Source organism: Pectinophora gossypiella, unplaced genomic scaffold, assembly GCF_024362695.1.
Source record: "Pectinophora gossypiella unplaced genomic scaffold, ilPecGoss1.1 Pgos_45, whole genome shotgun sequence".
Lineage (NCBI taxonomy): Eukaryota > Metazoa > Arthropoda > Insecta > Lepidoptera > Gelechiidae > Pectinophora > Pectinophora gossypiella.
In genome coordinates, this window is record NW_026063255.1 from 368826 (window position 1) to 440914 (window position 72089).

The 72089-nt window shown below is 37.5% G+C and overlaps 1 protein-coding gene across 1 annotated transcript; it reads left to right on the forward strand.

Annotated features, from left to right (window-relative positions):
• The first annotated feature begins 34991 nt into the window (after positions 1 to 34991).
• LOC126381320 (uncharacterized) lies at positions 34992 to 44675 on the forward strand. Its single transcript, XM_050030819.1, has 3 exons — positions 34992 to 35290; positions 35441 to 35563; positions 44312 to 44675. Coding segments are annotated over exons 1-3 (474 nt in total). The 5' UTR covers positions 34992 to 35288; the 3' UTR covers positions 44661 to 44675.
• Positions 44676 to 72089: the final 27414 nt, after the last annotated feature.

The following is a 72089-nucleotide window of genomic DNA, read 5'->3' on the forward strand; positions in this document are numbered from 1 at the left end:
GCTAGGGCGAGACGGCGCCAAAAATACACTCACAATTCGAACACCTCGCAACTCGAGGTTTATTTTTAATAGGAAGGTCGCAATAGGACCTTTACCCAACATAGCTTAGGAACAGACACAACCGTACAGAAACAAATTTGAATAGTTGTTTTTATTTCGAACCAGCATCCCATAGAACATAGCGTGCGGTCTACAGTCCCGTACAGGGCCCTTAACAAAAAAACTGTAAAGGAAAATTACCCAATGCCTCTTATTGACGATCAGCTAGATATACTCGCCGGAAATAAGTTCTACACAACGTTGGATCTGGCGTCCGGTTATTATCAGGTCCCCATCCGAGAGTAAGACAAACACAAAACCGCTTTTGTTACACCGGATGGACACTATGAGTTTAACCGGATGCCTTTTGGGCTGGCAAATGCTTCTGCAACATTCCAGCACCTAATGAATCAGGTGTTAGGAGCTGCTCGTCACGGAGAGGCATTGGCGTATTTAGATGACATCATAATACCATCAAAAACAATTTCTGAAGGCATGACTAGGTTGGAAAATGTATTGAGATTGTTTAAAGAAGCGGGCCTGTCTCTTAAACTGTCAAAATGCTTTTTCTTTAAGCGCACAGTAGAGTACTTAGGGTTTGAAGTGTCTGAAAATGGTATCTGTCCCGGTACTAGAAAGATGGAAGCAGTTGATCGGTTTCCTGTTCCTCAAAACCAGCACAATTTTCGCCAGTTTATAGGGTTAGCTAGTTTCTTCCGGCGGTTTGTGCCAAAATTTTCCATCATTGCTAAACCATTAACTCAGTTACTAAAGAAGAATGTGCCGTGGACTTGGGGTGCTGCTCAGGAGACCGCTTTTAGATCTCTGAAAGGGGAATTGTCCCAAAAACCTACTTTGGCGATGTACAATCCGAAGGCTGAAACGGAGTTGCATACAGATGCCAGTAAGGTGGGCTTGGCGGGAATTCTTTTGCAGAGAGATGAAACGCGGGTTCTTAAACCTGTTGCTTATTTCAGCAGGCAGACTACTCCGGAGGAACAAAATTATTCCTCGTATGATTTGGAAACACTCGCAGTTGTATCTGCTCTACAAAAATTCCGTGTTTATTTAGTTGGTGTCCCGTTCAAACTAGTTACAGACTGCAATTCCTTGAAAGCCATTTTTCAAAAAAGGGACATGCTTCCTCGTGTTGCTAGATGGTGGGAACAAATGCAGGAATTTAATTTTACAATTGAGTACAGGCCAGGTACGTCTATGTCCCACGTTGATGCACTTAGTCGAAACCCAATTCTTAATTCAAACGTCTTGCAGGTACTTACAATATCAGATTCAAACTGGCTAACAACTGTGCAATCTGCAGATGACGACATACAAAGAATAATAAGGATACTCAGGGACCCTAACCTTGACGACTTGGTTGATATTAAATCAAATTTCAAGTTGAAGAACGATAAATTGTTTAGAGTGACCCCAGGCGGTGATCGCTGGGTTGTGCCGAAGGGAGTACGCTGGCAAATCACAAAACGGAACCATGACGATATAGGTCATTTTGCTTTTGAAAAAACATTGGAGAAAATTAAATCAAATTACTGGTTTCCCAAGATAAGGAGTTTCATTAAGAAATATGTAGAATCCTGTTTAGAATGTGCTTACTCCAAGTCTTCAGCTGGGAAAAGACCAGGTTTCTTGCACCCAATACCAAAAGCTGCAGCTCCTTTTGACACAATTCACATGGATCATACCGGTCCATTTGTACGAAGTAGTAAGGGAAATGTATACATCTTGGTATTGATCGATGCTTTTACAAAGTATATTTATTTAAAACCAGTGAGGAATACACAAACTCAAACCACTATTAAAGTATTAAAGGAATATTTTGGAATATTTGCAGTCCCAAAACGGATTATTTCTGATAGGGGAAGTTCATTTACAAGTGACAGTTTCAAAGCTTTTATGAAAGAAAAAGGTATCAAGCATGTATTAAATGCCGTGGCAATACCCAGAGCAAACGGGCAAGTAGAGCGATATAATAAGACAATTATCGAAGCTTTGACCGCAAAGACGATAGACGTAGCAGAAAATAAATGGGATGACTACTTGCCCCATGTGCAATGGGGTATGAATAATACATTTAATAAGGGTATAAATCACACACCAGCGGAGGCTTTGTTTGGTAGGCGGTTGATGGGACCAAGTGAGAGTAGGGTTGTATCCGAAATAGAACCAGACGTAACTCGAACCGATGACAATTTAGTAGATATAAGACAGGATATAAATTCACATGTTTTGAGTAATCAAGAGAAACAAAAAGCGTACTTTGACAAGACACGTTGTCAGCCGTTAACATATCAAATAGGCGACTTGGTGAGAGTGGAACGTCAAGTTCCATCCACAGGGCAAAGTAGGAAATTAGTACCGAAATTTCAAGGTCCATACAGGATAACAAAAACCTTCGAACATGATCGATATCAAATTGAAGATACTCCACTTACAAAAAAAAGTAGTAGAGTATACCATAGTGGCCGTGGCCAAAATCAAACCCTGGTTAAATTTCGATCAACCTCACGACAGTGACAGCGAGTTACCTAATGAATCTGATTAAATAGGCTATATAAAATCGATAAGTAGGAACCATTGAAATATACTTTTAGAAATAGTTGTGAAATAAATTATAATAGTAGTCATTATTGCGTAGTTCTTAAGAGATTTGTTTTGACTATTGTGAAACTTTTATGTCTATATCACAATAAGTTTTCTTTGGTCTGATAGTAGCTATAGCTTCATCAAATAGAAGCAAAATCATTTGCTCATCATTTTTAAATCATTTTTTTTTTGTGAAGCATAATCATTTTTCTTCTTATTTTTCACTAGCTTTTGCCCGCGACTTCGTCCGCGTGGCGTGTTATATAAGAGAGAGATCTTTGTGTGTGTGGGAGTGCATACTTATGCAGTTTAGATTTTTTCATAAGTACATTTTTTTTTCCCAATAACTCCCATTTTTCAAAATACAGCCAAAAATAAACTTTATATTTACTAAGGTATGCATGCGTGCTAGATTGAATCAATTGATTGAATTGTTTTTTTTTTTAATTGATTGTTCATTGAGTTTTAATTTTAATACACACTTCCTCTCTTCCCTTCAACGTTGCTGTGCCCTATAGGGTCCATGTTTTAGTTCCTATGCCTATGTAACACCCTATTGTACTACATGGAATGCAATAAATAATTTAATTGAATTGAATTGAAAATATCTATCTTACGCGGTTTCGATTTTTTCATACAAATGTTTTTTTCCCACTAACTCCCGTTTCCGTGGGAATTTTGCAATATCCTGTTGCAACTAAGCTTTAAGTTAACTAAGGTACCTGCATGCCAAATTTCAAGCGTCTAACTTAAGCGGTTTAGATTTTTCATACAAAAAGATTTTCCCGCTAATTTCCGTTGCCGTGGGAATTCCGGGAATTCCTTTCTTAGTGCACCTCTACGGTACCTAAGCTATGTCCCTTCCAAATTTCAAATGCCTACGTTTAGCCGTTCAGGCTATGCGTTGATATATGTCAGTCACTGAGTCAGTCAGTTTCTCTTTTTTATTTAGATTTGATTTTTTCATACAAATGTTTTTTCCCGCTAACTACCGTTCCCGTGGGAATTTTGTAATATCCTGTTGCAACTAAGCTTTAAGTTTACTAAAGTACCTGCATGCCAAATTTCAAACGTCTAACTTGAGTGGTTTAGATTTTTCATACAAAAGGATTTTCCCGTTAATTCGCGTTCCCGTGGGAATTTGGGAATTCCTTTCTTAGTGCACCTCCACGGTACCTAAGGTACCTGCATGACAAATTTCAAAGGTCTAACTTGAGTGGTTTAGATTTTTCATACAAAAGGATTTTCCCGCTAATTCCCGTTCTCGTGGGAATTTCGGGAATTCCTTTCTTAGTGCACCACTACGGTAATTAAGGTATCTGCATGCCAAATTTCAAACGTCTAACTTGAGTGGTTTAGATTTTTCATACAAAAGGATTTTCCCGCTAATTCCCGTTCCCGTGAGAATTTTGGGAATTCCTTTCTTAGTGCACCTCTACGGTACCTAAGCTATGTCCCTTCCAAATTTCAAATGCCTACGTTTAGCCGTTCAGGCTATGCGTTGATATATGTCAGTCACTGAGTCAGTCAGTTTCTCCTTTTATTTAGATTTGATTTTTTCATACAAATGTTTTTTCCCGCTAACTACCGTTCCCGTGGGAATTTTGTAATATCCTGTTGCAACTAAGATTTAAGTTTACTAAAGTACCTGCATGCCAAATTTCAAACGTCTAACTTGAGTGGTTTAGATTTTTCATACAAAAGGATTTTCCCGTTAATTCGCGTTCCCGTGGGAATTTGGGAATTCCTTTCTTAGTGCACCTCCACGGTACCTAAGGTACCTGCATGACAAATTTCAAAGGTCTAACTTGAGTGGTTTAGATTTTTCATACAAAAGGATTTTCCCGCTAATTCCCGTTCTCGTGGGAATTTCGGGAATTCCTTTCTTAGTGCACCACTACGGTACTTAAGGTATCTGCATGCCAAATTTCAAACGTCTAACTTGAGTGGTTTAGATTTTTCATACAAAAGGATTTTCCCGCTAATTCCCGTTCCCGTGAGAATTTTGGGAATTCCTTTCTTAGTGCACCTCTACGGTACTTAAGGTACTTGCATGCCAAATTTCAATTGTCTAACTTGAGTGGTTTAGATTTTTCATACAAAAGGATTTTCCCGCTAATTCCCGTTCCCGTGAGAATTTTGGGAATTCCTTTCTTGGTGCACCTCTACGGTACTTAAGGTACTTGCATGCCAAATTTCAATTGTCTAACTTGAGTGGTTTAGATTTTTCATACAAAAGGATTTTCCCGCTAACTACCGTTCCCGTGGGAATTTTGTAATATCCTGTTGCAACTAAGCTTTAAGTTTACAAAAGTACCTGCATGCCAAATTTCAAACGTCTAACTTGAGTGGTTTAGATTTTTCATACAAAAGGATTTTCCCGTTAATTCGCGTTCCCGTGGGAATTTCGGGAATTCCTTTCTTAGTGCACCTCCACGGTATTTAAGGTACCTGCATGACAAATTTCAAAGGTCTAACTTGAGTGGTTTAGATTTTTCATACAAAAGGATTTTCCCGCTAATTCCCGTTCTCGTGGGAATTTCGGGAATTCCTTTCTTAGTGCACCTCTACGGTACTTAAGGTATCTGCATGCCAAATTTCAAACGTCTAACTTGAGTGGTTTAGATTTTTCATACAAAAGGATTTTCCCGCTAATTCCCGTTCCCGTGAGAATTTTGGGAATTCATTTCTTAGTGCACCTCTACGGTACTTAAGGTACCTGCATGCCAAATTTCAATTGTCTAACTTGAGTGGTTTAGATTTTTCATACAAAAGGATTTTCCCGCTAATTCCCGTTCCCGTGGGAATTTCGGGAATTCCTTTCTTAGTACACCTCTACGGTATCTAAGGTACCTGCATGCCAAATTTCAAACGTCTAACTTGAGTGGTTTAGATTTTTCATACAAAAGGATTTTCCCGCTAATTCCCGTTCCCGTAGGAATTTCGGAAATTCCTTTCTTAGTGCACCTCTACGGTATCTAAGGTACCTGCATGCCAAATTTCAAACGTCTAACTTGAGTGGTTTAGATTTTTCATACAAAAGAATTTCCCTTCACTACTCTGCTCCTATTGATTGTAGCGTGATGAAAAGTATACTATAACCTGTCCAGGAGTGTGAAGAATAATTGTACCAAGTTTCATTAAAATCCGTCCAGTAGGTTTTGTTTCTATAAGGAACATACAGACAGACAGACAGACAAAAATTTTACTGATTGCATTTTTGGCATCAGTATCGACCACTTATCACCCCCTGATAGTTATTTTGAAAAAATATTTAATGTACAGAATTGACCTCTCTACAGATTTATTATAAGTATAGATTAAAATATCCCATACAAACTTTCAACCCCTATTTCAATCTCTTCGTCCCTTCTTTTCGCAATAAAAGGTATCCTATTTTCTTTCTCAGGGTCTAAAGATTGTCTGTGCTAAATTTAATCAAAATCGGTTGAGAGGTTTAAGCGGGAAAGCGTAACAGACAGACAGGACAGAGTTACTTTCGCATTTATAATATTAGTAAGGATTATTTTCCCTCGTTAAATAGTAAACAAACTAAGTGTAGGTGTTATAATTTCGTTGACGAACTGATTACCTTGTGGGGGTGCCCTACCGGTCGGTTAAATAAATAGTCCAAGTCCAATAGAACACAACCACTGTTTATTTTAAAGTTCACACGATTTCACAAGAAGGATAAGAATTACACACTAGGCACAAGCTACACAGAAAGATAGGAAAGTTAGGCGAAGTATATTATGAGAAAGCGGAAGGTAAAGAAACTAGCTACAATAAATAATCGCACAAACGTAATAGCGTAGGTATAGGCTAGAAGCATAAACAAGCGTGCATTCGCCGTCGCTACGTAAGATCGACTGGTTTGCAACGTGACTTGCGCCGGCGCACGGCGCCCGGTTCTTAGACAATGCCTGACGTAGCACGGCAGTAGGGTGTCCGTAAGTTTTGTGGACAAACATATTAAAATGAGGACCGGCGTAGGGTGACCATGATGTGACACTGCCTACCCCCAAGAGCAGGTTTGTTTACGTATTGATGTGCGACCAGGGTCGCTACACCACTCCCCCGCTGAGACCGTTGCTTGTCACGGTCGATAGTAGTCCGGGATGCGAACTGAGCGACCACTTCTAGTCTCGGTCGTCACTGGTACAGGAGTTTGAGTCACAGGTGTGACCGTCGTTTCGGGCATAACATCTTGCGTGACTTCCCTTGCGATGTGGGCAGGCTTTAGTCTGTCTGCTGTGACAGTCGCGTGTCTGCCTTGGACATCAATTTTAAAGGTTTTCTTTTTTCGTTCTAAAACCCTGTAGGGTCCCGTATATGGTGGTTCCAACGACCTTTTGGCTGGTCCTTGTCGAAGAAAAACATACTCCGCCGTGGTCAACTCCTTCGGCACATAGAATGTTTTCTGCGAGTGCCAACTAGTTGGTTGCGGTGTGAGTCTCGCTATATGGTGTCGGAGACGGGCAGCGAAGTCTGTGAAGTCGGTAGTAGTGCTCGACGTGGAGGTGCTGAAGAATTCCCCGGGTAGACGCAGGGGTTCCCCGTAGACGAGCTCTGCCGCCGAAGCCTTGATGTCTTCCTTCCAGGCACTACGGATGCCCAGTAGTACCAGAGGAAGTACTTCAGACCAATAGCTATCGCGATGGCACATGATCGCCGCCTTGAGCTGCCGATGGAGACGCTCGACTATACCGTTGCAGGCGGGATGGTATGCTGTAGTAGGCCGATGCTGAGCACCAAGGAGTGTTGCGATGCTGCGAAACAGTTCTGAATCAAACTGCCTGCCCCTGTCGGTTGTGATCCTCCCGGGACAGCCAAATCGGGCCACCCAGCCCGAGATGAAGGCTCGAGCGCAGGTCTCCGCGCTGATGTCTGAGAGCGGATATGCCTCAGGCCAACGCGTGAAGCGGTCGATGACGGTGAGGCAATATCTGTAACCAGAAGAACATGGTAAAGGCCCTACGATGTCCATGTGGACATGGGAAAAGCGTTCAGAGGGCGAGGAAAAAGGAGAGGTAGGAGTGGATGTGTGACGATGTACTTTACATCGTTGGCAATCTGCGCATACTCTACTCCATTCACGACAGTCTCGTCTTATTCCTGGCCAAACAAATCGCTGAGTGATCAGCTTGGTCGTGGCTTTCGCTCCGGGATGGCTTAACCCGTGAAAAGTGTCGAAAACTATCCTTCTGAAGGCAGCAGTAATGTATGGTCGTGGATTGGGAGTAGACACGTCGCAATATACCTCACAGTCTGAGTCCGTGATCTTCACTTTCTTCAGCTGTAAGGCGGTTCCGTTTTGCATAAGTTCTTGCAGTTCAAGATCTGATTCTTGAGAGTGTGCAAGAGCTTGGTAATCAAGAAATGTGACTATTGCTTCTACCCTCGATAAGGCGTCAGCTACCACGTTATCCTTGCCTGCCACATACTGAATGTCGGTGCTGAACTGTGATATAAAGTCCAGATAACGAAATTGTCTCGGTGAGCAGTTCTCTCGTCGTGAAGTAAAGGCGAAAGTTAGAGGTTTGTGGTCCGTGTAAATTGTAAACGGCCTCGCTTCGACCATATGTCGAAAATGCCGTATGGCGTCATAGATGGCTAAGAGTTCTCGGTCGTACGGGCTATACTTCTTTTGCGCCGGCTTTAGCTGGCGAGAAAAGAAAGCAAGTGGCTGCCAAGAATTTTTGACACGCTGCTGGAGGACTGCTCCGATCGCAACATCCGATGCATCTGTGTGTATAGCCAGCTGAGCTTCAGGATTAGGATGAGTAATCATCGTCGCTTTAGAGAGGCTTGACTTACAGGAGTTAAAAGCGTCCTTCATGCCAGGTGTCATCTCTATTGCTTCTGATGGTTTCCTTTTCGGACCGGACAGAGTAACATTTAACGGCGATTGCAAGGTGGAGGCTCCGGGGACGAAACGACGATAAAAATTGTACATTCCGAGGAAGCGTCGAAGCTCCTTAACGGTCTTTGGCTCTGGGTAATCTTCTATTGCCTTTACCTTCTCCTGCAATGGGCGTGTTCCTTCGGCTGAGACCTCGTGACCCAAGAATGTAATAGTGGGCTTGCCAAACTCACTCTTGGCCGTGTTAATCAGCATGCCGAAGTCAGTCAACCGTTGAAATAGCTCGCGAAGGTGCTGGAAATGCTGCTCTTCGTTTGTAGAATAGATGAGGATGTCATCCAAGTAGCCGTAGCAAAAGTCTAGACCTCTAAGTGCCTCGTCTATAAAGCGCTGAAACGTTTGTGCAGCATTACGGAGCCCAAAAGTCATGTATGGGAACTCGAAGAGCCCAAACGGGGTAGTTATGGCCGTCTTAGGTATATCAGCATCATGAACAGGGATCTGGTTATAGGCCTTGACTAAGTCCACTTTAGAAAAAATATTGCTACCTGAAAGTTGATGTGCAAAGTCTTGAATGTGACGAATAGGATATTTGTCCGGTACTGTCCGTGCATTGAGAGCTCTATAGTCGCCGCAAGGACGCCACCCGTTGTCTTTCTTTGGTGCCAGATGCAGTGGAGAAGACCAAGGACTCTCTGAAGGGCGTGCCGTACCATTAGCGAGCATCTCCTCGAACTCCTTCCTTGCTATAGTTAGTCGGTCTGGTGGTAGACGACGAGGGCGGCTGGCGACAGGTGGTCCAGGCGTGGTACGGATATGGTGCACGGTATTATGCTTCAGGTACTTGAATGTACCACATGGGCGAGTAATATCTGGGTACTCACGTAACAGTTGGTGGTAACTGGAGTTTCCTTGTACGGCTTTGACCGATGTAATGTCATCCGTGGGTGTCATCGACGGTGCCTCGATAGAGAGTGTCGTCAGGTTATCCACGAGACGCTTGTTCCTGCAATCTACAAGCAGATGGTAATGTGAAAGGAAATCCACGCCAATAATTGGTTTAGATACATCGGCTACCACAAATCTCCAGTTAAAATTGCGACGAAGACCCAAATTAAGCTGTAGCTGTACCCATCCATATGTATTTATAATAGTGCCGTTGGCTGCATAAAGCTGGTAGTCTGTCTTGGCACGTTGCTCCCTCAGCGCCGATCGCGGGTACACACATAAGTCTGATCCTGTATCGACAAGAAAATTCAGCTTAGAGTGGCGGTCTACGACGAAGAGGCGGCCTGGTGCGCTGTGGCAGTCGTTGGCCGCTATTTCCGGCTGCCGTTGAAGTTTCCCGCTTTCGGATAGCTACATGGTGAAGTACACTTATTAGCTTTTTCTCCAAATATATTATGGTACCAGCAATAGGAACGATCGTGGGATTTGGAGCGGGATCGACGTCTGTTGTTACCATTTTGGCGTGTACGCGACCGTGATCGGGATCTATTTTGATTTACCTGACATTGCAAGGATGCTACTTGTCGGGTAAGTTCGGCTAGCTGCTTGTTGACCTCGAGCCACGCGTTGGAGCTACTCGCGCTCGCGACGACATGCGGCGTGGACGGTGCGATCTCATACACTTTGTCTGCCAACTCTGCAATGGAATCTAAAGAGCCTGTTTGAGTCGCTATCACAGTTTGTATGTTCTGTGGTAATCTACCAGCCCATAACGTCTTGAGGAAATCATCGGTGACTGCCTTCCCGGCAAGTGCGCGGAGGTGTCTCAGAAACTGGGAAGGTTTCCGGTCTCCCAACTCTTCATGGTCAAGCAGTTGCTGTGTTAGCTTCTGTTGTGATGCGGAAAGACGTTTGATCAACTCTGTTTTGAGAACAGTGTACGGATTTTGTGCTGGTGGATTATTAATAATGTCTCTTACTTCGGTTGCATACTGAAATTCCAATGCCGTAGTGATGTAATAGAACTTCGTCGACTCCGTAGTTATTCCTGCCATTATAAATTGGCCCTCGATCTGCGAGAACCATAGGCGCGGGTCTTGCGGCCAAAAAGGCGGTATGCGCACACCGACTTTATTCACCTCCGCTGGTACCCTCTCTCCTAAATCGTCTTTTGATGTAGCCATCTTCACTGCCAAGCAAACTTCTTAAACGTGTTCGTATTCGGGGTCACCAGTTGTGGGGGTGCCCTACCGGTCGGTTAAATAAATAGTCCAAGTCCAATAGAACACAACCACTGTTTATTTTAAAGTTCACACGATTTCACAAGAAGGATAAGAATTACACACTAGGCACAAGCTACACAGAAAGATAGGAAAGTTAGGCGAAGTATATTATGAGAAAGCGGAAGGTAAAGAAACTAGCTACAATAAATAATCGCACAAACGTAATAGCGTAGGTATAGGCTAGAAGCATAAACAAGCGTGCATTCGCCGTCGCTACGTAAGATCGACTGGTTTGCAACGTGACTTGCGCCGGCGCACGGCGCCCGGTTCTTAGACAATGCCTGACGTAGCACGGCAGTAGGGTGTCCGTAAGTTTTGTGGACAAACATATTAAAATGAGGACCGGCGTAGGGTGACCATGATGTGACACTGCCTACCCCCAAGAGCAGGTTTGTTTACGTATTGATGTGCGACCAGGGTCGCTACAACCTATCCGTTTCTTTGTCTAAAATGAGTATTACCTTATTACTATGATTGATTACTGGGCTTAAAGTTCGTATAAATGTCTATCGAATTACCTCCTCAAGTTTAAAGCGTAGCTAGTCATGTAGTACTATATTAATTATGTGGTGTAAGTAATTAGATTTTATCTGTATGTAATGTAACAGTCAGTTGAATAAAAAAACTTATACAAATCAGATCAATTAATTGGCGTAATGTGATTCTAGATAGAGTTTTAATGTTAATAGATAGCTAGCTATAGCTATGTGTAGGTTCCTGTAGGAATGAGATATAACTGTTTAATAAAGACAGTTGCATCAAAATTTTATCATAAATTCCCTAAATTATGGCGCCTACCTACCCTCTAAGTTAGAAAAGTGATCAAATACTAACTTGAAGTCACTCAGTTTAAAAAAAAAACATCGAAATCATTCCAGTAGCTATGGCGTCATGCGCTTCTTGACACGATCACGAAATCTAGATTTCCGCGGGAATGAGGTATTTTCCCGCCATAAAAAGTAGCCTGTGTCCGTGCCTAAGATCCTATCTTTAAATTAACCAAGTCTTATAAAATTCCGTTCAGACGTTAAGGCGTGAATGAGGCAAACTTTTAAAACAAACAATTAAAAATCACTAATCTAATTAGTTTTCTGTCTACTGCCTACGCCTTAAGTACGATAGCATAAATATTAATAGGCCATATCCTTTTCTAGATTACTATCTATCAGCTAACTAAATTTCATCAAAATCCGTTGAGCCGTTTAGGCATGATAGATAAAACTCCCAGCAAAAACCATAAAAAAATCACTAACTCAATTCAGTTTTCTGCCTACTTCCTACCCCCTAAGTACGATGACGTGATCAATTTGATCGTACAACCGTTTTTAGATAACCAACTATTACCTTACTAAATTTCATTAAAATCCGTTCAGCCGTTTAGACGTGAAAGGGCAAAAGTCCCAACAAAAACGACTACAAATCACTAAATCAATTTAGTTATCTGCCAACTGCCTACCCCCTAAGAACGATGGCGTGATTATTTATAGCCTATGACCATTTCTAGGTTATCATCTATCACCATACCAAATTTCATCAAAATCCGTTGAGCCGTTTAGGCGTGAAAGAGTAACAGACAGACAGACAGACAGACAGACAGACATACTTTCGCATTTATAATATTAGTATGGATTCTTTGTAATCGAGACGGAAAGGTCTATCGCAGTTTTACTTAATATCAACCGTTTTTAATTTATTTGTACTTGTTTTGTTTTAAAATTGCTTAATTATTGAGGACCGAAGGGTCCATGTTATGAGCAGAAAGGCTCTTATTGGTATGAAGTACGGAAGGGTCCAAGTTATGAGCAGAAAGGCTCTTAATGGTTTTAAGGACGGAAGGGTCCATATTATGAGCAGAAAGGCTCTAATGGTATGAAGGACGGAATGGTCCATGTTATGTGTTGCTATAAAAACTATAATCATCCATACTTCCATACTAATATTATAAATGCGAAAGTAACTCTGTCTGTCTGTCTGTCTGTCTGTCTGTCTGTCTGTTACTCTTTCACGCCTAAACGGCTCAACGGATTTTGATGAAATTTGGTATGGTGATAGATGATAACCTAGAAATGGTCATAGGCTATAAATAATCACGCCATCGTTCTTAGGGGGTAGGCAGTTGGCAGATAACTAAATTGATTTAGTGATTTGTAGTCGTTTTTGTTGGGACTTTTGCTCTTTCACGTCTAAACGGCTGAACGGATTTTAATGAAATTTATTAAGGTAATAGTTGGTTATCTACAAACGGTTGTACGATCAAATTGATCACGTCATCGTACTTAGGGGGTAGGAAGTAGGCAGAAAACTGAATTGAGTTAGTGATTTTTTTATGGTTTTTGCTGGGAGTTTTGTCTATCATGCCTAAACGGCTCAACGGATTTTGATGAAATTTAGTTAGCTGATAGATAGTAATCTAGAAAAGGATATGGCCTATTAATATGTATGCTATCGTACTTAAGGCGTAGGCAGTAGACAGAAAACTAGGTTAGTGATTTTTAATTGTTTGTTTTAAAAGTTTGCCTCATTCACGCCTTAACGTCTGAACGGAATTTCATAAGACTTGGTTAATTTAAAGATAGGATCTTAGACACGGACACAGGCTACTTTTTATGGCGGGAAAATACCTCATTCCCGCGGAAATCTAGATTTCGTGATCGTGTCAAGAAGCGCATGACGCCATAGCTACTGGAATGATTTCGATGTTTTTTTTTAAACTGAGTGACTTCAAGTTAGTATTTGATCACTTTTCTAACTTAGAGGGTAGGTAGGCGCCATAATTTAGGGAATTTATGATAAAATTTTGATGCAACTGTCTTTATTAAACAGTTATATCTCATTCCTACAGGAACCTACACATAGCTATAGCTAGCTATCTATTAACATTAAAACTCTTTCTAGAATCACATTACGCCAATTAATTGATCTGATTTGTATAAGTTTTTTTATTCAACTGACTGTTACATTACATACAGATAAAATCTAATTACTTACACCACATAATTAATATAGTACTACATGACTAGCTACGCTTTAAACTTGAGGAGGTAATTCGATAGACATTTATACGAACTTTAAGCCCAGTAATCAATCATAGTAATAAGGTAATACTCATTTTAGACAAAGAAACGGATAGGTAATCAGTTCGTCAACGAAATTATAACACCTACACTTAGTTTGTTTACTATTTAACGAGGGAAAATAATCCTTACTAATATTATAAATGCGAAAGTAACTCTGTCTGTCTGTCTGTCTGTTACGCTTTCCCGCTTAAACCTCTCAACCGATTTTGATTAAATTTGGCACAGACAATCTTTAGACCCTGAGAAAGAAAATAGGATACCTTTTATTGCGAAAAGAAGGGACGAAGAGATTGAAATAGGGGTTGAAAGTTTGTATGGGATATTTTAATTTTAAAATATAAATCCATGAAACTTTATATTTAAGCACTTGATAAAAAAAAAATTAAACATTTGTTCTAGCGTTGCTGAAATTTCGACCAGTGAGGGGGTGAAATGAGGGTTGAAAGTTTGTATGGGAGTTCGTCATTTTTGGGGATAAAACCACGAAACTTTATATTTAGGAACTTGATAAGAAATAAAAAAACAATTTGTTAAAGCGTTTTTGAAAATTCGATCTTTGAGGGGATGAAATAGGTGTTGAAATTTTTTATGAGGTTCGTCATTTTTCAAGATAAAAATATTAAATTTTGTGTTTAGGCACTAAATAACAAACAAAAAATCGTTTGTTCAAGCATTTTGAAATTTTTACCAGTATGGGGGTGAAATACGGGTTGAATGTTTGTATGGGTATTCGTCATTTTTGAAGATAAAACCATGAAACTTGGTACGTAGGTCTCTTAGGATGTGCAGAGTTTTTCAACAAACGGATTTTCCGAAATTCGAACGGAATGGAACGGATTCGGAACGGGAACCCCTGTAAGTGTCTTGGACATAAGGGACCGATAAATATTCCTAGGTAATTTCTGCCACTCAATGGAATACATAGGTACTTTATAACGACTGTAAACAGATATTTTTTATTTTTTTTAAATATACCTACTTACTCTCTTTTAATCACATGCTATACCGTTCCTTTTATATAATCCTTAATATTCAAATTAAAAGTACGCAGACGAAGTCGCGGGTACCAGCTAGTGTTTTATAAATAGATAATATCTATATCTACAATCAGTCGGCTAGGTATATTGTTAATGACACTAATTTTATCACTGTGTTTGTTTTAAATTAAACGGATTTGTATTTTTAATTGAATTTTTATTTAAAGAAGCACACTGTTACAATTACGGTTTGAAGGAAGAGAGAGTGTTGCCATGGATAAAAAATATATGTCTATTTATGTCTTAAACATATCTAGGGGGGGCAACAAATACAATATGCAAGAATATGAATAATGGCCAAGAAGTTTCTTTAATTTTTAAATGTTGAGTTGATTAAGAGACGCACACTACAAGTTACACTGAAAGTAGGAAAATTTTACAGCGGAACCTAAATTTAAAATAATTTCTATTTTTATATATTTTTTAAGTTTTGAAAGTGACCACTTAGTAAAGAAGCTTCTTGGTAAAAGAAAAATTTGCTTGGTAATACTTAATACTTAATTATGAACTAATTTTAGTGAAATACTAAACATTATGTTTAAATGCTAGGCAAATTATAAGGTAAGGTGAACTCAATTTTAACTAAAGAAAAATATTATTACACAAATTAATATCAAAATATGTTATTCTATTGGAAGAATTACAATTTTTGATACAGCTCGAGTGTGTAACTTATGATTAGCTGTTTGAACTTCAACTACTCTCACCTTATTATCATTGCCATAAAACACCTTAGTGATTTTGCCTAAGGGCCAATGGAGAGGTGGGACATTAGAGTTTAACAACAAAACAACATCACCTACCTTAGTATTAGGAAAGTCTTTTCTCCATTTAGTTCTTTGATTGAGAGATGCCAAATAGTCCTTGGACCAGGCCTTCCAAAAATGCTGCCTTATCTGTTCACAATGCCTCCAGAAGCGTAGTCGATTGGAAGGAATATTTGTTAAATCCGGCTGGGGAATAGCTGTCAGTGGACCACCCACTATAAAATGTCCGGGGGTCAGACATGAGAAATCTGAATGGTCCTGATAAGTATTAGATAGCAGTGGTCGTGAATTTAAAATGCATTCTATTTCAGCCATAATGGTACTAAATTATTCATAGGTAAATATACGAAAAGATGAAATTCGCTTTAAATGAAATTTTGATGATTTGACAGCCGCTTCCCAGAGACCGCCATGATTCGGCCTGTATTTTGGAATAAAATGATATTTAATTTCTTTCTGTAGAGCATAGCTACAAACAGCTTCTTGAAACTCTTTAGTACTGTGTAATTTGTATAAGTCCTGAAGCTGATTATTTGCACCTTTATAGGTACTGGCATTGTCACTATAGACGTCTGATGGAATTCCCCGGCGGGAAATGAATCTCTTGAAAGCTGCTAAAAATGCGTCTGCTGACATGTCCGAAACAACCTCAATGTGAATGGCCTTGGAAGCAAAGCACACAAACAAGACAACATAACCCTTACTAACAATACTATTTCGCTTTGAAGACTGTTTAATTTCAAAAGGCCCACAATAATCTGTGCCTACCTTTTCAAATACTCGTGAAGGATTAACACGATCCTTGGGTAAAGAGCCCATAAGCTGTTTACATGTATCAGCTCTATATCTACAGCATACAACACATTTGTGTATTATGCCTTTGATTTCTCTTACAGCGTTAATAATGTAATATTTTTGTGATAAGTTGCTCAATACCAGCTTTAAACCTCCATGCATTAATGACAAATGCTCTTGTCTAATTATCAGTTTAGTAATGTGACAATGTTTTGGTAAAATTATTGGAAACTTTTTGGAAAAATTAATGTTGGCATTGTGCAGCCTACCACCGACTCTACAAATGCCATCATCATCCAAGAAAGGATGTAGAGACTTCAGAGAAGTTTTTATTTCCTTGTTTTCAGACATACATTTGAACTCTTTGGCAAAGTAGTGCCTTTGCACCCCTTTAATTATGGTTTTTAAAGCTTCTCTGAACTCTCCTACAGTAATTTCTCTGCAACTGACAATTTTGCGTTTGCATTTTATCCATACTAATATTATAAATGCGAAAGTAACTCTGTTTGAATTTACAAACAATGCTTTACTGTACTTATTCCAAGATATTAGGTATGAACTCAATTGAGTAGAGATCGATAAGGTTAAAAACGCGGGAATTACAACTACAATTAAAGCTTTACTATCTATGAATCAAAGCGATTCACGTGTGTCTAAAGTATGGGGCTGGGATATTAATGGTACTAAAAATGTAAACAATGGACGTTTTTCAGTTTCCATTCCTCTTACTCATATTCTTGGCTTCGCGGAAGATTATAAAAAAGTAATTATTAACTGTAAACATGAACTAATTCTGTTGCGAAGTAATACGAATCTCAACGCAGTGAAACTTAATACGGGTGAATACGTTGAAAATGTTCACATTGATAAAATAGTATGGCGTGTCCCTCATGTAAAAGTTTCTGATATAGAAAGGATTAATTTATTGAAACTCTTGGAAAAAGATCGTGGAATTCAATTAGTATTTAGGAATTGGGATTTTTATTTTATTTATTTATTTATTTTATTATTAAATCTTAATGCTAAAAATACAAATATCAATGCCCTGCAAAACTGTTTAAACAGTTTGTCTGCAGGAAAAGAGTCTCTACTAATAATATGAACTTATATCTAATAGTCAATAAATAACATACAATAAGTTAGCTAGGACACGAGTCTAGAAGGTGTTGTTTATTTATTTACTGTAGTCTCCTTTGCAATTATTTTTAGTCTTTTTATTTACCAGTAACTTTAGAAATCTGATTTGTATTGCTTCTAATTTGTCAATATAGGTTTTGAATGTAAGGCCATAGCAATCAAGGGCATAACCCAAGATTGAGTCTACTAATGCAAAGTATATACATTTTAACGTGCTAAGAGGAACTTTGAAACTTAAGTGGTAAAATTTGCTAAGCAACAATCTTAATTTATTGATAATATAGTCTATATGAGCTGACCAAGAAAAGTTACAATCTACTTTAACTCCAAGGTAAGTTACACAGTTTACTTTTTCTATAGGTTTACATTCGCAATTGATGAAGTTATTATGTATACAGTTAAAGCTATGAGTGAATAAAGAAGGAGGTGAATCAGAGAGATACAAAAAAGGTGAATGAATGATGAGTAGTTTAGTTTTTTCGGAGTTTAATACAATGCCATTGTCATGGGACCATTTCACAACTGCGTCTACATCTTCTTGCACCAAGCGGCACGTATCCTTGAGGTTGGTACCAGCAAGGAGTGTACAGAGATCGTCAGCAAACATATGGGCTGAGCAATGGCGTAGGACGCCACATAGGCTGTTGACGTGCATGAGATAGCACACTGGCCCACAGATTGACCCTTGTGGTACCCCGCAATTCACTTTACTCTCGTCGCTAAGTGTGTCGCCCAGTTTAACACGATAAGAGCGCGATGAGAGATAATCACGAAACCAATCGTTCAACGGTTTGCTCACACCGCATTCGTCCATTCCATTCAAAAGGGTATTCGTCTCGAGTGTATCAAACGCCTTTTTAAAATCGTAGAATATAGCAACAACAAACTTCTTATCTTCTAAGTATGTATTTATTTGTACGAATATCCTTTACTTCCACAGACTACAAAGCATACCTGGTCTATAAAAACGTCTTCTCAAATTGAAAAACCAAGATATGTAATTATAGGATTGCAAACGAAAAGAAAAAATAATGCAAATGCAGATATGTCTAGATTTGACCACTGTTACTTGCGTGACGCTAAAGTCTACCTCAATTCTACTTACTTTCCGTACGAAAATATAAATGTTGATTTTGCCGGTTATAAAATTGCTTTATTATATGAACAATATGTGAGATTCCAACAGTCTTATTACGGACGGCGAGCAGATCCTTTGCTAAGTGCTAAAGAGTTTAAAGAGATAGCTCCTCTCTTCGTCATTGACTGCTCACGCCAAGTCGACAATCTAAAAACAGGATCCGTGGACGTTCGGGTTGAGATAGAAAGTGACGAAATTATACCTGACGGAACATCTGCTTATTGCCTCATATTAAACGATAGTATCATTGAATACAAGCCTTTGAGTAATATAGTAAAAAAACTATCATGAACGACATTGTGATCGTCGATCTTTTGGGGTTTAAAATTAAGAACGATTTTATTGTGAAGGAATTGGCTATAGCATATGCTGAATATACAGTAATGTTTTTAGTTAAACCCCCTAATCCTTTTAATTATTTAAAAAAACAAGTACGATGGCTAGAGGCAAATCATGGGATTTACTGGAGTGAAGGTTTCATTGACTATCGTGAATTTAAACGTGTAATTGTACCATATTTGAATAACAGAAAAATAATTACTAAGGGCTTAGAAAAAGTGAAATGGAATAATGAATTGTGTCCTACGTGCACGGTAATAGATATTGGTTCTAAAGGATGTCCTAATTTTATGAACCTGTGTGATATCTATGATAAAAATAATTCTATGACATGTGTAAATCATTCAAAACAGTGTGCTATAAAAAGTGTGTTATGTGTAAAAAAATGGTATTTCGAAAATAATATGTACTTATTTGATTTATTTAAATAAAAAGTAAAATATCCATACTAATATTATAAATGCGAAAGTAACTCTGTCTGTCTGTCTGTCTGTCTGTTACTCTTTCACGCCTAAACGGCTCAACGGATTTTGATGAAATTTGGTATGGTGATAGATGATAACCTAGAAATGGTCATAGGCTATAAATAATCACGCCATCGTTCTTAGGGGGTAGGCAGTTGGCAGATAACTAAATTGATTTAGTGATTTGTAGTCGTTTTTGTTGGGACTTTTGCTCTTTCACGTCTAAACGGCTGAACGGATTTTAATGAAATTTAGTAAGGTAATAGTTGGTTATCTAAAAACGGTTGTACGATCAAATTGATCACGTCATCGTACTTAGGGGGTAGGAAGTAGGCAGAAAACTGAATTGAGTTAGTGGTTTTTTTATGGTTTTTGCTGGGAGTTTTGTCTATCATGCCTAAACGGCTGAACGGATTTTGATGAAATTTAGTAAGGTGATAGATAGTAACCTAGAAAAGGATATGGGCTATTAATATTCATGCTATCGTACTTAAGGCGTAGGCAGTAGACAGAAAACTAATTAGGTTAGTGATTTTTAATTGTTTGTTTTAAAAGTTTGCCTCATTCACGCCTTAACGTCTGAACGGAATTTTATAAGACTTGGTTAATTTAAAGATAGGATCTTAGGCACGGACACAGGCTACTTTTTATGGCGGGAAAATACCTCATTCCCGCGGAAATCTAGATTTCGTGATCGTGTCAAGAAGCGCATGACGCCATAGCTACTGGAATGATTTCGATGTTTTTTTTTAAACTGAGTGACTTCAAGTTAGTATTTGATCACTTTTCTAACTTAGAGGGTAGGTAGGCGCCATAATTTAGGGAATTTATGATAAAATTTTGATGCAACTGTCTTTATTAAACAGTTATATCTCATTCCTACAGGAACCTACACATAGCTATAGCTAGCTATCTATTAACATTAAAACTCTTTCTAGAATCACATTACGCCAATTAATTGATCTGATTTGTATAAGTTTTTTTATTCAACTGACTGTTACATTACATACAGATAAAATCTAATTACTTACACCACATAATTAATATAGTACTACATGACTAGCTACGCTTTAAACTTGAGGAGGTAATTCGATAGACATTTATACGAACTTTAAGCCCAGTAATCAATCATAGTAATAAGGTAATACTCATTTTAGACAAAGAAACGGATAGGTAATCAGTTCGTCAACGAAATTATAACACCTACACTTAGTTTGTTTACTATTCAACGAGGGAAAATAATCCTTACTAATATTATAAATGCGAAAGTAACTCTGTCTGTCTGTCTGTCTGTGTGTCCGCTTTCCCGCTTAAACCTCTCAACCGATTTTGATTTTTGGCACAGACAATCTTTAGACCCTGAGAAAGAAAATAGGATACCTTTTATTGCGAAAAGAAGGGACGAAGAGATTGAAATAGGGGTTGAAAGTTTGTATGGGATATTTTAATTTTAAAATATAAATCCATGAAACTTTATATTTAAGCACTTGATAAAAAATAATTAAACATTTGTTCTAGTGTTAGGCTGAATTGTTCGTCGACAGTTATAAGACATTTTTCTATAAATGGCAACACAAGAATGTCAAAACGGACGGATTGATACACGCTCTCTTGCGTTGGGGACCTTGACGACATCGGACGTGTTTACCAAGTTAAGTGTTATTTTCTTGATACCAGAATAAATAAGTGTGATTACTGTTCTTCCGTATTTTTACTACATATCAGAAGTGGTAAGTAGCTACGTTTTTGGAATGTTTTGTTGCCACGCGTGACCACTTTTCAAGCTGGATAGTTTGTAAGTTTAACTGTGGAAAAGTGTTGTTTGAATTATAATTATTCTTTAATTATTAGTGAGACTCTAATTGTTTCAATTACGCATAGTCAACTTTTATTTCAAATAGTAGTTACCTATAGTTATTTAACCTGTCTTTATTTCGAAGAGTTACCCACATTCTAAACATTACGTACGGATTACAGAAAATAAACAAAAATGAATGTATTACTCTTGTTACGATATCATCCCCTTCGTAATCTGCTGATGAAGATAGTACCTGACAACAGTTTGCACACGGCACATTCGATTGCAACATCGCTGACACCAATTCCCACGTTTCCTGTAAAATGCTGATGCAGCTCCACAACGGCGGCGCGTGTAACTCCGCGACGCCCCTGCAACCTGAGCATCGTGCGCCACTTCGATTCCTAACATCGGTCGGGTCGCCACCTATTCTTAGTCTTAGGATACTTTTATTGTAAAAGTTTTATTTTAATTAAATTTAATTTTTAAATTTTGGTTTTTTTTCAATCCTTCGGCTGTAGCCTACGTAATTGGCGCAGTCGGTAGGATCTCGAGTAGGTGGGCTAGGCAATTCAAACATCGAAACGCCGCGCTACCGATAAAAATCGCTATCCGCCGTGAGCGATCGCGTCCTCGAGATACCTGTAAGAAGAACCTGAGGCCCCAGCCCGGAGGAGATCCAGCCATTGATCGTTGAGAAAGACCAAGATGAAATTTATGTAAGTACACGCTTGAATCGTTCTCGTTGTGTTGCTTTCCTTTTCCTTATAAGTAGTTATTTTTTATATTAATCATTTTTCGACGTAGGAAAAACAGCCCTAGTGGGCTTAATCGTAATAAAAATTCACGTAACTCTAAGTTAGATAGTAATAGATACCTAGAATTAGACTCTTCAGATTCGAACTCTGAAGTTGATTTAGATAATCATATGACATCCGAACCCGTATATTCAAACGCTGAAACTTATTTGAACAGTTGTGATAAGGTTATCACGATGCCGTACGATCCAGACCTCATATTCAAGGCTATGCGATTAGTGCCCGAATTCGACGGGAACCCTCATGTGCTGACTCGTTTCATTAATATCTGTGATGACATCATAGCTGAGTATATAGACGAAAATGACCCCAAAGTAAGAATTGCGAAATCATATCTAACTAACGCTATTTTGAACAAAATCACCGGCAGTGCGTTACGATTAATAAATTCACACGGTATATCTGGTAATTGGAGTGACATCAAATTAACTCTAATTAACAATTTCTCTGATCAGAGAGACGAAAGTTCACTCTACAATGACCTCATGGTAGCCACTCAAGGGAGCGGCACCCCTCAGGAGTATTATCATAAGTGTGCTAATTTATTCAGTACTATTATGACGTATGTATCGCTTCATGATACCCTATCCACTACCATTGAAGCGAAACGCGAACTTTACAAGAAACTGACCCTTCAGGCCTTCACACGCGGTCTTAGAGATCCGTTGGGATCAAAAATTAGATGCATGCGTCCTAGTAGTCTGGAAAAAGCTCTTGAATTCGTTCAAGATGAGCTTAATGCAATGTACATGCAGCAAAGAAATGAATCTTTACCTGGCAAACAGCCATTCATTAATAAAATGTTGCCCGTGGCTCCTGTAGCCATGCCGACGCAAAAACCATTCACTTTCCCTGCTGCAAATACACCTAATTGGCAAAGACCCAATAATGTGCCTAATACGATGCCTTTATTTCAGATGAAACCTACTAATCCTTATAATAATATGTATAACCGTGGTTTTATAAATCAACCCTCTAATGTGCCTACACGCACACAACAAATGTTCCGCGCACCACCACCTAACTATAATTTCAACCAAAACCGTTTCACGTTACCCGCGCGCAATCCCCCACATGACCAAGGTCCGAAGCCTATGAGTGGCGTCAGCCACTACGTAACTAAACCCTTACCTATGACCGGACATAACTGGCGTACGCATGGTAATCCGCCGCCCTCTAACTATTTTAAGACACGCGAGATGAACCTAACGGAATTTGCTAACTATGACGACTATTATCCGGAGTGTAATACATACGAAGGATATGAGTATTATTATCCGACGGATTATTATAACGAATACCCTGGTATTCCCGGTAATATGACTATGGTTCCATACTACCCAGATGAGGAACAATACACGGCCAATCAAACGTATGACGCCCCTAACGTTGCTAATGATCAGGAGGAACCGCGACCATCCTCCAGTTCCGTTCAGGAACAGGATTTTCACAATCCCACGAAGTCATCCAAGCAAAAATAGAACTAAACCTCCAATCACAGCGTCAGTTACCCTATGTTCAGATTCACGATCCACCTCTCAAGTTACTCATTGATACCGGTGCGAACCAATCCTTCTTGAGCCCCGACGCTGTAGATAAGTACTATAGTACAGTACAACTAAACTATGATCCGTTTGAGGTAACTAACGTGCACGCTACGTCGCGTAATGACTATTCCATCACTATCCCATGTTTCCCGGAGTTCCGTGATACCGGATCTATAAAACTATTCGTATATAAATTTCACGATTACTTTGACGGTCTCATTGGCACTGACCTCTTAGAGAAATGGGAGGCTAAAATAGACCTTAAAAACAGGTCCTTAGTCACCCATAATTCGACCAATACCATACGCATGTATAACTCGCGAAACGTTAATTATTACGAAGACGTCATACCTAGTCAGTCGTCAAAATTAATAAGAATTCCAATCAATACGCATGACGGCGACGCTATTATCACGGAACAAATTATCTCTAATTGCATTATAAACGAATGTTTAACATCAGTGGTAAATAATCATGGTATTATAGAAGTCTCAAACCCTACACCACACGATATAATATTCTGTATGGATCGCCCTGTCGAGGTGAGTACATACAACATCGAGTGCATGAGCGGTTTAAACCCGCCGCCGCAACCGCATGCCGGCGCGTCCGAACCGCAGATATCGCGCACGCGCGCTAACGAAGTTATATCGCGACTCCGTACGGAACACCTAAATGCGGAGGAGCGCGTTAATTTAGAAAACTTGTGCGCTCGCTATGCAGACGTATTCTATCTAGACGAGGAGCCCTTAACTTTTAACAATATAATAAAACACCACATCCGAACGACAGACGAGGTACCGGTATATACCAAAAGTTATAGGTATCCTTTTATACATAGGGATGAAGTTAGAGGACAGATCCAAAAGATGTTAGATCAGAATATTATTAGGCCGTCGGAATCAGCTTGGAGTTCTCCGATCTGGGTTGTGCCCAAAAAGGCGGACGCATCTGGAAAAACCAAACGGCGTCTGGTTGTTGATTTCAGAAAACTGAATGAAAAAACCATTGATGATAAGTACCCGATTCCAAATATTACCGACGTGTTAGATAAGTTAGGCAACTGTCACTACTTCACGACTTTAGACCTTGCCAGTGGATTTTATCAAGTGGAGATGAATCCATCTGACATCCCCAAGACCGCCTTCAACGTGGAACATGGTCATTACGAATTCCTTCGTATGCCCATGGGTCTAAAAAATTCTCCATCTACGTTTCAACGCGTGATGGACAATGTATTGAAAGGCCTTCAGAATGTCATATGCCTCGTGTACTTGGACGACATCATCGTATTCAGTACCTCGTTGCAGGAGCATATGGTAAATCTTGAAAAAGTATTTCAGAGGTTACGTGAGTCCAACTTTAAAATACAAATGGACAAATCCGAGTTCCTAAAACTCGAAACAGGTTACCTAGGACACGTTATCTCTGCTGACGGAATTAAACCTAACCCGGATAAGATCACCGCGATAGAAAAATACCCTATACCTAAAACGCCGAAAGAAATTAAACAATTTCTAGGACTCGTCGGCTACTATCGTAGATTCATCCCGGATTTCGCCCGTACTACTAAACCACTCACACAATGTTTGAAAAAGGGCCGTAAAATCACTTTAGATTCTGATTACATCAATGCATTTGAGAAATGCAAGACCCTACTTATAAATGACCCCATTTTACAATATCCCGATTTCAGTAAGGATTTTAACTTAACCACTGACGCTTCTAACTTCGCCATAGGCGCAGTCCTTTCCCAAGGCCCTATAGGGTCAGACAAACCGGTCTGTTACGCTTCCCGAACTCTCAACGAAAGCGAAATAAACTACAGTACAATCGAGAAGGAATTACTCGCAATTGTATGGGCCACCAAGTACTTCCGTCCTTATCTATTTGGAAGAAAATTTAAGATCTTAACCGACCATAAACCACTACAGTGGGTTATTTATTTATTTAGGTACACATACAGCAATACATATTAAACTTTTACAGACAACATTATAAATAGAAAGAAATACTTGGTATATATGTTTGCCAATTACATGCAGGGCAATTACAGGGTTATGAGTTTAAAAGAGCCCAACTCACGGTTAACGCGGTGGAAGCTTAAACTTGCCGAATATGATTTTACTGTGGTTTATAAAAAGGGAAAGAGTAATACTAACGCAGACGCCCTATCAAGGATCGAGATCCATAACGAGGAGATAAGTTCCATGATTGCGAACCCCTCGGAACGTCCACATTCGCATAACTCATCCACTCTATCCGCTCATACAAGTCAAGAAAACCCCATTCTCGAAATTCCCATAGTCGACGAACCCCTGAATAAATATCATAAGCAAATCCATATAACAGTGGTAGGCGATATCAAAAAACGTCCCACTACTACCAAGCCATTCGACACTCATACGAGGACATCCGTCTGCGTGTCCAAATCTAACCTCCGTGACGACATCGTTGACGTCATAAAGGAATACGTGCATCCTAAAATTAAAACCGCCTCACTAATTACTCCACCTTTGGCTATGTACAGTATTATACCAATCATTCAGGATAATTTCAAAAACTCCGCCATGAACTTAGTACTAGCTAAAACGGAACTTGAAAATGTTAAAGATTACCTTCAGCAGCAAAATATAATTAAAAATTATCATGACGGAAAAACCAATCATCGCGGGATAAACGAATGTTTTCTTGCTCTCTCCAAACGTTATTATTGGCCTAAAATGCGCGACCACATCACTAAGTACATAAATGATTGTATCATATGCGGCCAGGCAAAATACGATCGCAACCCGATAAGACAGGAATTCCGCATCGTCCCGCCAGCAACCAGACCTTTCGAAATCATACACCTTGATCGCAGTACAAAACGAAAAGTTTCTCACGATCATTGACGTCTTTTCTAAGTATGCACAGGCATATCACTTATCCGATAGCACCGCGCTAAGTGTTCTACAAGGGTTACTACAGTTTTCAACTCATCATGGGTTGCCAATAAATATAGTGACAGATAATGGACCCGAATTTACTAATCAACTATTCAACGAATTTATTAACCTTCACAAAATTAACCACCACCGCACTTTACCCCTAACGAAAACGGGAACATAGAAAGATTTCATTTGACCTTATTGGAACATTAAATTTACGCATTTTGAAATCCATACTCCATACTATTATTATAAATGCGAAAGTAACTCTGTCTGTCTGTCTGTCTGTTACTCTTTCACGCCTAAACGGCTCAACGGATTTTGATGAAATTTGGTATGGTGATAGATGATAACCTAGAAATGGTCATAGGCTATAAATAATCACGCCATCGTTCTTAGGGGGTAGGCAGTTGGCAGATAACTAAATTGATTTAGTGATTTGTAGTCGTTTTTGTTGGGACTTTTGCTCTTTCACGTCTAAACGGCTGAACGGATTTTAATGAAATTTATTAAGGTAATAGTTGGTTATCTACAATCGGTTGTACGATCAAATTGATCACGTCATCGTACTTAGGGGGTAGGAAGTAGGCAGAAAACTGAATTGAGTTAGTGATTTTTTTATGGTTTTTGCTGGGAGTTTTGTCTATCATGCCTAAACGGCTCAACGGATTTTGATGAAATTTAGTTAGCTGATAGATAGTAATCTAGAAAAGGATATGGCCTATTAATATTTATGCTATCGTACTTAAGGCGTAGGCAGTAGACAGAAAACTAGGTTAGTGATTTTTAATTGTTTGTTTTAAAAGTTTGCCTCATTCACGCCTTAACGTCTGAACGGAATTTTATAAGACTTGGTTAATTTAAAGATAGGATCTTAGACACGGACACAGGCTACTTTTTATGGCGGGAAAATACCTCATTCCCGCGGAAATCTAGATTTCGTGATCGTGTCAAGAAGCGCATGACGCCATAGCTACTGGAATGATTTCGATGTTTTTTTTTAAACTGAGTGACTTCAAGTTAGTATTTGATCACTTTTCTAACTTAGAGGGTAGGTAGGCGCCATAATTTAGGGAATTTATGATAAAATTTTGATGCAACTGTCTTTATTAAACAGTTATATCTCATTCCTACAGGAACCTACACATAGCTATAGCTAGCTATCTATTAACATTAAAACTCTTTCTAGAATCACATTACGCCAATTAATTGATCTGATTTGTATAAGTTTTTTTATTCAACTGACTGTTACATTACATACAGATAAAATCTAATTACTTACACCACATAATTAATATAGTACTACATGACTAGCTACGCTTTAAACTTGAGGAGGTAATTCGATAGACATTTATACGAACTTTAAGCCCAGTAATCAATCATAGTAATAAGGTAATACTCATTTTAGACAAAGAAACGGATAGGTAATCAGTTCGTCAACGAAATTATAACACCTACACTTAGTTTGTTTACTATTTAACGAGGGAAAATAATCCTTACTAATATTATAAATGCGAAAGTAACTCTGTCTGTCTGTCTGTCTGTTACGCTTTCTCGCTTAAACCTCTCAACCGATTTTGATTAAATTTGGCACAGACAATCTTTAGACCCTGAGAAAGAAAATAGGATACCTTTTATTGCGAAAAGAAGGGACGAAGAGATTGAAATAGGGGTTGAAAGTTTGTATGGGATATTTTAATTTTAAAATATAAATCTATGAAACTTTATATTTAAGCACTTGATAAAAAATAATTAAACATTTGTTCTAGCGTTGCTGAAATTTCGACCAGTGAGGGGGTGAAATGAGGGTTGAAAGTTTATATGGGAAGTAGTATATTATTGGGCATTCTGCCCCACCTATCGTTCGCTCTGCTCACGACCGTTCGCTGCGCTCACTTAGGTGGGTGGAATGCCCAATAATATAAGATCAACATCGTAATGTGTATATAAGGTAAATTATACGACTCTTTTAATCATTATAATTTTAGCTATATCAGGTGACATTCATTGCGACTATGAAGTTTATTAAACAACCGGATTCGTTGCAAATTGACATTTTTTGTTTAAACACGCAAAACAAAAATATCCGTCATGGTAAACTATTACCTAATACAATCAGGTGTATAGTATGCGGACCTTCTAATTGCGGAAAAACAAATCTTGTTATTGGTCTTCTTTTGCATAAGGATGGGTTGCATTTTAAAAATGTTTACGTGTATTCAAAAACATTAGATCAACCTAAATACATATTTTTGGAAAAAGTCCTAGACATGGTGCCCAGCGTCTCATTTTCAAAATATAAGGATAGTGAAGAAGTTCTCAGCCCCCAGGATGCTAAACCAAATTCAATAATTATATTTGATGACGTAGCGTGTGAAAATCAGAATAACATGCGAGATTATTTCGCGATGGGTAGGCATCGAAACATAGATTCGTTTTATTTAAATCAAACTTACAGTAAGGTTCCAAAACAACTAGTACGAGACAATGCTAATTTGATTATTTTGTTTAAGCAAGATGAAATAAATATGAAACACGTTTATGATGAACACGTTAACACAGATATGTCCTGGAATGAGTTCCGTGAAATGTGTTCTAAAATATGGAGTGAACCATATAGTTATTTGGTGATCAATAAAGATTGTCAGAAAAATGAAGGATGTTATAGAAATAAATTTGACAGTTTCGTATTTTTTAATTGATCATATCATTTTTCTGATATATAATGCGATGTTACTTGGTAAATCGCGTTATTTTGCCTAAAGATTTAGCAGAAGCACAAACTTATTTTAATAATGGAAGCTTGTTTAAAACGCCAAATAGTTAATGCAGCAGAAGCTGTTAAAAAAAAGGTTAAGAAGTTGCGAAACATTGAAACCGAAAATGAAGAAGCTTTGAAATCTGTATTCAGACCTATAATAAATCCATTAAATAAAATTGCCAATAAACGCTCCCATAAATTGACAGAAAATGGGATTCGCAAAACAGAAAAGCCGAATTATGAAGATACTATCACGCAACCGTATACTGCAAGTTGTGAAAACGTTAATGAAGATGACTATGAAAACAATAATAGTGCCAGTGATAAGGACTACAATGAAAGAAGTAATGATAGTGATAATCATAGTATTGATCTAGAAAATAGTAGCGACTCGTTCAAAACAGTTGAATGGAACGATGATACAGAAGACAATTTGTCTTCATGGTCATTAACGCCTGAAGATTTTACAAATGTTCCATATGGTGTGAGGAATGAACGAGGAAAATTGATGCTTGGTACAATTCCAATCACTATAGGAGACAAGATCATTAAAATAGATGGAAACCGATATACTACTACTCCAGGATTAATTGAACTATTATATAAAAAAAATCCAGATTTGTCTTCGGTTACAGAAGACGATAAAAAAATATATAAGTCACTGCTTTTGATTTCCAATGCTCACAGGCGCGATTACGATCCTAAAAAACCGATAAACGGCAATAAAGGTAGAAAGTATCTACAAATTATACAACCTCTTTTCAAGTTACCTAACAATACAACCCCAAACCTTAGTCCAATGCCAAAAGGAAAGGGCTTGTCAGTAATGAAGAAGTGGAATAAAAACGTAGATTACGTGTATTGGAATGATCCTAACGAATTGGTTGAAAGATTAAAGTTGTTGATTGCTTCTCAAGAGGCCGGCAATACAGGTTTAGGTAATGAAATAATTTCTATTATAGAAGAACTCAAAGAAAGTGGTATTATAAACTAATAAAATACTTTACAAAATATTTATAGTTTCATTCGTAACTTAATAATTAAAAGAACCACACCTGTTTCAAAACCATGAATATTGATAAATTCGGACATCACGTTCATAAAAGAATGCGGCTGCCTGAATTATATGATTTAACTAAAACTATTACAAGAACAGATAACGGTGAGTTTAATTTACATTCGCAAAGATTAAGAGGAGTGGTGATACCTATTGAAGCAGACGATGTAGTCAATAAAGAATATGTGGATCAAACAATTGGTAATTTTTATACAAAAGAAGAAATAAAAAGTTATATTCAACAAAACAAGAAAGAAAATATATTTGAAATGCAACTAGCAATAAATCGTTTAAAAGCAACTATTATTGCATATATAGATCAGAAGTTGCAAAACCTTGATACACCTAAGTTAAATAAATCTACTCAACATGATAAAACAACAAATAGTGAATGAAATTCATAAGACAGCTCGAAAAAACTTCATACGTCGCTCCGTTATTCTAAAAGGAATAGACGACTTATGGCAAGCAGATTTGATAGACTTTAAAAACATAAAACCCTATAATAAAGGGTTTAGCTTTATTTTGGTCGTGATTGACTGTTTTTCTAAATATGCTTGGGTAGTGCCACTGAAAACTAAAAATAAATTAGATGTTACAAACGCTTTTCAAGAAGTATTGGAAAAAAGTAAGAGAACCCCTTGTAATTTGCAAACTGATATGGGTACAGAGTTTTACAATGACAAGTTTTCAAAGGAGAATGGGCGAATCTGGTCCAAGAACCTCCACTGATGAGACTTATATGCAATGAAAGCTTATGCTTTCTCTATGATTCTGGTAAAGTTCTATCAGATTCTGTCCCGGGGTTCTTTTTTTACGGCCATGTTTGTCCTGGCTAAAAATGTGATAAAATACAGTGGGAGCTAAAATCGGCTCAAGATTTGTTGCTGGATAACTAAGTGTACATAAATAATTATTTATCATATTGTATATCATTTTAAAGAGGATCTTTTCCAGAATCCGAAACATAAAAAAAAATAAAAAAAATCTTTTTGTAAGCGAATTATAGTCAATTTATATCTGCAGCGCCATTGTTTCTCGGTAGCTAAGTTCAAGTTTCATGCCTTTTACCCCTTCCAAAAGTATCTTACCGATTTTTTTATATTGCTTCCGGAATTTTATCTGAGTGATAATAACAAGAAAAATAAATAGACACCTCTCCGAAAGAGACCGCCTAAGCTATTGCCTATTGCAAGAAATCGTCATCATTAGCAAGTCATTACGGTATTGCATATTATAAGCTTATCAGCAACTTGGAACTTGGTCCAAGAACCTCCACTGGTGAGACTTGCATGTAATGATAGCTTATACTTGTCCTATGATTCTGGCAAAGTTCTATCAAACTCTGTCCTAGGGTTTTTGTACGGCCATATTTGTCCTGAGTGTACAGTAGTGGACTGCAAAATCACCTCAGGATTTGTTGTCGAAAAACTATTTAACTAAGTCTATATACATAATTATATATCATAATGTATATCAATTTTAAAGGGGAAGGTTATCAGAATCAGAAACACAAATAAAAAAAAATGCATTAAGTATGTAAACGACTTTTAGCCAACTCACGTCCGTAGCACCATTTTTCTCAGCAGCTACGTACGAGTTTCGCGCCTTCCAACCTTTCCAAAGAAGCCCAATCATTTTTTCCTTCTTCTGATATTGCATTCTTAACCTGACAAGTGACAACAAGAAATAAAATAGAAACCATTCCGATAGAGGCCGCGTAAGCTATGGACCTATTGCAAGATAACGTACTCAAAGACTAGTCATTATAATCCAACAGACGTAACATGATTAGAATGCGGGAGGACGCAAATGTTTTCTTTCACCACAATCTTGTTTTATTAACCCAGGCTTATATCTTGTCTTATAAACAATGCCGAATGGTACAACAAACGTATCGTAAACGTAAGGTTGCCTGGTAGTAATTGCTACCTTGGCAATAAAGCCGCCTTTTGCACCAGTTATTGCCTGAACTTGTTTAATAGATTTATTCTTCGTTTGTCCCGCTGAGTTTTGTCCCACATAAAAAAATCCTATGTCGTCCCGAACAATATTCTTCCTTCGTCCCAAAATATAATTTTAAATATTTTATTCCTACTTCGTCCCATTTTGTATTCCTTATACGGCCCATGTTTTTTTTATATGCCAAACTTACTATATTGTACAATCAGCAAAAAAGGATTACCTATTATTTTAAATATTACTCGTATTATTTTATTATAATAAAACTTAATAAATCATTTTTTTTATATTTTTAATTGTAAATATTGCCTAATTATTGTTTCTCATAGATATGACTGTTCTGTATTTATTTAAAATTATTATAACATAACATTTCTGTGATTTTAAGGCCCTGCGCAGACGACAGACTATCCGTGACGCACTTTTTAGTCTGTGAAAATATAACCTATGCAATTATATGCAGTAACGCGCCGGACTTTTTGCGCGTCGTGTGCGTTACTGCATATAATTGCATAGGTTATATTTTCACAGACTAAAAAGTGCGTCACGGATAGTCTGTCGTCTGCGCAGGGCCTGAATGTGATACTGAATAATAAAAGTGATTTATATTTTAATGATAAGACTTGTTTTATTGGTATTTAACTTTAAAAAAATAAGTAAGTAAGTATTCTTTTTTGTTGACTATACCTTTAAAGTACCTACTTATAATTTGGGACGAAGCAAGACTTCGAAATTGATATGGGACGAACTAAGAATTTTTTGGAATGTGGGACAAAACTTCAGGACGAACGAGGAATAAACCGTTAAATGTGTTTCTTTTGTATACAATAGAGTCATTGTATTGCATCTTGATTAGAATTACTTATTTCTTGTTTCTCTCGTACTAAGCTGTATACTGTTAGTGTTAAAGAGACACATATTTCGTCTCTTTCGCATAAGGCGATGTACTACATTTCCGTCCCGCCGCATTCTAATCATGTTACGTCTGTTGGATTATAATGACTAGCTTTTGAGTACGTTATCTTGCAATAGGTCCATAGCTTACGCGGCCTCTATCGGAATGGTTTCTATTTTATTTCTTGTTGTCACTTGTCAGGTTAAGAATGCAATATCAGAAGAAGGAAAAAATGATTGGGCTTCTTTGGAAAGGTTGGAAGGCGCGAAACGGTTCACTAATGTTTTATAAAAAACGTATAACAAATAATCATTTTACAAACAACGTTTGGAAAACTAATCATTTGACAAACTTTCATTTCGCAAACATATTACTTTAAAAACAATCATATGACATAATACAGATTCCGCAAATGTTTTACTTAGAAAATAATTCAACTGTTAAAAAATTATATTTAAAATAATCACATGACTAAATAATTCGTTTGCCAAACTGGTGATTATACAAAAAGTTACAAGATAAATTATTATTTTTTTAAAATAACTATTTTTATGTGAAGCCGTACAAAAGTCGGTATTTTAGAATCATTTTATTGTAGTACCCACTTATTGCCGCACTATTTCGTTTATTGCACTGTCTTTTAAAATAAGTGTGACTGACGCGTATTGTATTTTTTTAACTATAGTAAACAGAGAAAGATTTTTGTTGATTAACATAGATTTTGGTTATTACAAAAAGTTAGAAAATAAATTATTACTTAGTTTAACTATTTAAACTCTTGAACAGATTGTTGTACGTGAATTTAGTGAAATAAGTAGAATTCGGTTCTGGCACTCGCCGGCCGCTGCCGCGGCACGCTCGCTTCGCTCGCTCGGCTCGTGCGTTGTGGTCGCAGTTCTAACCTAACCTAACCAAACATTGGAAAATAAATGATTATTATAATTATTTAACTTCTTTATTATTATTGGACTTTCATGCATGAACCCAAAGTAATGATATACACGTACTTAATAGCTTACTACTTTCTTCTAAAATGATCTTTTTTCATACGTTTTTTGTTAAACTATAGTAAACTGAGAAAGATTTTTGTTGATTTACATAGATTTTGGTTAATAAAATATTTACCAAGCAATGCATTTTGTCAAATGTTATTTTTGCTTTACGTTGTTTTGCCATCTAACATGTTTATAAAATAATCAATTTGTAAATTAATGTTTTAGCGTAATAATTATTTTTTTTGTAAATATATTGTCTAATGAGTAGTTTATTAAACAATAGTTTGTAAAATGATACATTTATCAAATATAATTTTGACAAATGTTGTTTTTCAAATGAAAATTTATTATTTGTTTTTTGTCAAATAATCGGACACCTATGCTGGTATTGCTTTTTTGAATTGATGTTGCAATATTCCGTGAGCTATTTGTTCATCGAAAAAAGATGACTTTAAATATTTTTTGTCAATGCTCATCATTACGTCAACCTCACACGGGCGTTTCGTGAACGTTTGCACTCCGCGAACGTACATTTGACGCAAACGCGGCGCTCAGACCGCGAACCATATCGTTTTTCTAACGTATAGCACGAACGCTCGTGTGGGTCGACCAGTAATTGAATTAGGTTGCTTTTGCTTGCAGTTTTTATAATAGGTAGAGTTCATGTTAAATGGTTTTCAGTGCTTTATTCAATTTACGTTGCAGGTTTTCGTGAGCTGTAACATAGTATCCCAAATGAAATATTTTCGAAAAGGACGTATGTCAACGAATTAAATAGGCTTTAAGGCTTTTTAAATTACGATGTAACATTTTTGCTTAATTTTAGTTTTGGGGTATAAAACAGCGAAGTCTTTGGTAAAAATTATCAGAAGCAGATCAAGAACCTCCTCGCCGAAAAGAGTTGAGTAACCCCGCTCCTCAGTGAAGAGAGTTGAGCCCTGAGCGACACCAGCCACCGCTTACCAGCCCTGAGTCGACCCCGGCGCTGTGCAAGTGAACACTTCAAGCTAAAACAAGTTCCACTTCTGAGCACTATGTAAGTTCTCCATCACATAATTTTGGAGGTTTAACTTAGAAGTTCTGCTTCACCTATTAGTGTGGGGAGTACACATCACCCAAAGAATTTCTACAGTTACAGTGCAGTACATTACATTGATTTGATTTGATTTGATTTATTTTGTTTCAGGTCCGATTCAGAATTTGAAGTTATTCCGAAGCAGGGATCTACAAAGAAGACTCCTGCTGCACGCCAAATGAAGCGTTCGCGAGCCCCTCCGTCGATTTCGTCGATTGACCAGGAGAATACAAAGTGAGTATAATCATGGGTTCTCATCGCGAACATTAGGAAACATTGTTCAAAAAAAATTCAATAGATGACGCTAATAGTACCGATTTGTAATTAAAGTTTCTTTAAAAGCCAATAATCGATAAATAGGCACTAAAATTATGTTTTATAATTTAAAAGTTATACTCCAACCAAAAGTTAATCAAAGATATTGGCATTTAATGGAGATTTTTATATTTTTAAATTTAGTGGTTACTCTAGCGGATTTACGTCGGAACTACGTCGAGTATGGAGCTTGTTGAGGGGTTGAACGTTCTCGTTTTTATTAACGCCATCTATAATTATGTGTAAGAAGCTCGCTTAAAGTTGCGCCATCTATCGTTAATTATTGCAACATCGATCTAGCTTTGCCACAGATAATAAAATATTACGTTTTTAAAAGTTTGTGTTTATTTGCAAAATACATTTTATTGAATTAATTAAATGTTTAGTTGTAATTCTCATAAATTATGGGAGATACAATATCAAATTTTAAAAAAAAATATAACCACCTATAAATATCATTTAAAACTAAATTTGAGAACAAAAAAACGCAACTTTCAAATAACGTAGGTAGGTTAGTAACCTACCTATGTTTGAAAATGTTTGTTTTCGTTTGAATTACGAGTCAAACGCGCCTTCTACGTTTTGTGTATTGTGGTTTACAAACTGACCCTGGACTGAAATCGGACTTTGATTTGGCTTCATGAAACCTGCTTTCACGTAGCGGCACAGGAACAGTGGTTATAAAAAATGTCTGCACACAATTGTTCTTATTATAATTGTACAAATTCTTCGGAACAGAAGTCAATGTTCCGTTTTCCGTGGGATGACGTCAACCGCCTAAAAGTATGGCTTGAGAATTGCGGTAAGTAGTTAAATGTTTACTCTTATTTATTTTTAATATTAAACTGCAAAAAGTTATCAAACAAACAATTTGATAGAATCAATGACAATCAAAACTGGAATAAAATAAAAAGAAATACCTAATTAACATGGTGGGAAAGTTATTGCCACTCCCCCTACTTGCTAGACTATTATTTTGGTACCTAATCGGTTTATCATTTGTCACCATTTATCATTTAGTTTACCATAATTAATGTAATACTTAAACTCAAGCTGAGATCAACAGTTTAGAGTAGTAGAACAGTTTTTTCTGTCTGAAGAACATAATATAATTAGGTATTGTGCTCAATGTCAATTTGGAATTATTAAATTAACTTTTGTACAATTGGGTAATTTAGCATGGCATATAGATATACTAATCAAACTTGAAAATCATAATTAGTTAGTGATTTTTAACATATTCTTACTGGGAACTCAGGGCCTCCAGATTCTGAACCAATTGCTATAACTACTAAAGCACTGGAATAGTCAAAAACTTGTAAAGTACCTACTATATACCAATACTGTATGCGATGGATTTATATTTCCAAATGAACTGTGGAATAAAAGGGACAAAAGTTAAAAAAAGTCAATCAAGTACATAATTATTGCTGAATTTTGGACTGTTTTATTGAACATTTTATAGACCAGGGCGGTTAAAATAGCCACATCGAAGCAATTCATCTAAGAAAGCAATATTTTGCAGTTTCACATTTGTGCATATAAAAGTAAGTGTGCGATGCAAACAAATGTCAAATAGCAATATTGCTTTCTTAGATGAATTGCTTTGATGTAGCCATTTTGGCCCCCCAGATATCTACTTACACATTTACTTTTAATTTAAGATGAAAATAAATAAAAATAAAACATTAATTTATTTCTTCTTATACAGTCTTAATAGATACCTAAGATAAACTACTATCTACCAAACCTACAGTTTTGTACCAATTTCACACATCGGGACTGTGTACAGAAGCCAGGAACCCAAATGAGGTATACCTAGTATTTTGGTCTCGCTCACACCTGACCACCTTTCAGCAGGTAACAATCTATACATACATTATGTATAGGTAGGTACCTACAAGAACTTAATAAGACATGTCAAAAGTTGCTGTTTTAGTAGATTCTGCCTCTGTGTATTATTGATTAGAACATTAGGCTTATGATCTGGAGGTCCGGGTACTGTTTCTGATATTATCAAAATTACTTTGTGAGATTATTCATCACAAATCAAATATTTTTAATGATCACAAACAGTTAGAACATACAAAAATTTATGCAACATACCTACTACAGTACACATGGGAGGCCTGTTTAAGCAATTTCTTCCAGGGAACCACTACCATGATCCAACCATTAATCTTTGTTTAGTTATGACATTGCGGACTAAGTCACTTAATTGTCCGAAAAAGTAAGAGTAAGCTTTGCTTCAGAAATTATATAGTTGGTCCGGGCTACCACCAAAACGATTACCTCCTGTTATTTGAGGGTAGAGACGATCCAGCAGTGGAACATCTATAGGCTATTTATGTTTTATTGAAAATTATATTCTTTTCTTTTAGGTAATATGAACATTGCCCACTTGCCTGCAGAAAATTTGCGGTCAAGGTATTTATGCATTGACCATTTCAATATCAAGTATGTACGAAATGAGACTGGTCATAGAAAAAGACTCCAGAGAAGTGCAGTTCCAGAACCATATCAGACTCAAGACGTTCAAAATCGCTCAAGCACTTCCTCACCAGGTAAGCACAATTAATTTGTCAAGTTATTACCTACAATTGGGTAGGTAGGTACTTACCTACCACTGAATTAATACAAATACAATCAAATTTTTATTGTAGGTTAGGTACCTACCTATTGCTTGAATATCTACATAATATTGGGTTTTAGTATAGTGATAGTGAGTTATTACCTACATGAATGATACCTACCGACCTTGAGTTTTTTTGAAATGTTAGGTACCTAGCTAATTACAACTTACCTACTACTTAGATGTAGACAAGTTAATGTAGGTACCTACCTACCTAGTTAAATGTTTAAAGTAGGGGATAGGTTGTTTGTATGAAGTGTCCGGGCTGTGATGATAGATAGGTTCGATAGGTGCCTATAGACGTCTCGATTCCGAACCATTTTCAGTAACTAAACTATAATAAAGCCGTATTAACATAAATTGTAGGGTTTAAAATAATTAAAGACGTAAAATATTACTTTATTGTACATATACCAAGATACCTACCTACTATCTATAATACCTACTTAATACCTTAATGACAAATTGACAGCCTCCGTGGTCTAGTGGTTAGAGCGATAGGCTCAAGATCTGGAGGTCCGGGTTCGATTCCCGATGGGGACATTGTCGAAATCACTTTGTGAGACTGTCCTTTGTTTGGTAAGGACTTTTCAGGCTTGAATCACCTGATTGTCCGAAAAAGTAAGATGATTCCGTGCTTCGGAAGGCACGTTAAGCCGTTGGTCCCGGCTATTAGCCGTAAAAACACCTCCACCAACCCGCAGTGGAGCAACGTGGTGGAATATGCTCCATACCCCCTCCGGTTGATTGAGGGGAGGCCTGTGCCCAGCAGTGGGACGTATAAGTAGTTTATAATACCTTAATAGGTAAGTATCTACCTAGGTAAGTTAGGTAGCTATAGGTAGAAAAGTAGCTTTCAACTTTACGCAGACGGCGATTGTCGTAGATGGGTAGGTAATGTAACCTACCATAACGTAACCAGTTGTTTAAGCCTGAAGGGGTAACAAACATACAGGCAGATTTACCTACATACCTAGGTACCTACTACGCATCGCATCGCATCGTACGTACCTATCATTTGCGTTTGCGCGACTCAGCCAGTAGGTAGGTACCTGCCTACCTACTTACCTACAATCGTAATAACACGTGACCTCGCGCAACGCAACAAGCTAGAATGGATCTTATCTTTATAATGACATAAAGTCTATAGTTGCTCGACACACGGAATTGAGACGTAGTTGTTTACAATCTTGTACAAAACAGTGCACCGCGCTTACAGGGCTTATAGGTATATATTATAGCGGTTATTAAACTACCCAAACGCGATGCGTCGAGATCGCGGGCTCGGGCATCAGGATCGGGCAGTGTTATAATAAACAGTTCATTGGTGGGCGACTCACGATTTCGTCATACATTTTATAGGTAGGTAGGTTACATTGGTACACACGATGACCAGACGCATCGTGTGTGGCAGATGAATCGAGTTAATGTAGGTAATAAAGCCTTATCATTCCACTTACTTAAGTAGGTAGGTACCTACTATGTTTGTGGCTCTTTCACGCAAAACCTATACCGCAGCGTAGCTACCTAAAATCGTATAGGTACGTAAAGTAAGACCAACCAGACCGGATAAAAAACGTAAACAAACGGGTACTGAGTTACATTGCGATAACCAGGGATTATCATCTCTGTCCTTATCACTCGTACGCGCAGTTATGGCGTCAGTTGGTCAACGACAGCTGTCGTTGTGTTTCGTGGTAGGTACAGGAAAGCAGTCGGTACTGCAGCTGTCAACATTTGGACCGCCATTTTATGAACATGTTCATTTCTGTTTGGATTGCGTTCGAAGTGATACATATTTTTTCGTCCCCGTATTTACCTACTTAGATTTTTGTTCTTATTATTCCGTTTCTGTTACTTTTATTTTTGATTTTTGCTGGTATTATGAGTAGTTGTTGATTTAAACACAGTATTGACAACATGATTGATAATACGATAGATAGTTTTATCATAAACACAGCTGACTCGGACTCTTCCGACGAATCATCTTTGTCTAGTACAGACGACAGCGATTAAAATTCGAACTTTATGATAATTTATTCAAATATAAATGTTTTGAACCTCTGAAACTTTGTTTACATTCTATATCTCGTCTGGTTGCCTTTAACACGTCAGTAATCTAATCATTATTTTTATTTATTTTATTTTAAGTTATATCTGTCATTATAATTAAAATCAATTTATTCAAACAAAAACAAAACAAACACACCCTATAAATAAAACACCTCCTCCAATGCGTCACATCGAGGCAAGGTGCCCAACAGGCTGGCAGCATTACCCCTCTGAATCGCCAGGCTAATTCTCTGACAGAAATAACTACCAGCCCTAGCATCCCCCGAAGCCCCGATAAGACGCATTGAGAGATCTGTCATTATTATTTTTTTATTCTATCTGTCATTATAATAATATTATAAAACAAAGCTCCCACGCCATTCGCTCGTCTGTTTGTTGGCGGCTATCTCAAAAGAAAAAAATAATAATGACAGATATAACTTAAAATAAAGTTAGATGTGTTTACAGGAATTAGCACCAATGTCATGACTTACAAGAAGTGTTACATATTTTTTTCTTTGAGCTTCTATATTTGCAACTTTTTACCACGCACTTCGCATGTTGCCAGTTCGGCGCCTAATCGCGCACCGCGGAGAAATACTGTCACGTCGCTATATTAACAGTAACTTTGCGTCCCACTTTTTGAGCGCTGATGTTCAATCTATGTCCGAAAAAAATCAAGACTAGTGGGAGCTTTCATCGAAAAAGCTGCCTAATGGTTTTGAGATATAACAAAACAATGTATTGTGGTTTTTTATAAGTACCTACCTATGTCTATCTTTTAGGAATCACTTATCATACACATTTTAATATTTATAAAATGGCTACGTTAATACGTTAGTTACCTATCTACTTTAATGAATGTTATAATTGCCCTTTTCTTCCTTTATGTTAGGTATTGTTATCTCCAACAACTTTGCTTTACATTCATCTTTTGGGGCCTTTGGCGACTCAATCATAACCCTGACACTAGGGTTGATGAGGCTGGTATTCCACCCACGATAAGAAGATAAGATTCACGACATTATTTAATACATACTATTTTTCGTTTTAGGTTCATCAGGTACTTTTAAAGTACTGACACCGAAAAAGGTGTACAAAAATAAACGGCTTCGCGACTGCGAACTTGAAGAGCTCGTGGAGCCGCCAGCAGTAGCATACCAGTGCAACACGCCGAAGAGAAGACGGTTGTCAATTACTGAAGACACGCCAAAATGCAAAGTGTTAAAAAAGAAATTAGTATTGTATCTAACAATAACAAAATGTAATACCTTTTGAATTAAAGAAGTAGTTTAATTGAATATTTATTGTATTTTCATTCTAGTCATTAAAAAAAAATCCAACTTCATTAAATTTGTTAATTTTAATAATCAAGTAGGTATCTTAATTATAATATACTAATACTACTTTTATATAAATTGTAATGAACAATTAATTATTTATAGTTACTTTAAATGATATCTATCTATGTAATGGAAAGGGGATAGTAAAATAAAAAAGACACATTTCTATTGTTTAGTTATTTATTCAAAACCATACACAAACTCAGTTCAATCAGAAAAGCTGGATCAGTGTTTTTCCCAGGAAAACCTAGGTAACTATTTGGTACTCAACTGAAACTCATTTAAACAGGCACATTATTGCCAGATTCACATTCGGCTGTTTGCACATCCTTTCCTTTACTACTTGGGCCACATTATCTTTCCACTTATTTTATATTATCTTGACTCAACCAGGGTACTCGCTATATTATGTTACCTACAAATGAAAATATAATAGTTATTAAAAGAGCACATTAATTTTGATCGGCAATGATATTCAGAACAAAACATTTCTACCACCCATTAGGTATTATAGGCATTAGTTTATCTATGTATCACAGATAATATAATGACATAACATAAGCAAGATCTTGCATCCCATTGAGGTAGTCAAAGTAACATTCATCACAAGATGAACTAAGCACACGCACCTCACGAGCTTTCCGTTAGGCTAACGATAGGCTATATCGCTACCTATAATGGTCAGGCCAACTGTGCTAGATGTGAACTGTTTAAATTAAATTAATGCAAGTCCGGTACCAGGGTTTGAACCGGGTTCATCGTTTGAGATGCAAACAAGTCTACCATTATGACCTATTTTATATTACAGTAATAGTGACTATATAATAATAGTAGGTATATTGCAATGTATGACAAAACTTGTGTGCCAAAACTCTGCTCTGTCCGCCGTGAGAAGGAGAGTAAGTGTGAGTTAATACTCTCATATACCAATGAGTAGTAATAGTAGGCTCTATTTTTTACATTTAGACACATGGATGACCTATTACGCATGTAATCCGATGAGTTTGAAATTTATCTACTTTATTGAACATTTAGATATTCGGGCTCAAAGAAATGGGTTAATGGGATAATAATTTAAGCATACATACCTGGCATAGTGCGATTCTCATTTATGCAGAACAGAAGTCAGGATTAAGTTTTCACTATAATACCTACAACTCCAAAGAAAATATTTTTCTTTGAAAAGTAGTGTGGCTTTCATGAGGTAGACTTGTATCATATTCATCACTTGGTCATGGTCAGAAAATTGTTGATATGTGGTTCAAATAGCCTTTGCATGTCATTCTTCATAATGGTTATCATCGTCTTTAGAGATCTGAAATAAATTACAGGCTTAAATTCACAACACGCTCACTGCCTAACTAGACTTATTTAACTTTTTTTCAACAAACAGTATATTATGATTTGTACCATAGATAGGTGAAAGTATCTACTACATACATACTTATACTCACGCCTGTAATCCCGATTAGGCTGGGCAGAGCCACGAGTAAGCAGAGACCAATTTGGAAGCACTTTATACAAAGTCCTCAGGTGCTTAACCGGTGGTCCAATGTAATGTTTCATCATGCTAGAAAAGACTTGTCTTTCATAAAGGTTCTCCTCAGTCGGGTTTACGACACGCCCGGGATGATAAGGGACGATTGCGTTCTAGGTAGGACCTTAGCTATGTTTTTAATTATCTTCCAGTTTTAGTAACTAATTAGATACTTACAGGAGTTGGAGATGATATATTTTTGCCAATACAAAATGATAAGACGTAATCAATAAACCCCACCAAACAAAGACCTTGTATTCTTTGCCCACCAAACATCAGATATAATCGTACCTATGTCAACTAACAACTGTCACCTTGACAATGTCACAGATCATTGTCACAGATTATAATACTAACATGTCAACGTTGAGAAAAAAAAATCCGTTTGCGCCATCTATTATCTTAATTTTACTCTAACTCTAAGTAAATATATTGTGCTTGCAATAACTTGCACTCAGTAAGCTGAAATTTCACTAGATGTCGCTCGATTCGTTCGATCCCATCAATAAATGACCACTAGATGCCGCTAAAAAAGGGGCGTTTTAGCGGCATCTAGTGGTCATTTATTAGAACTAAAAATAGCCCGAAGAATTGCCCGAGTTAGAACGGCACAGTTTCGTTGTATGACGTGAGGCATCTGTACGTTAGTATTATATGATCTGTGGTATAATTAACCATGTGACATGTTAATATTTTTTCAGCAGGTGGTGCATTGGCTTGATACCTTGATTTCTTCAACAGAAGTCACGGGTTCGATTCCCTGTCGAGTCAATTTACGATCCGGTTCATTACTTTACGTTCGAGAACGGTCCGTATCCCTCAGTTTAAAGGCTCCTGCTGTTCCTGCTGTTTATGGCCTCCGTGGTCTAGTGGTTGAGCGTTGGGCTCACGATCCGGAGGCCCCGGGTTCGAATCCCTGTGGGGACGTATCACAAGAATCACTTTGTTTTTATTTATGTTATCGTTATCTCTCGAACAAGTATACATTCCCTACATTCCATACATTCACCAATGTTTTAACTATTTATATTTATTATCAAATATGACAGCAAGTTGGTTTTTATTACTTTGTAACTCTAAAATATATTTTCTTTTTATTACAGGAAGAAAGCAAAGACACACGACATCTTCGAGCTAAGTCACGGGCGCCCGGTCGGCAATGAAGGAAGCGACAAGAGGATCGTATCGTACTTCGTGAACAAGGTGGCGAACGGGTCAGAGCGGCGTACAACTAGCTTGGATGGCGAATACGTGGTGGACTTGAAGATATACCATGCCAACGACGTGAACAACACTGATTCAAGAGAAGTCTGGCGCAAGGCTCTTCTACGAATCAAGCTGCAGACTCCGGATGACAGCGATGAGTGGAAGTTGTTACAGAAGCTAGTTACACGAATTGACAAAAACTTTGAAGATGAACCACGATTTTACTCTGACAAACATGTAGATTGAACACGATTGAACAAATAAAAGCATTACTCTTTACCTACCTTATTTTCTTTAATTACGCCTAACATCAATACTTACACACTCGTACCTACCAAAAACTTGTAAATAAAAATTTTCTGATACTTAAGTACTTCAAATTAACATTGAATCACTTTGATTAGTTACTTTGATCACTTTGATTACAAACGCAGATTCGATTCTTATTCAAAGATTTAGCGAAGTTAAAATTCTGTTTATCACGATTACTTACACTTTTAACATGATTACATTTTTATCATGTTTACATTGTGTTAAACATACTCTTGCAGTGGGCAGTATTCACAACATCTATTGTAAGTACATACAAAATAGAATTATTAAAGCATGAACCTTGTTTAAACTTGTTGAGACTTGAACCTTGTTTCAACTTGTTAAAACATTTTTCAATAACTTACTTCTTTCACATTTTATTTTTGTTGTTATTCTTGATTTTGTTCTTGGTGTTGTCTTGTGATGGGTAATTAATGTGTTATTTTATATTATTGGGCATTCCACCCACCTAAGTGAGCGCAGCGAACGGTCGTGAGCAGAGCGAACGATAGGTGGGGCAGAATGCCCAATAATATACTACTATGGGAGTTCGTCATTTTTGGGGATAAAACCACGAAACTTTATATTTAGGAACTTGATAAGAAATAAAAAAACAATTTGTTAAAGCGTTTTTGAAAATTAGATCTTTGAGGGGATGAAATAGGTGTTGAAATTTTTTATGAGGTTCGTCATTTTTCAAGATAAAAATATTAAATTTTGTGTTTAGGCACTAAATAACAAACAAAAAATCGTTTGTTCAAGCATTTTGAAATTTTTACCAGTATGGGGGTGAAATACGGGTTGAAAGTTTGTATGGGTATTCGTCATTTTTGAAGATAAAACCATGAAACTTGGTACGTAGGTCTCTTAGGATGTGCAGAGTTTTTCAACAAACGGATTTTCCGAAATTCGAACGGAACGGAACGGATTCGGAACGGGAACTACGAAGCCAAACTTTTTGTATACAAAATATTAACCACTGAACCTAGGAACATGATATTTAGTAGTTTTGGGTGTATCAAGTTAAAAAAAATTTGGCTTTTGTAGATAAAGTTCCTTTTAACGAATACTCTGCATCGCCGCCACTGCCGTCGGTCGTCGTTCGTCGTCGCGCACATTCGCCGAAGTGTGGCGGCAGTCAACGGCGCTGTCTTGTGGTGGGGGAGCGCACGTGGTGTATACGTGGCCTGCTCGCGAGTGTCGAGTCCAAACAATCTCCACATTTTAACAAATAATAACAAAATAGCAAACGTTGTGTACAAAAAAGTTTTAAATTAGGTCATTTTAAAATATTTTTGTACACAACGTGACGCTGACCCCTGTAAGTGTCTTGGACATAAGGGACCGATAAATATTCCTAGGTAATTTCTGCCACTCAATGGAATACATAGGTACTTTATAACTACTGTAAACAGATATTTTTTATTTTTTTTTAAATATACCTACTTACTCTTTTTTAATCACATGCTATACCGTTCCTTTTATATAATCCTTAATATTCAAATTAAAAGTACGCAGACGAAGTCGCGGGTACCAGCTAGTTAAAACATAAAAATGAAAATGTATTAAAACTTGTGCCTTATGCGATACTGGGTTATAATAGCTCTGTACATAGTTTCACTAAGTGCAGGCCATATGATATTATAACTGGGCACTTCGACCCTAGAGACCCTTTTGATATAGATCTTATGAAACATGTAATGCAGCAATATATTCAAAATCATCGTGATCAAATGAAGACTGTCTATGACATGATCAATGAATCGTCACTAACACATCGTACTAACCTAATTGAACAGAGGAATAAAGGACGAGAACCGGAAGTTGAATATCAACCGCAGCAGCGCGTGTTTATTGCCAACCCTAGCGCTAGCCGTCAGAAAGTAGCTCCGCGATACACACACGATACCGTGTTAGCTGATCTGCCAATTCATATTTATACCTCGCGAAAACGCAACCCCATAGCTAAAAGTCGGTTAAAAAGAGTCCCTAAAAGTGCCCAATTGTTACAGGGTGATACTGGGCCTGATTGCTCTTTCAATAGCAGTCCACCGGGGAACAGCTCAGGAGATAAAACTTGAGAGCCTCGACGACGGTCCTGGACTGCTACCCTTCAGACTTGGAGCTACGAGGCTTATCACGCATTATCATACCTTTCTCCAAACCGTCGACTTGTCTAACCTGAAAGATAAAGTTAATTTAATACAAGTTCAACTCGTAGAATACCGTCATAAACTCAGCAATGATACTTACATGTTATATGAACTACAGATAGAATATCTAACTAATAAACTTACCACCATTTTAGAAAATTTAGAAACCCTAGAGCCTAACCGCATGAAAAGAGGTCTTGTAGACGGGTTAGGGTCTATAATAAAAAGTATAACCGGTAATTTGGACTACACGGATGCTACTCACTTTAATAACGCCATTAAATCATTGCAAAGTAGCCAAAACGAGCTAACTGTAGAATTTAATAATCATATAAGTATAAGTAAGGAATGGATGTCTCAACATAATAACGCTATAATGAAACTAATAGAAAATCAGGCTAAAATAAACGAAACGCTAGAACTTTTATTAGATAAATCAGCTTATAAGGATTCGAGTCTTATCAAATATGCTAAATTCGCCCAACTTCTCACCATTATAACCGAAAATACGGACGACATCCTTAGAGAATTAGTTAGAATAGAAAATATATTAGCCTTAATACGTGCATCGAGCATACACCATTCTATAATTAGCATTAACGTTCTAAGAAATATGATAAGTAAGATAAGGAATTTATACGGTAGGGAACAGGTGTTAGAGTTAAATCTTAGAAATTACTACGATATAATTAAGGCAGGTTATTACTTTTCAGGTAACAAAATAGTTATATTATTTAAAATACCTATATTCGCTATCCAAGTTTACGACTTATACAAATTAGCAGTAGTGCCAAATAGGCGTAGGCAGGCTCTTATTCCTCCTTTCCCCTTCCTGGCAACCAATGAGTTTGGTCACGTGTACATAGAGGCAGAATGCCCGAAGTACGGCAACTGGTTTCTGTGTGAAGAGAAAATGGACCATCAAGTTCGCCATCAAGCTGACTGCGTACAAAACCTTATCTTACATCAATCCCTGGAGAAGAAATGTAAGATGACTAACGTGACACTGCAACAAGAAGCAACTGAACAATTGGATGAGAAACACTATACGCTCTCATTCCCCAAACCAACGAAGATTCATACCACCTGCGGACAAGAAGACTACAGCATCCTTCGCGGTAGTTACCTGGCTACCATCCCGTTAAACTGCTTCCTATATACCACAAGTCTAACTCTAACCAATACGAACGACAGATTGGAAGGGCAACCATTGAAAATTACGAACATCTCCTTCGACATCGAAAATCATGAAGCTGTAACCTCCCATATACATCTCAACTCCATCAATCTAAAGGAGTTGCATAATATTCAACACAAAGTTATGTCGCAATCGCCGCTCCGCGTCGTCCCCATATCGGACGAGACACTATACCATACGACGATACCCTTCTACGCCTTACTGTTGAGTGCAGCCGCACTGGGTACATTCTTCGTAGTCCGACGCTACAACCTGCTACGACGTAGATCCGGAAATGCGAAGACACTAGAAGCTAATAATGATCATGCTTACGATATGCCTATAAAACCTGGAACATCAAAGAAGATGCCAGCAACTATTCCTCTCAAAATCCAGAAATAGTTGCTGCTCTGGGGGTGGAGGTGTTTCGATATCATCCCCTTCGTAATCTGCTGATGAAGATAGTACCTGACAACAGTTTGCACACGGCACATTCGATTGCAACATCGCTGACACCAATTCCCACGTTTCCTGTAAAATGCTGATGCAGCTCCACAACGGCGGCGCGTGTAACTCCGCGACGCCCCTGCAACCTGAGCATCGTGCGCCACTTCGATTCCTAACATCGGTCGGGTCGCCACCTATTCTTAGTCTTAGGATACTTTTATTGTAAAAGTTTTATTTTAATTAAATTTAATTTTTAAATTTTGGTTTTTTTTCAATCCTTCGGCTGTAGCCTACGTAATTCTCTTGATATGTTCAACTTCAATGAATGACCTAATTAATCCAATGCTACGTACATACCTACATTTAAAAAAATAAAAAAAAATATTAAAGGAAATAATAGTGAAGTTTTGTTGTAAAGTGTTATTATGTTTGGTAAAGATTAATACTAATTATGTTTCGCAGCTTCATTCTTTGCGATTTTGGTTTACATGATGTAGTTGCGTTCCCACGCATCAGCCTAGCACGGATTTTTTTTTTTTTTTAATGGTATCACTATCTCTTCCATACTGTTCGTTCGTTGGGGTAACGTCATTCCGTGTTTCCGTGTCGAAGCCTACGCACGTCGACTTCAACACTCATTCCACGCTCACGCCAGGTGTTACAGCGAGCCACGTGTTACTTTTGTGCTTCTTTTTCGCTACACGCCACGTGTTTTTTGGATTTGAACATGGGAAAAAAGAGGAAGAGAGAGCATACTGAAGATGCAATCAAGAAAAATATTAGAAAATTGGAAAACAAGCTTAAAAAACGGAAAAGAATTGTTATTTATACGTCGGATGAGGATGAAAATAGTAAGTACAAATATGCATTACATTTTTTCGTTACAAGTGTACCTACATGATGCGAAAAACCTCTTCGGTACTACTTTGGGTTCTATCCATTTATTTATGTTGATGCGTAACTGCTAAATCTGGGCTTTTATCATCAGAAACTGATGCGCAACTGCTAAATCGGGGCTTTTGCTATCAATATTATATATAATCTTATTAATAAAATATATACTGATGCGTAACTGCCAAATCGGGGCTTTTACCGTCGATCTTACTTTCAATACGAGTAGCTATTTTGTGGGCTATATCTATGAAAAATAATAATAATAATGAAAGACATTTGCTCTTTCAGGTTCAAATACCATCACAGAGCCTGAATTTGTACCAGGTCTCTCACGTGAAATAACGCCGAGCCGAGCATCTTCACCGCTTCGGACGCTAATTCACTCGCCGCCCGCTGAGGACCTGGACACTGCGCCAAGGACGCCTACGCCTACTGCACAAGCAATGCCGGAGCCGACGCCTGGAACTTCTATGGTGTTACCAATTACAGATGATATAGAAATGAGTCTAGACGACGACATTTTAAATTTACTCGGTGAAGCACCTGAACCAGAAAGCACTTTCGGAAAAGCCGTTCACAAAGACATAGCAGCGAGGTGGTTAGACATACTTAAAAAAGGGCTGTCAAAGGATATAAAAGAAAAGATGGCTAAAGAATATTTAATTCCAAAAAACTGTGAATTACTACCTTGCTTCTATGCTGTTCTGGGAGCAAATAAAAAACATAGAACACGTTCAGCTGCTTGTCTTCCCGGGCATGTCGTAAAAACCGACAGAGGGATTGTGTCCTCTAACATGATGGACTAATGTTATGGGCGATAGGCTGATCCCTTATCACCATAAGGTTCATCATATCCAGCTTACGACATCGTATCAACAGTGGCTGCAAGTTGTCTTTGATTACTTGCGGCTCTGCCCACCCCATTAGGGATTACGGGCGTGAGTTTATGTATGTATGTATGTATGTATGTGAATTACTAGTGCCACCCATTTTAAACCCCGAGGCAAAAGCAGCACTTTCTGAGCCTTCGATAAAACGTGATGCATCATTGATGTACCGTCAAAAACAAATTACTAATGCAATTTCTGCTTTGGCTCAAGCTGTGGAGGCAATAATATCACAAATTAGTGATCAAGAAATCAGAAAAAATATGCTGCGACCTGTTAGTGATGCCTGCAGAATAATGTGTGACATGCATTACAATGAAACAAAAATACGAAGAAAATTCGTAATCTCGTCCATTAATACAGGCCTTAAGGACACGTTAATTAGTTCCAATACCGATAAATTTCTATTCGGAGACAACATGGCTGAGAAATTGAAGGCAGCAAAATCAGTACAAATGTCTGGCGAGGCTTTGAAAGGTCCTCAGAAACCTACATTCCAAAGAAACCTTTTTTCTAACAAACAATATGTTAACAAGAACCGGTCGTCAAACTTCAAGCCCCTGCATCAAAAGACCGCGGGCAAACAAGATGCAGGGAGGATGCAGCCCAACCCACCGCGCCACCAGCAGTTCCAGAAGGGTCGAGCTCCTCATCGTGCACGCGAGACCTCACCACCGCCCCAGCGCCGGATGAACACTCGCAGATAGACGAGGTACTGTACGCAGGCCGATTACGGTTATTTATTCAAAATTGGACAAATATCACAACGGATGCTACTGTTCTAACGTGGATCGAAGGCTATACGATCCCTTTTTCTTCGACTCCTGAACAAACTGATAAACCGATTACGTGTCCACAGTCACTATTAGAGTCGTTAGATTTTGATAAATCTATAGAGAAACTTTTAAGGATAGGTGCCATTCGTAAATGCATTCGCGATTATACAGAATTTGTATCACCTATATTTTTGGTCCCTAAGCCAAATGGCGATAAAAGATTCATATTAAATCTAAAAAATTTAAATAAGTATATTAAAACTTCCCATTTTAAAATGGAAGATTATCGTACTGCATCCAAATTAATTACACCTGATTGTTACATGGCATCTGTTGATTTAAAAGATGCTTATTTTCTCGTCAGTATCAATGAGTCACAAACAAAACACTTACGTTTTCAATACCAAGACTGTCTTGTTTACAAAATTACTTAAGCCAGTGATAGAACATCTTCGAAACAGGAACATGATATCAGTAATTTACCTTGACGACATACTTTGTTTTGGACAAACATTCGATGAATGTCAGAATAACGTTAAGAATACCGTCGACCTATTGAAGTCCTTAGGATTTATAATTAATATTCAAAAAAGTTCTCTGGTTCCTAAACAACAATGCAAGTTTTTAGGCTTTATTTTTGACTCAAAATATATGAAACTGGAACTACCCACAGATAAGAAAATAAAAATTAAAGGTCATCTCGAAAAATTCATAAACACAAACAAATGTAAATTACGTGAATTCGCTAGACTAATTGGCCTGTTAATATCTGCCTGTCCGGCAGTACAATATTCTTGGTTGTACACAAAGCAGTTTGAATATCACAAATACACAAGTCTTTTGGATAATCCTAGCTATAATCAAATAATTTGCATACCCGAAAACTTAAAAACAGATATGTATTGGTGGTTAACAAATATAAGTAACTCCTATTGTCCTTTAAAATTTAATCGTTTTGATATTGAGATATTTTCAGACGCTTCTCCCACCGGTTGGGGCGCTTATTCTAGTAGCAATAGTCAAAAAGAATATGGGTTCTGGAAACAGAATGAACTTTCCTTACACATTAATGAATTAGAATTAAAAGCTGCTTTTTTGGCATTAAAAGTATTTACAAGGGACATGTTTAATCGAGAGGTTTTATTACGTATCGACAATACGACAGCGATTTCTTGTATAAATCGCATGGGTAGTGTGCAGTACCCACATCTTAATCAAGTAACTAAAGATATTTGGATGTGGTGTGAAAACCGTAAACTTTACATATTCGCGTCATATGTCAATACAAAGGACAATACAGAAGCAGATTATTTGTCTCGTAAAAAATTTCAGGACACAGAGTGGGAATTGGCAAATTATGCGTTCAATAAAATATCTCGAACTTTTGGAAATTTTGAAGTAGATTTGTTTGCAAGCCGTAGTAATGCCAAATGCGACACATACGTATCCTGGAAAAAAGACTATGACGCTTGGGCCGTGGATGCCTTCACTTTGTCCTGGAAAGACACATATTTTTACGCTTTCCCCCCATTTATATTAATATTAAAAATGTTACGGAAAATAATAGCAGACAAAGCAGAAGGACTTGTAGTCGTGCCTTACTGGCCAACACAACCATGGTTCCCATTATTTAAAAAACTGATATGTTCATCTTGTATTTTTTTTGGCCCGGATGCTAATTTGCTGACGTCTCCTTTCAGATCGTCTCACAACCTGCACCAGAGCCTCCGTTTAGTAGCCGCGAAGTTGTCAGGCAAAAATATTTAGATATGTCCTTATCATTAAGGACCGTTGATGTTATGATCAATGCTTTATCCGAAAATACCTATAAACAGTATGATTATGGTATAAAATCTTGGATTGAATTTTGTAACAGGAGCGGTTTTGATTATAAAAAATCATCAATCAATATTATATTAGACTAGCTTTTGCCCGCGACTTCGTCCGCGTGGCGTGTTATATAAGAGAGAGATCTTTGTGTGTGTGGGAGTGCATACTTATGCAGTTTAGATTTTTTCATAAGTACATTTTTTTTCCCAATAACTCCCATTTTTCAAAATACAGCCAAAAATAAACTTTATATTTACTAAGGTATGCATGCGTGCTAGATTGAATCAATTGATTGAATTGTTTTTTTTTTTTAATTGATTGTTCATTGAGTTTTAATTTTAATACACACTTCCTCTCTTCCCTTCAACGTTGCTGTGCCCTATAGGGTCCATGTTTTAGTTCCTATGCCTATGTAACACCCTATTGTACTACATGGAATGCAATAAATAATTTAATTGAATTGAATTGAAAATATCTATCTTACGCGGTTTCGATTTTTTCATACATACATACATACATAAACTCACGCCCGTAATCCCTAATGGGGCGGGCAGAGCCACGAGTAATCAAAGACAACTTGCAGCCACTGTTGATACGAAGTCCAAAGATGGATATGATGAACCTTATGGTGATAAGGGATCAGCCTAACGCCCATAACATTAGTCCATCATGTTAGATGACACAACAACGATTTTTTCATACAAATGTTTTTTTCCCACTAACTCCCGTTTCCGTGGGAATTTTGCAATATCCTGTTGCAACTAAGCTTTAAGTTAAATAAGGTACCTGCATGCCAAATTTCAAGCGTCTAACTTAAGCGGTTTAGATTTTTCATACAAAAAGATTTTCCCGCTAATTTCCGTTGCCGTGGGAATTCCGGGAATTCCTTCCTTAGTGCACCTCTACGGTACCTAAGCTATGTCCCTTCCAAATTTCAAATGCCTACGTTTAGCCGTTCAGGCTATGCGTTGATATATGTCAGTCACTGAGTCAGTCAGTTTCTCTTTTTTATTTAGATTTGATTTTTTCATACAAATGTTTTTTCCCGCTAACTACCGTTCCCGTGAGAATTTTGTAATATCCTGTTGCAACTAAGCTTTAAGTTTACTAAAGTACCTGCATGCCAAATTTCAAACGTCTAACTTGAGTGGTTTAGATTTTTCATACAAAAGGATTTTCCCGTTAATTCGCGTTCCCGTTAGAATTTGGGAATTCCTTTCTTAGTGCACCTCCACGGTACCTAAGGTACCTGCATGCCAAATTTCAATTGTCTAACTTGAGTGGTTTAGATTTTTCATACAAAAGGATTTTCCCGCTAATTCCCGTCCCCGTGGGAATTTCGGGAATTCCTTTCTTAGTACACCTCTACGGTATCTAAGGTACCTGGATGCCAAATTTCAAACGTCTAACTTGAGTGGTTTAGATTTTTCATACAAAAGGATTTTCCCGCTAATTCCCGTTTCCGTGAGAATTTTGGGAATTCCTTTCTTAGTGCACCTCTACGGTACCTAAGCTATGTCCCTTCCAAATTTCAAATGCCTACGTTTAGCCGTTCAGGCTATGCGTTGATATATGTCAGTCACTGAGTCAGTCAGTTTCTCCTTTTATTTAGATTTGATTTTTTCATACAAATGTTTTTTCCCGCTAACTACCGTTCCCGTGGGAATTTTGTAATATCCTGTTGCAACTAAGCTTTAAGTTTACTAAAGTACCTGCATGCCAAATTTCAAACGTCTAACTTGAGTGGTTTAGATTTTTCATACAAAAGGATTTTCCCGTTAATTCGCGTTCCCGTGGGAATTTGGGAATTCCTTTCTTAGTGCACCTCCACGGTACCTAAGGTACCTGCATGACAAATTTCAAAGGTCTAACTTGAGTGGTTTAGATTTTTCATACAAAAGGATTTTCCCGCTAATTCCCGTTCCCGTGAGAATTTTGGGAATTCCTTTCTTAGTGCACCTCTACGGTACTTAAGGTACTTGCATGCCAAATTTCAATTGTCTAACTTGGGTGGTTTAGATTTTTCATACAAAAGGATTTTCCCGCTAATTCCCGTTCCCGTGAGAATTTTGGGAATTCCTTTCTTAGTGCACCTCTACGGTACTTAAGGTACTTGCATGCCAAATTTCAATTGTCTAACTTGAGTGGTTTAGATTTTTCATACAAAAGGATTTTCCCGCTAACTAACGTTCCCGTGGGAATTTTGTAATATCCTGTTGCAACTAAGCTTTAAGTTTACTAAAGTACCTGCATGCCAAATTTCAAACGTCTAACTTGAGTGGTTTAGATTTTTCATACAAAAGGATTTTCCCGTTAATTCGCGTTCCCGTGGGAATTTCGGGAATTCCTTTCTTAGTGCACCTCTACGGTACCTAAGGTACCTGCATGCCAAATTTTAATTGTCTAACTTGAGTGGTTTAGATTTTTCATACAAAAGGATTTTCCCGCTAATTCCCGTCCCCGTGGGAATTTCGGGAATTCCTTTCTTAGTACACCTCTACGGTATCTAAGGTACCTGGATGCCAAATTTCAAACGTCTAACTTGAGTGGTTTAGATTTTTCATACAAAAGGATTTTCCCGCTAATTCCCGTTCCCGTAGGAATTTCGAAAATTCCTTTCTTAGTGCACCTCTACGGTATCTAAGGTACCTGCATGCCAAATTTCAAACGTCTAACTTGAGTGGTTTAGATTTTTCATACAAAAGAATTTCCCTTCACTACTCTGCTCCTATTGATTGTAGCGTGATGAAAAGTATACTATAACCTGTCCAGGAGTGTGAAGAATAATTGTACCAAGTTTCATTAAAATCCGTCCAGAAGGTTTTGTTTCTATAAGGAACATACAGACAGACAGACAAAAATTTTACTGATTGCAGTTTTGGCATCAGTATCGACCACTTATCACCCCCTGATAGTTATTTTGAAAAAATATTTAATGTACAGAATTGACCTCTCTACAGATTTATTATAAGTATAGATTAAAATATCCCATACAAACTTTCAACCCCTATTTCAATCTCTTCGTCCCTTCTTTTCGCAATAAAAAGTATCCTATTTTCTTTCTCAGGGTCTAAAGATTGTCTGTGCTAAATTTAATCAAAATCGGTTGAGAGGTTTAAGCGGGAAAGCGTAACAGACAGACAGGACAGAGTTACTTTCGCATTTATAATATTAGTAAGGACTAGCTTTTGCCCGCGACTTCGTCCGCGTGGCGTGTTATATAAGAGAGAGATCTTTGTGTGTGTGGGAGTGCATACTTATGCAGTTTAGATTTTTTCATAAGTACATTTTTTTTTTTCCCAATAACTCCCATTTTTCAAAATACAGCCAAAAATAAACTTTATATTTACTAAGGTATGCATGCATGCTAGATTGAATCAATTGATTGAATTGTTTTTTTTTAATTGATTGTTCATTGAGTTTTAATTTTAATACACACTTCCTCTCTTCCCTTCAACGTTGCTGTGCCCTACAGGGTCCATGTTTTAGTTCCTATGCCTATGTAACACCCCATTGTACTACATGGAATGCAATAAATAATTTAATTGAATTGAAAATATCTATCTTACGCGGTTTCGATTTTTTCATACAAATGTTTTTTTCCCACTAACTCCCGTTTCCGTGGGAATTTTGCAATATCCTGTTGCAACTAAGCTTTAAGTTAACTAAGGTACCTGCATGCCAAATTTCAAGCGTCTAACTTGAGTGGTTTAGATTTTTCATACATACATACATACATAAACTCACGCCTATTTCCCACCGGGGTAAGCAGAGACTATAGAATTCCATTTGCTTCGATCCTGACACACTTCTCTTGCTTCCTCCACATTCATCAATCGCTTCATACACGCACGCCGGTTCAGAGTAGATCGTATTGAACCTTTTCTAAGGACATCTCCAATTTGGTCATCATAAGTCCTAGATTTTTCATACAAAAGGATTTTCCCGCTAATTCCCGTTCCCGTGGGAATTTCGGGAATTCCTTTCTTAGTACACCTCTACGGTATCTAAGGTACCTGCATGACAAATTTCAAACATCTAACTTGAATGGTTTAGATTTTTCATACAAAAGGATTTTCCCGCTAACTACCGTTCCCGTGAGAATTTTGGGAATTCCTTTCTTAATGCACCTCTACGGTACCTAAGGTACCTGCATGACAAATTTCAAACGTCTAACTTGAGTGGTTTAGATTTTTCATACAAAAGGATTTTCCCGCTAATTCCCGTTCCCGTAAGAATTTCGGAAATTCCTTTCTTAGTACACCTCTACGGTATCTAAGGTACCTGCATGCCAAATTTCAAACGTCTAACTTGAGTGGTTTAGATTTTTCATACAAAAGGATTTTCTTGCTAATTCCCGTTCTCGTGGGAATTTCGGGAATTCCTTTCTTAATGCACCTCTAAGGTACCTAAGGTACCTGCATGACAAATTTCAAACGTCTAACTTGAGTGGTTTAGATTTTTCATACAAAAGGATTTTCTTGCTAATTCCCGTTCTCGTGGGAATTTCGGGAAATCCTTTCTTAGTGCACCTCTACGGTACCTAAGGTACCTGCATGACAAATTTCAAACGTCTAACTTGAGTGGTTTAGATTTTTCATACAAACGGATTTTCTTGCTAATTCCCGTTCTCGTGGGAATTTCGGGAAATCCTTTCTTAGTGCACCTCTACGGTACTTAAGGTATCTGCATGCCAAATTTCAAACGTCTAACTTGAGTGGTTTAGATTTTTCATACAAAAGGATTTTCCCGCTAATTCCCGTTCCCGTAGGAATTTCGGAAATTCCTTTCTTAGTACACCTCTACGGTACCTAAGGTACCTGCATGACAAATTTCAAACGTCTAACTTGAGTGGTTTAGATTTTTCATACAAAAGGATTTTCTTGCTAATTCCCGTTCTCGTGGGAATTTCGGGAATTCCTTTCTTAGTGCACCTCTACGGTACCTATGGTACCTGCATGCCAAATTTCAAACGTCTAACTTGAGTGGTTTAGATTTTTCATACAAAAGGATTTTCCCGCTAATTCCCGTTCCCGTAAGAATTTCGGAAATTCCTTTCTTAGTACACCTCTACGGTATCTAAGGTACCTGCATGCCAAATTTCAAACGTCTAACTTGAGTGGTTTAGATTTTTCATACAAAAGGATTTTCCCGCTAATTCCCGTTCTCGTGGGAATTTCGGGAATTCCTTTCTTAATGCACCTCTAAGGTACCTAAGGTACCTGCATGACAAATTTCAAACGTCTAACTTGAGTGGTTTAGATTTTTCATACAAAAGGATTTTCTTGCTAATTCCCGTTCTCGTGGGAATTTCGGGAAATCCTTTCTTAGTGCACCTCTACGGTACTTAAGGTATCTGCATGCCAAATTTCAAACGTCTAACTTGAGTGGTTTAGATTTTTCATACAAAAGGATTTTCCCGCTAATTCCCGTTCCCGTAGGAATTTCGGAAATTCCTTTCTTAGTACACCTCTACGGTATCTAAGGTACCTGCGTGGCAAATTTCAAACGTCTAACTTGAGTGGTTTAGATTTTTCATACAAAAGGATTTTCTTGCTAATTCCCGTTCTCGTGGGAATTTCGGGAATTCCTTTCTTAGTGCACCTCTACGGTACTTAAGGTATCTGCATGCCAAATTTCAAACGTCTAACTTGAGTGGTTTAGATTTTTCATACAAAAGGATTTTCCGCCTAATTCCCGTTCTCGTAAGAATTTCGGAAATTCCTTTCTTAGTACACCTCTACGGTATCTAAGGTACCTGCATGCCAAATTTCAAACGTCTAACTTGAGTGGTTTAGATTTTTCATACAAAAGGATTTTCCCGCTAATTCCCGTTCCCGTGGGAATTTCGGGAATTCCTTTCTTAGTACACCTCTATGGTATCTAAGGTACCTGTATGACAAATTTCATACATCTAACTTGAATGGTTTAGATTTTTCATACAAAAGGATTTTCCCGCTAATTCCCGTTCTCGTGGGAATTTCGGGAAATCCTTTCTTAATGCACCTCTACGGTACCTAAGGTACCTGCATGACAAATTTCAAACGTCTAACTTGAGTGGTTTAGATTTTTCATACAAAAGGATTTTCTTGCTAATTCCCGTTCTCGTAGGAATTTCGGGAATTCCTTTCTTAGTGCACCTCTACGGTACTTAAGGTATCTGCATGCCAAATTTCAAACGTCTAACTTGAGTGGTTTAGATTTTTCATACAAAAGGATTTTCCCGCTAATTCCCGTTCCCGTAGGAATTTCGGAAATTCCTTTCTTAGTACACCTCTACGGTATTTAAGGTACCTGCTTGCCAAATTTCAAACGTCTAACTTGAGTGGTTTAGATTTTTCATACAAAAGGATTTTCCCGCTAATTCCCGTTCCCGTAGGATTTTCGGGAATTCCTTTCTTAGTGCACCTCTACGGTATCTAAGGTACCTGCATGCCAAATTTCAAACGTCTAACTTGAGTGGTTTAGATTTTTCATACAAAAGAATTTCCCTTCACTACTCTGCTCCTATTGATTGTAGCGTGATGAAAAGTATACTATAACCTGTCCAGGAGTGTGAAGAATAATTGTACCAAGTTTCATTAAAATCCGTCCAGTAGTTTTTGTTTCTATTAGGAACATACAGACAGACAGACAGACAGACAGACAGACAGACAGACAGACAGACAGACAGACAGACAGACAGACAAAAATTTTACTGATTGCATTTTTGGCATCAGTATCGACCACTTATCACCCCCTGATAGTTATTTTGAAAAAATATTTAATGTACAGAATTGACCTCTCTACAGATTTATTATAAGTATAGATTATTTTCCCTCGTTAAATAGTAAACAAACTAAGTGTAGGTGTTATAATTTCGTTGACGAACTGATTACCTATCCGTTTCTTTGTCTAAAATGAGTATTACCTTATTACTATGATTGATTACTGGGCTTAAAGTTCGTATAAATGTCTATCGAATTACCTCCTCAAGTTTAAAGCGTAGCTAGTCATGTAGTACTATATTAATTATGTGGTGTAAGTAATTAGATTTTATCTGTATGTAATGTAACAGTCAGTTGAATAAAAAAACTTATACAAATCAGATCAATTAATTGGCGTAATGTGATTCTAGAAAGAGTTTTAATGTTAATAGATAGCTAGCTATAGCTATGTGTAGGTTCCTGTAGGAATGAGATATAACTGTTTAATAAAGACAGTTGCATCAAAATTTTATCATAAATTCCCTAAATTATGGCGCCTACCTACCCTCTAAGTTAGAAAAGTGATCAAATACTAACTTGAAGTCACTCAGTTTAAAAAAAAACATCGAAATCATTCCAGTAGCTATGGCGTCATGCGCTTCTTGACACGATCACGAAATCTAGATTTCCGCGGGAATGAGGTATTTTCCCGCCATAAAAAGTAGCCTGTGTCCGTGCCTAAGATCCTATCTTTAAATTAACCAAGTCTTATAAAATTCCGTTCAGACGTTAAGGCGTGAATGAGGCAAACTTTTAAAACAAACAATTAAAAATCACTAATCTAATTAGTTTTCTGTCTACTGCCTACGCCTTAAGTACGATAGCATAAATATTAATAGGCCATATCCTTTTCTAGATTACTATCTATCAGCTAACTAAATTTCATCAAAATCCGTTGAGCCGTTTAGGCATGATAGACAAAACTCCCAGCAAAAACCATAAAAAAATCACTAACTCAATTCAGTTTTCTGCCTACTTCCTACCCCCTAAGTACGATGACGTGATCAATTTGATCGTACAACCGTTTTTAGATAACCAACTATTACCTTACTAAATTTCATTAAAATCCGTTCAGCCGTTTAGACGTGAAAGGGCAAAAGTCCCAACAAAAACGACTACAAATCACTAAATCAATTTAGTTATCTGCCAACTGCCTACCCCCTAAGAACGATGGCGTGATTATTTATAGCCTATAACCATTTCTAGGTTATCATCTATCACCATACCAAATTTCATCAAAATCCGTTGAGCCGTTTAGGCGTGAAAGAGTAACAGACAGACAGACAGACAGACAGACAGACAGAGTTACTTTCGCATTTATAATATTAGTATGGATTTTCTAACCCAAACCTTTGATGGAGGTGCAAAGTATGGGACAATAAACTCCCACAAATCTGTTTTGGCTCTATTATTTCCTGATTTATTAACTGACTAGCTGGTACCCGCGACTTCGTCTGCGTACTTTTAATTTGAATATTATATATTATAAAAAAGGAACGGTATAGCATGTGATTAAAAGAGAGTAAGTAGGTATATTTAAAAAAAAATAAAAATATCTGTTTACAGTCGTTATAAAGTACCTATGTATTCCATTGAGTGGCAGAAATTACCTAGGAATATTTATCGGTCCCTTATGTCCAAGACACTTACAGGGGTCAGCGTCACGTTGTGTATAAAAATATTTTAAAATGACCTAATTTAAAACTTTTTTGTACACAACGTTTGCTATTTTGTTATTATTTTTGTTAAAATGTAGAAATTGTTTGGACTCGACACTCGCGAGCAGGCCACGTATACACCACGTGCGCTCCCCCACCACAAGACAGCGCCGTTGACTGCCGCCACACTTCGGCGAATGTGCGCGACGACAAACGACGACCGACGGCAGTGGCGGCGATGCAGAGTATTCGTTAAAAGGAACTTTATCTACAAAAGCCAATTTTTTTTAACTTGATACACCCAAAACTACTAAATATCATGTTCCTAGGTTCAGTGGTTAATATTTTGTATACAAAAAGTTTGGCTTCGTAGTTCCCGTTCCGAATCCGTTCCGTTCCGTTCGAATTTCGGAAAATCCGTTTGTTGAAAAACTCTGCACATCCTAAGAGACCTACGTACCAAGTTTCATGGTTTTATCTTCAAAAATGACGAATACCCATACAAACATTCAACCCGTATTTCACCCCCATACTGGTAAAAATTTCAAAATGCTTGAACAAACGATTTTTTGTTTGTTATTTAGTGCCTAAACACAAAATTTAATATTTTTATCTTGAAAAATGACGAACCTCATAAAAAATTTCAACACCTATTTCATCCCCTCAAAGATCGAATTTTCAAAAACGCTTTAACAAATTGTTTTTTTATTTCTTATCAAGTTCCTAAATATAAAGTTTCGTGGTTTTATCCCCAAAAATGACGAACTCCCATACAAACTTTCAACCCTCATTTCACCCCCTCACTGGTCGAAATTTCAGCAACGCTAGAACAAATGTTTAATTATTTTTTATCAAGTGCTTAAATATAAAGTTTCATGGATTTATATTTTAAAATTAAAATATCCCATACAAACTTTCAACCCCTATTTCAATCTCTTCGTCCCTTCTTTTCGCAATAAAAGGTATCCTTTGTTCTTTCTCAGGGTCTAAAGATTGTCTGTGCCAAATTTAATCAAAATCGGTTGAGAGGTTTAAGCGGGAAAGCGTAACAGACAGACAGACAGACAGAATTACTTTCGCATTTATAATATTAGTAACGATTATTTTCCCTCGTTAAATAGTAAACAAACTAAGTGTAGGTGTTATAATTTCGTTGACGAACTGATTACCTATCCATTTCTTTGTCTAAAATGAGTATTACCTTATTACTATGATTGATTACTGGGCTTAAATTTCGTATAAATGTCTATCGAATTACCTCCTCAAGTTTAAAGCGTAGCTAGTCATGTAGTACTATATTAATTATGTGGTGTAAGTAATTAGATTTTATCTGTATGTAATGTAACAGTCAGTTGAATAAAAAAACTTATACAAATCAGATCAATTAATTGGCGTAATGTGATTCTAGAAAGAGTTTTAATGTTAATAGATAGCTAGCTATAGCTATGTGTAGGTTCCTGTAGGAATGAGATATAACTGTTTAATAAAGACAGTTGCATCAAAATTTTATCATAAATTCCCTAAATTATGGCGCCTACCTACCCTCTAAGTTAGAAAAGTGATCAAATACTAACTTGAGGTCACTCAGTTTAAAAAAAACATCGAAATCATTCCAGTAGCTATGGCGTCATGCGCTTCTTGACACGATCACGAAATCTAGATTTCCGCGGGAATGAGGTATTTTCCCGCCATAAAAAGTAGCATGTGTCCGTGCCTAAGATCCTATCTTTAAATTAACCAAGTCTTATAAAATTCCGTTCAGACGTTAAGGCGTGAATGAGGCAAACTTTTAAAACAAACAATAAAAATCACTAACCTAATTAGTTTTCTGTCTACTGCCTACGCCTTAAGTACGATAGCATAAATATTAATAGGCCATATCCTTTTCTAGATTACTATCTATCAGCTAACTAAATTTCATCAAAATCCGTTGAGCCGTTTAGGCATGATAGACAAAACTCCCAGCAAAAACCATAAAAAAATCACTAACTCAATTCAGTTTTCTGCCTACTTCCTACCCCCTAAGTACGATGACGTGATCAATTTGATCGTACAACCGTTTTTAGATAACCAACTATTACCTTACTAAATTTCATTAAAATCCGTTCAGCCGTTTAGACGTGAAAGAGCAAAAGTCCCAACAAAAACGACTACAAATCACTAAATCAATTTAGTTATCTGCCAACTGCCTACCCCCTAAGAACGATGGCGTGATTATTTATAGCCTATGACCATTTCTAGGTTATCATCTATCACCATACCAAATTTCATCAAAATCCGTTGAGCCGTTTAGGCGTGAAAGAGTAACAGACAGACAGACAGACAGAGTTACTTTCGCATTTATAATATTAGTAAGGATTATTTTCCCTCGTTAAATAGTAAACAAACTAAGTGTAGGTGTTATAATTTCGTTGACGAACTGATTACCTATCCGTTTCTTTGTCTAAAATGAGTATTACCTTATTACTATGATTGATTACTGGGCTTAAAGTTCGTATAAATGTCTATCGAATTACCTCCTCAAGTTTAAAGCGTAGCTAGTCATGTAGTACTATATTAATTATGTGGTGTAAGTAATTAGATTTTATCTGTATGTAATGTAACAGTCAGTTGAATAAAAAAACTTATACAAATCAGATCAATTAATTGGCGTAATGTGATTCTAGAAAGAGTTTTAATGTTAATAGATAGCTAGCTATAGCTATGTGTAGGTTCCTGTAGGAATGAGATATAACTGTTTAATAAAGACAGTTGCATCAAAATTTTATCATAAATTCCCTAAATTATGGCGCCTACCTACCCTCTAAGTTAGAAAAGTGATCAAATACTAACTTGAGGTCACTCAGTTTAAAAAAAAACATCGAAATCATTCCAGTAGCTATGGCGTCATGCGCTTCTTGACACGATCACGAAATCTAGATTTCCGCGGGAATGAGGTATTTTCCCGCCATAAAAAGTAGCCTGTGTCCGTGCCTAAGATCCTATCTTTAAATTAACCAAGTCTTATAAAATTCCGTTCAGACGTTAAGGCGTGAATGAGGCAAACTTTTAAAACAAACAATTAAAAATCACTAACCTAGTTTTCTGTCTACTGCCTACGCCTTAAGTACGATAGCATAAATATTAATAGGCCATATCCTTTTCTAGATTACTATCTATCAGCTAACTAAATTTCATCAAAATCCGTTGAGCCGTTTAGGCATGATAGACAAAACTCCCAGCAAAAACCATAAAAAAATCACTAACTCAATTCAGTTTTCTGCCTACTTCCTACCCCCTAAGTACGATGACGTGATCAATTTGATCGTACAACCGTTTTTAGATAACCAACTATTACCTTACTAAATTTCATTAAAATCCGTTCAGCCGTTTAGACGTGAAAGAGCAAAAGTCCCAACAAAAACGACTACAAATCACTAAATCAATTTAGTTATCTGCCAACTGCCTACCCCCTAAGCACGATGGCGTGATTATTTATAGCCTATGACCATTTCTAGGTTATCATCTATCACCATACCAAATTTCATCAAAATCCGTTGAGCCGTTTAGGCGTGAAAGAGTAACAGACAGACAGACAGACAGACAGACAGAGTTACTTTCGCATTTATAATATTAGTATGGATGACAGAATTAAACGGTTTATGAAGGGAGTTTTCAGGTTGAGGCCCACTCAACCAAAGTATAATATCACGTGGAATCCTACCATAGTCTTAAATTATTTATCTGAACAATGGCCAAATGAAACCCTTGACTTGGAAACTCTTTCGAAAAAGACTCTGACCTTGTTAGCTCTAGTTACTGCTCATCGCGTCCAAACATTCTCTCTAATTAAATTGTCAAATATTATTAAACAAAATGAATTAATTGCAATTAAAATTCCTGATTTAGTAAAAACATCTCGACCTAATTCACTTCAACCTATTTTGAAATTGCCTTTCTACAATGAAAAACCTAGTATATGTCCCGCTAGATGTTTAATGGTGTACATAAATAAAACAAATAATTTACGAGAAACAAATAATGATATCCTCTTTATTAGCTACAAAAAACCCTACAAAAAACTATCCTCTCAAAGGTTGAGTTTCTGGATAAAGGACACTTTGCAGAAAAGTGGTATCGACACCACAATATTCACGGGTCACAGTACTCGCCACGCAGCTACGTCTGCAGCTAACATGCTTGGAGTCAATATACAGGTCATCAGAAATACTGCCGGCTGGAGTGAATCTTCTGCTACTTTTGCAAAATTCTACAATAAAGAACTAATTTATGATAATTTTGCCCAGTCCATATTATCTGCATCTGAAATGCAAAAGACTAATTAATGATTATTGTTAATTAATTTATAAGAAAATTGTTATCGTAATCGATTTGAATTGTTTTGTTAAATAAATAAATTGTAAATAATAATAATATACAAAAATTTTATTTACACATACCTCATTTTATATTAGCCGTCTTTGAACATCCTACATCATGTAAACGAAAATCGCAAAGAATGAAGCTGCGAAACATAATTGAAAATCAAACGAACTTACCAAGTGAAGTTCGATTACAATTATGTGAGCAGCTTCATTCGACGCGATTTATTCACACCCACCCTACATTTGTTGTTTACATAACTCACTTAAATAAGTAATTATAATCTCTCTCTCTCTCTATTTAAGAGCTGCGCTCTTGTCGGTGGAGTAACCGCCGCGCCGGCGCGTAATTATAATCTAGGTAAGTATAATTGACTTGCCCAACCCTACTTTAGCAAATATAAAATGAAATAACTAATTAAGCACTTAAAACTAAATGACGTTACCCCAACGAACGAACAGTATGGAAGAGATAGTGATACCATAAAAAAAAAAAAAAAACTTTAAAAAATCCGTGCTAGGCTGATGCGTGGGAACGCAACTACATTATGTAAACCAAAATCGCGTCGAATGAAGCTGCTCACATAATTGTGATCGAACTTCACTTGGTAAGTTCGTTTGATTTTCAATTATTAATACAGCGGTAACAAAAATTTCGTTGTTATTGCGACCAGACATGTAAATAGTTTACAAGATAATTTATGTGTTGTTTTTACATTTTTTTTCTTATAGGCCACATAATATGGTGGTTATGTATGGTATCTTAGGATTTCGTATCAACAGTGGCTGCAAGCTGTCTTTGATTAATTGTGGCTCTGCCCACCTCATCATATATGTATGTATGTACCTGTCAATCTGGTTTCAGTAATTGAATCTTTATTTAGATACTAAATTATAAAATGTAATTATTTTGTTTGGCCTAATATCATTAAGAGTCATTGTAATTATTATCATAAAGTAGAAATACTTAAATGTAATTTATTGTCATAAAGTAGAACTTGCTGGTATTGAGGGTTATAAGGGATTACTGAAGATGTCGTTTGTAAGGTCACATGCATAGTTTACCGAGATTTTTACACAAATATTTTTAACTTTTACGTTTTTGTGAATAAAATGTTATCATAGCCTTATTATCCACCCCCTAGCAGGTTTTGGGTGTTCTTTAGTAACAATAATAGATCCTATATGAACAGCACATGAAATGTGATGATACCAGGTTGAGGTTACGGAGGTTGATGAAAGGGGTCAAACATATTGTCTATTTTCTCTAGATGCATCTAGGGCATGCTGTCCGGATATCGGACGACCGAACACTCCGGATTGTTCTTCGGATTAATTACGTGCCCCGGACGCACCGTTTTCGAGTTATCATCAAAAACAGTAAAATTAGATTCTTTAAAATTCAAATGTTGGTTAGTCATTAATGGTTACAATTTTTTTTTACGAGTTCTAGGAAATGGACGGAGGAGACGGAGTCCTTAGTCTGGAGACTTCTAGGAGGAGCCGTTCACGTGCCAGACACAGCCGCAGCCGCGGTGAAAGCCGCAGCTGCAGTCGCTGCTTGCTTGATCGCGAGCTGGCTTCGAGAAGAGAGCAGGAGAAGGTTGTCGAACTAATTAAAACTATTAAAGATGCTCTCCCATCGCAGCCGTTAAATCAAAGCGCACCATCAGTAAATAAAAAATTGGATTACAAAAATATTGTTCCGGAATTTAATCCGTCTCTGAAAAGCCAACGTGGCTAAAAAAGGTAAATCAGTGCGCGGAGGTTTACGGCTGGGATGAGAGGACAGTAGTGCATTTCGCAATGCAGAATTGGGCATTCGAAGGTTGGCGGCGAAAGTATACGGAACTTGGCTAGTCCACGTGGCGTTGAATAGTTTGTTTTTACCGTTGAAGCGGTAATTGTTTACCAAGATATGCAACAACGTGATGAATCTGAAGCTCGGAGGCGACGGAGCCTTACAACTCTCGAGATCCAGACATCCGAGCAGTCACGTGAAAGGCGCACCGACCGTGATGTGCATACCGAGGGTGGACTTCACTCTAATTGCAATGACTCAAGTAAGATACGTAGTACAAGTCGTAGACGTAGTCCAAGCCGTTCGCGTCGTCACCGTAGCAAAACCCGAACCAGAAGCCGTAGACGTGTATTCCAAGCTATTGTCATCGTCACCGCAGTAAGACGCGAAGTAGAAGTCGTAGACGTAAATCGAGCTGTTCTCATCGTCACAGTAAGACGCGAAGCAGAAGTAGAAGACGTAGTCCTAGCTCCACTCTCTACCACCGTAATCGCAGTGTAAGTCGCCAACAAAGTAGAACTAGGAATAGTTCGAGTATACAGGAGCGAGAACAATTGTAAGCGCGAGAGCGAGCACGGCTGCAGTTCCTTTAAGATCAACTTCAACGTGACCGTGCACGTAGACTACCAGACAGAAATGACGTCAATCATGGGATGAAACGTCCGCATACAGATGCACATGACGAAGGAATTAATACTGCGCATCAGTCTAGACGGATAGATAGTCCTACATTCACGTCCAAGGATGTTATAGACATACTCTTGCTCTCGAATCGAACGGACGTGTTTGCTGTGGCTGTTTGAAATTCATAAATCGAAATTTATTTTATTTTATTGCTCCAAGTGTGATTTCTCGGTCCCTCCTGTTTTCTCTTGTGAGTTTTGCCATTTAACGCTTCGGCCATATTGGATTGGGTCGGACCTCGCACTCTCGCGCATTGGAGCAGTTGTACCTCCGGCTGTCCGGTGATCAAACATTGAAGCTGTGAGTACTAAACACCTAAACTTATTACAAACCTGTTGCTGATCGCTGTCCGAGCCATATATATTAGAAAAGAATATTGGAAAATAAAATTATTTTGACCGTCGTGGCTGGGATTCGATCTCACGTCGTCTTCTTGAGATTCGGCGCTCTGCCGATCGGACCAAACGACAGTGACGTCAGGTAGTGAATAAGTCACCTACTAACTACTTAGCGCCGGCGCCGGCCGGCACCGAAACGGGTTTCACACACTTGCGCTCTTGTTGTACCTACTTGCATCGCAACTGACTCATACGGACGTGAATCATATTCAAGCAACGCATAACTAACAGACGTTAGTAAAAATGAATTGCGCTGAATGCAAAGTGGAAATTAACGCTTCAAATAATTTGAAATGTAACTCTTGCCACGCTTCATATTGCTTTAGCTGCGTCGGTATAACACCAGACAAAATACCTTCCATCTCCGCAAAGGATCTCGCTGACTTGAATTGTCCTTCGTGCATGAATATTAATAACAAGCGACGCCATAAAGCACACATCAGTCGTGACGTCACTCCCTCCGCAAACCAGAGCTCTAAGCACATGGAGTCTCCGCTTTCGGTACATAGCCAGTCGACCGGCATTGTTGCGGGTGGTATTACACTAGAACAGATAAGTTCGCTGCTTGATCAGAAGCTTGCACCTACTTCTACTTATATGAACAACTAGCTTTTGCCCGCGACTTCGTCCGCGTGGCGTGTTATATAAGAGAGAGATCTTTGTGTGTGTGGGAGTGCATATCAAATTTCAAGCATCTAACTTATGCAGTTTAGATTTTTTCATACAATTTTTTTCCCAATAACTCCCATTTTTCAAAATACAGCCAAAAATAAACTTTATATTTACTAAGGTATGCATGCATGCTAGATTGAATCAATTGATTGAATTGATTTTTTTTAATTGATTGTTCATTGAGTTTTAATTTTAATACACACTTCCTCTCTTCCCTTCAACGTTGCTGTGCCCTACAGGGTCCATGTTTTAGTTCCTATGCCTATGTAACACCCCATTGTACTACATGGAATGCAATAAATAATTTAATTGAATTGAATTGAAAACATCTATCTTACGCGGTTTCGATTTTTTCATACAAATGTTTTTTTCCCGCTAACTCCCGTTTCCGTGGGAATTTTGCAATATCCTGTTGCAACTAAGGTTTAAGTTAACTAAGGTACCTGCATGCCAAATTTCAAGCGTCTAACTTAAGCGGTTTAGATTTTTCATACAAAAGGATTTTCCCGCTAATTTCCGTTCCCGTGGGAAATCCGGGAATTCCTTTCTTAGTGCACCTCTACGGTACCTAAGCTATGTCCCTTCCAAATTTCAAATGCCTACATTTAGCCGTTCAGGCTATGCGTTGATATGTCAGTCACTGAGTCAGTCAGTTTCTCCTTTTATTTAGATTTGATTTTTTCATACAAATGTTTTTTCCCGCTAACTACCGTTCCCGTGGGAATTTTGTAATATTCTGTTGCAACTAAGCTTTAAGTTTACTAAAGTACCTGCATGCCAAATTTCAAACGTCTAACTTGAGTGGTTTAGATTTTTCATAAAAAAGGATTTTCCCGCTAATTCCCGTTCCCGTGGGAATTTCGGGAATTCATTTCTTAGTACACCTCTACGGTGTCTAAGGTACCTGCGTGCCAAATTTTAAACATCTTACTTGAATGGTTTAGATTTTTCATACAAAAGGATTTTCCCGTTAATTCCCGTTCCCGTGGGAATTTCGGGAATTCCTTTCTTAGTGCACCTCCACGGTACCTAAGGTACCTGCATGACAAATTTCAAACGTCTAACTTGAATGGTTTAGTTTTTCATACAAAAGGATTTTCCCGCTAATTCCCGTTCTCGTGAGAATTTCGGGAATTCCTTTCTTAGTGCACCTCCACGGTACCTAAGGTATCTGCATGCTAAATTTCAAATGTCTAACTTGAGTGGTTTAGATTTTTCATACAAAAGGTATTTCCCGCTAATTCCCGTTCCCGTGAGAATTTTGGGAATTCCTTTCTTAGTGCACCTCTACGGTACCTATGGTACCTGCATGCCAAATTTCAAACGTCTAACTTGAGTGGTTTAGATTTTTCATACAAAAGGATTTTCCCGCTAATTCCCGTTCCCGTGGGAATTTCGGGAATTCCTTTCTTAGTACACCTCTACGGTATCTAAGGTACCTGCATGACAAATTTCAAACATCTAACTTGAATGGTTTAGATTTTTCATACAAAAATATTTTTCCGCTAATTCCCGTTCCCGTGGGAATTTCGGGAATTCCTTTCTTAGTGCACCTCTACGTTATCTAAGGTACCTGCATGCCAAATTTCAAAAGTCTAACTTGAGTGGTTTAGATTTTTCATACAAAAGGATTTTCCCGCTAATTCCCGTTCCCGTGGGAATTTCGGGAATTCCTTTCTTAGTGCACCTCTACGTTATCTAAGGTACCTGCATGCCAAATTTCAAAAGTCTAACTTGAGTGGTTTAGGTTTTTCATACAAAAGGATTTCCCTTCACTACTCTGCTCCTATTGATTGTAGCGTGATGAAAAGTATACTATGACCTGTCCAGGAGTGTGAAGAATAATTGTACCAAGTTTCATTAAAATCCGTCCAGTAGTTTTTGTTTCTATAAGGAACATACAGACAGACAGACAGACAGACAGACAGACAGACAGACAGACAGACAAAAATTTTACTGATTGCATTTTTGGCATCAGTATCGATCACTTATCACCCCCTGATAGTTATTTTGAAAAAATATTTAATGTACAGAATTGACCTCTCTACAGATTTATTATAAGTATAGATTTGCGCGCAACCTTGAAAACCGAGATCAAGGAAATGGTAGCATCTGAGGTGAAATCTGCGATTGATACACTAAAAAACGATTTCACTGCGACGACTGATTTCATTATGGAGGAGCAAAAAGATTTGAAAAGAGATTTAAACCTAAAGGACGAGATAATAAACAAATTGGAATCCGAAAAAAATAAATTGCAAGCAGACTTGAATACCTTAAATAGCCGTCTCTCGATAATTGAAAAAATATCACGCGATCGAAACGTTGAAATTCAGGCTGTACCCGAACACCGCAACGAGAACGTTAATGCTTTAGTGAAAAAGTTATGCGAAATAGTAAACGTCACTCTCAGCGATACGGATATCCATGCTTGTCGACGAGTGGCGAAACTGGACGCGTCCTCTCCCCGACCAAGGAACATTCTTCTCTCTTTAGGATCAACACGCCAACGGGACGCTATCCTATCAGCAGTGCATCGGTATAACAAGGCCCACTCTAAGGAACCATTGAATACGATTCTCCTCGGCATGCAGGGTAGTAGCCAGCGTATCTTTGTAACCGAACATTTGTCTCTTGAATGTAAAAAGCTACACGCGGCGCACTGTGGAATATTTGGGTGTGTTTCGGATCAAAAATCTTTAACTCCGTCAATTTTAAAGATAGAGCGATGTAATTTTGCACTAATATAAAGGAATATATAAAAATTCATATAAGTAATGTTTGGTGAATTGAAATTACGCGTAATTTTTTTTATTAAATAAAGAAAACTCACAATCGTTTAATCCATACTAATATTATAAATGCGAAAGTAACTCTGT

What these genes read in the sequence shown, in the direction of transcription:
- LOC126381320 (XM_050030819.1), top strand. An exon ending in ATTGACCAGGAGAATACAAA is followed by an intron (nt 35,564 to 44,311) that starts GTGAGTATAATC and finishes TTTTTATTACAG; the next exon opens with GAAGAAAGCAAAGACACACG.